Here is a 72089-nt window from a genome sequence, read left to right as displayed (position 1 = left end):
ATTAATTTCTGGCTTCTTGCCTGTTTACCGGGGGGTAATTCCTCATCCCCACTGGCCAACTGGCCAGTAGCAGAGAGGAAGGGCCCAAACTACAGGAATTCCTCCCCCATTGGGGGGTCTGGCAAACCTACTTTCAGAGTTGCTGTGAGGATTAAATGAGGGGAATGCTACCTATGCTATGCTGAGATCCAGAAAACAGAGATCGGTTCCCACGGAGGAAATGGCTGTTTTGGAGGGTAGACCATGTCCAATGGAATCAAATCTTTCTGATCGCCTTCTCCTCCCAAAACCCCACCCTCCATGAGCCCCATACCCAAATCTCCAGCTATTTCCCAACCCAGAGTTAACAACCTGTAGGGCCTTTCTCACACCATTGCCATTCTCCTCCCGTTGGCTCTCTTAGGGCTTTTTTTTTTAAGGTAATTGCTACTGTACAAAAGCACTGTAACATTATAATGATCGGTTGCCAAAAGCTAATTCCTCTAAATCCCCAACTATGTTTTTAAGAATAAAAGCTGGGAATGCAGAGGAACCGGTCAAGCACAGGTGCCCACTTTGGTGCCCCACTCACTCAAGCCCTTTGACTGGCCAATGGAGATAGTTTTGGCTACAGCTGCCACCACAGCACCAGGATCTTCCCTGTGTGACTAAAGGGAAACTGCAGCCACCATCTCCTGACCGGCTTTGTCCCCTTGCGGCAGCCATTTTGTGGCTGTGTCAATCATGCTACATTGGAATTCCAATGGGGCTCACAGGCTCCAATGAAACATGGCAACAGATTCTTATAATGTTGTACAAGGGTGGTGTTGGAAAGGGCCATCGAGTTGCAGCTAACTTATGGTAACTCCTCAATGCAGGAGACAGTTCCACTACAGGTCAGAGACTGCCCTGGTGGTCTCCCTTCCAAGGATTAACCAGGGCCGACCTTGCTTAGCTGCCAAAATCTGTTGAGAAAGGGCTAACCTGGGCCATCAATTACCTTGTTTTCCTTAAGCTCTAAGAAGGCTGTCCTGTAGTGGAACAGGGGATGAGTGCAAGGGAATTGACCAATGATAAGAGAACATGGGAATTTAAATGGACTCTGGGGAATGATAGAGGACAGGAAGGCCTGGAGGATCATTGGGCCTCAATGGGGGACATCCCTCCACTAGGGTGACAGCAGTCCCCAACTGCGGCCCAACCAGAGGATCTTTTCTGCCATGAGGTTCCTCTTCCTCCTCCTCCTCCATGCTGCTTCCTGGCACTTGGCCTCAGGAGGAAAACCCAGCAAATGGCAAGCCAGAGATCTGGGGACATCCATCCAGCTGTGCTCCACCATGCTTTGTCACAGTCTGCAGTGGCTGCGCTGGACTCCATGTTCTCGTCAGCACTGGAAGGGTGGGGAGGGATGGCCAGGTGCTCTCCACAGTCTTCTCCCTCCTCCTGGCTATGGGGAGAGCTCAGGGAGACTGTCTGGACCAGTTCGCCACCTGGCCTTCACTGCTCTGCAGGAGCAAGGGCAGAGGGCAAAGGGAGGCAGGGCTCCTGCAAAGCACGACACCCCAGACAGCTAGCTCAGTCACCCTGCTCTTCAGGGGCCACCCGCCCTCCCTTATTCCTACAGCTTATTTTAAAAATGGGCTTTGCTACTAGTGATGTTATAATATCCTTTGGAAGGGAAGGCAGTATGATATAGCCTGATCTCGTCATATCTAGGAAGTTAAGTTGGCCCAGTACCTGGAAGAGATAGCACCAAGGAAGACTCTGTAGTGGAAGACAATGAGCAACCACCACTGCATCATACTTGCCTCGAAAGCCCCTTACTGGGGTTGCCATAAGCCAGTTGAGACTTGACAGCACCTTATACATGCACAGATGCACTTTATACATGCACTTTATACATGCACTTTATACTTGCACTTTATACTTGCACTTTATACATGCACATGCACACTTTATACATGCATATCCTTCAAATGGATACTACCTATTCTTTGCCTGCTCCATACCCAGGACAAAAAAATGCCATATGATTGGAGGACATAAAAAGTAGCTTTTTACAATGTCCCTCTGTTGTCCCGCACAAGAGACTTCTCTCATTTGCAAACTTTAGGATTCGTTCTCTGTTTCATTTTCATGGCTGAGGTCAGATGTATATCGGAAGCCCCAGGGCTCTGCACTTGGATCCATCCTGTCATCTGACCTTGCGGCCTCTGAATATTATGCAGTGATTATTACGAAGACTTCTCAGCCCAAGTAGAGCTTAGCAAAACAGGAAGTAACTCTTGCATGACTTCCATTCAGACTTCTTCTCCAATGCAACACCACTGGCAATTATTACTTGCTTGACTTGGCACTTCAGTTTGAAGGCTACCAGTCCAATCCTATGCAGGCTTTCCCGAAGTACAATGAGTTTAGGCAGTCTTAATTCTGGATAGGATTCCAGGGCAGGTGGAAAGTAACCTAGTAGCATTTTGTGCTTAATTTCCCAGATGTCATAATGAATAATGGAATAAGTGGAAGTTTCCTCCTTTGTGAAGAACATCACAAACTGTCTTACAAGTTTTCTCAAAGTCTACCAAGTCCACCCTCCAAAACATCTATTTCCCCCCCCCCAGGGGAACTGATCTCTGTAGTCCTTAATTTCAGGTGATCCCCAGGTCCCACCTGGAGGCTGGCATCCCTACAGAGGCAGCACCTATGGAAATTTGATTTGCCATTGAGGAATGGAGGCTATAGGAAAGGGCAGAATCAGCAAAAAGAGGCAGAGCAAAGAGAAGGGAAACAAGAAGGAGGAATGGAAAGACAGAGCAGAATTACACCCTTCTAAGCCCACTGAAGGGAAGGGAAGTAGGGTTGCAAGACTCCAGGTAGGACTCCATGTAGTAAAGATCAGAGTACAAAATTTTTCCAGCTCTTCTTCTTCTTTTAAATCTAATTCTAATTCATCTAATTATTATTCTTCTGAAAGCTTTCCTCACCCTGCTTGTTAGCCATGTTGGTAGGGTTACCAGATGCCCTCTATTTAGAAGACTTGTCTTTCTTCTTCTTCTTCTTCTTCTTCTTCTTCTTCTTCTTCTTCTTCTTCTTCTTCTTCTTCTTCTTCTTCTTCTTCTTCTTCTTCTTCTTCTTCTTCCAAAGATGGAGAACCCAAAGGAGAACCCAAGGAGAACCCACCACTTCTTGAGGAACAGGCTTCCTTGGGAGGTGGTGGGTTCTCCATCTTTGGAAATGTTTAAACAGAGGCTAGATAGCCATCTGACAGAGAGGCTGATTCTATGAAGGCAAAGGGGTGGCAAGTTACAGTAGATGAGCGATTGGGATGTGAGTGTCCTGCATAGTGCAGGCGGCTGGACTAGATGATCCATGAGGTCCCTTCCAACTCTATGATTCTATGATTCTTCTTCTTCTTCGTCTTGTTTGTCCTCTTAGAGGTTTTTAAAAAAAGATGAAATTGTCCTCTTGGGGTTGGATCAGGAATATTCCTAATTAGTAACAATTATCACAGTTTTAATAGTAGGCCCTTTAGCATGAGATTCGTCACAGTGACCACTTGTTTGAAGGAGTCAGTTGGGAAAGATGTCGTCTATTTTGCTTTCCAAAATATGGTAACTCCACATGCTGGCGACCTATTACCATTCCTGACTGTGGTATACATTCTAATTGAGCCTCTAGTATTGAGGTTTTGAGTAACTCCCAAGCTTTTAAAAGAAATTTGACCTTCCTTTCAACTTCCTGTTTACCAGATTTCTCATTTTTGAAGAGTTTCCGCTTTTGAAATCAAATATGACACTGTTGGAGTTCCCTGGGACCTTCTCACACGCACAGCTATGGTTGTTGTTTCCATTTGATTCAGCCATCTTCACACCTCCAACTGAGATTTCTCCTCTGGTTGGTTCCATGATCCACGTTTCAAGGGCACAGTCATTTTAAGGGATCTCAACATTTTAACGCTGTCTGATTCAAGTTATTACTGTAGGGCTGTTTCAGATCTCTGTTGAACTCTCAATAAGCAGACTTGCCCCAAATCTAGGTGGGGCTTAGAGATCTCTCCAAATTATAACTGATCTTCAGACTGCAGGGACCAGTCCCCTTGGAGGAGGGGGTTCCTTGGAGGGTAGACTCCATGACAGTATACCCCTCTGGACTCCCTCCCCCCCCCAGACTCCATCCCTCTCTATCCCCAAAATCTCCACAAATTTCCCAAGCCAGAGTGGACAACCCTAGATGGAACATGGAATAAGAATGAGACATTGGCAGGAGAACCACACACCTATAGGAATACGAATTTGTAGGCCATGAAAGCTGACTTTCCTTTCTGTCAACTCTTAACACTCAAGTGCAAACAGATATCTGCCTTCTAACTGAATCTAACACTTCCACTATCAAAGTCAGTACTGTCTACTGACTGGTGGTGGTTCTCCAGGGTCTCAGGCAGAGGTCTTTCCTATCCCCTTTTGCCTTATCCTTTTACCTGGAGGTGCTGGGCATTGAACCTGGGACCGTCTGCAAGCCAAGCAGATGCTCTACCACTGAGCCACATCCCCTCTCCATGGCTTTCCAGGGTCTCAGGCAGAGGTGTTTCCCATCACCTCCTATCTGGTCCTTTTACCTGGAGAGGCTAGGGATTGAACCTGGAACCTTCTGCAAGCCAAGCAGATGCTCTGCCACTGAGCCACAGCCCTTCTCACCCACAGTTGCCGCATGACATATCAATCTAGACCCCAGTGGTAATTTCCCCCACTCCCTGCCTGCAGACCAATTTATTTAATTTGTAACTAGCTCTGTAGCATACTTGGTCTCTGGTTGCTGGGCCAGATTGCACAGGAAAGCAGGGAAGTGACAGCCAATCTCAGAAGTCTCTGTGTTATGTTCCCCATGTCTAAATTAGGTTTGCCAACTTCCAGGTGGGGACTGGAGATCAGTTTCCTTGGAGAAAATGGCTACTTTGGAAAGGGGTTCCTGCTGAGATCTCTCCCCATGCCAAACCACACTTTCTCTAGGTTCCACCCACAATAAGTTCCAACCCCCCAAATCTCCAGAAATTTCCAGGCCCATTCCGCACAAGGACCAATGTTGCCAATTGGTTCCTGAAAGTGGAAACGCTATTTTTAAAAGTGCAATCTCAGCGTTACGCATACCTGCCTTTGTAGTGGAATCCAGTAGCGTTTCAGTCGTTTCCCACAGGTTTCCGGTCTCGCAAAAATCTCTAGAAAGGAAGCAATTTTTTCTGTGTTTTGCCCCATCCCTCGCCGTCAATCAAACGAACAGCCAATGAGTGGCTGTTATCATGCTCCCGAAAAGCCCTTTTCCCTTTAAGAACAGGTTTAAAAAAAAAAAGAAAAACACACATTGCAACGAATATGCCTTGATTCCTCCTAACGTAGAGACCCATCTAGCTGGCATGTGAGCTGGCGAGTCATCATCCCCCGAGTGAAAAAAAAAACCCCAGAGTTGGGAATTCCACCCTAACCAAGCACTACCACCCATAGATATGTGCAACACGTACAACACAGGTTAAAGCACACATCCATACAGTGTAGAAAATGGTAAGGTAAAGTACATATTCAAATACAAAAAAACGTTTTATTGGGAGGACTGGATGGACAGAAGAATGGACTGCTATCAGAGACTCATAGAAAGTAGGACAAAGCACAAGTCATCCCTTATGAGAGAGCCAGAATTGTGTAGTACTTAAGAGCAGGAACTTCTAATCTGGAGAATCGAGTATGGCTCCCCACAATCTCCAAAATCTCTCAGCTCCCTTTGTCTCACAAGGGGCCTGTTGTGGGGAGAGGAAGGGAAGGCCATTGTCAGCCACTTTGCGAGACAGGAGGCCTGCTGGGGGACCTTGGGCCAGTCCCAGTTCCCTCAGGACTCTCTCAGCCCCACATCCCTCACAAGGGGCCTGTTGTGGGGAGAGGAAGGGATGGTGTTGGTAAATTGCTTTGAAACTCCTCAGATGAAATCCTATTATAAAAACAACTCTTCTTTTTCTTTTCCTATGTGGACCTAAATAAATAAATAACGAAAGTAGAGGAGAAGAGAATAACCCATGTGGGCCTAGAACATGTTTATGAAACCATGTGCTTATTGCACTCCCGAGAAGAGGCGGGCCCCTTTGCACTCCAGGATAGCATCTGGGGAAAACCTGGGGCCATTCCTGTATCTTTCCCGCTGCTACCGAGCAGCATCCCGAAAACAGTGAGGCAACTGCCTTCCTTGGCAGCCTTCCGGCCACTCTGTAAAACAAAACAAATCAAGAGAGTTTACGGGGCGGTTGGGATGGGCTCTGGTTTAACTGTTGGGATTATCTGACCTAATTATCCATTTTTAATTATGAATCTTAATTACCTCCGCACAGGGTAAATTATGCATTAGATCTATTGTTATGACTGGCCCTGGCTTCTAACTGTTGGGAGAACGGAGAGTACATGAATGCAAATACATTCAATTATGTTTCTATGATTCTATACAAATCAACACCCTCGCTGTACTGATTCACACAAAGAAAATCAGCAGCTTGGTAATGGGGCAAGCACATTTACAGTACAATCCTAGGCAGAGTTACACCCTTATATGTTCACTGATGTCAGGGGTCTTACACCAGTGTACCTCTGCTTAGGATTGCACTTCAGGGGTTGCAGAGTGACCTCCATGGTTTTTTTTAGTATTGTCCTCCATACCTTTCAACTGCCTCCAATTATCAGAATACGGTTCTTTGGGATAGAGTAAATAAAGCCAGTGATAATTTCCAAGTTTCCCCTTGTATCTATGTCTTTCCTAGGGATGGGCAAGAACCACAGTTTTGTCTTTCGGTTTGTGACAGAACCGCAAACCAAGTCATGAACCAGTATACCGAGTCACAAACCGAACCAGATGGTGAGCAGTTTAAGCCCCTGCTTTCTGCTCCCCACAGGGGTTTTCTTATTGTGGGGAGCGGAAAGCAGAGGTTTCCAAACAGCTGAATGGTGCTCATCACTACATGGCTGTTTTCTGCTCCCTGCAGCTTTTCTGCAGAGATGAAAGCAGGAGTTTAAATGACTGAACTATTTAAGAGAAGAACTAATTTTTATACCCTGCTTTTCACTACCTGAAATGGCTCGCAAAGACCTTTCCCTTTCTGTACCCTGTGAGGTAGGTGGGGCTGAGAGAACTCTAAAAGAATTGTACCTAGCCCAAGGTTACCCAACTGGCTGCATTTGGAAGAGTGACGAATCAAACCCAGTTTACGGGAATCGAGCCGTTTAACTACCACACCGCATTGGCTCTCATTAAACCAAACAGCTGAATAAGCCCCTACTTTCTGCTCTGAATAAACCCCTACTTTCTGTTCTCCACAAACTGCCATAAACTGCATCAAACTGTGTGGAAGTTCATGGTGGTTCTTCAGTTTGCGAACATTGTTTCATGAACCACGGACCAGTCGAAATTACTTTCGAACTTTCGTTCATCAGCCCATCTCTAGTCTTTCCTGTTAGGTGATACTGGCTGTGGTATTGATTTGACAGGCTACATTTCTGGCAGCCGTGGTTTAGGCAGCCTGTGGGCGCCTGTGGAATTCTGAGAAAGTCCTATGCACGTGAGATCCCCAGAATGTTAGCTATGCTTCTGTTGGCCAATAATACCAATTAAAGACCTGGGGACATGGTGAAAATATTAAGGAAGCACACTGAACAACTTCACTGGCACACTTGCAGCTTCAGTGAACATTTGTGATTGTCTCGTTTCCAGAAATAGGCATGATGTCATTCGTAGAAATGCCAGGGTACTGGATTTGGGGGACCTGCTAACTCTGGGTTGGGAAATACTTGGACTTTGTGAGGGTGGAACTTGAGGAGGGCGGGGTTTGTGGAGAGGAGTGTCTTCAATGGGGCAGAACATCATAGACTCTGCCTTCCAAAGCAGCTATCTTCTCCACATGAACTGATCTCTGTTGCCTGTTCCCAGGAGAACTCCAGCTACTGCCCTTGGGTTGGCAACCTTAGATTTATGAGCAGATTCCAAATGTATAGCCACTATAGGAAGCAGAGACTGGATGTCCCACAGATGGTAGATCGGACCCCCCTCCAGGGTTATCTGGCGGTGATTTATTCCTCCTCGAGATATCTGTTGGGTTGTAGTGCTACCGCCGCTTTGATTGGTTGGGTTGGTTGGGGTTGTTTGGCTTTTAGATGGGCTTTATTGTATTAGGGGTTTTAAGGAGGTTTTTACTGTTTGTGACCCGCCGCGAGCCTTACGAGAGTGGCGGGGTATAAATCAAACAAACAAACAAACAAACAAATAAATAAAATAAGACAGGGCAATATTGGATTATTCTCCCATTTGCCAGGTTTCATTTTTCTCAGTGTCGAAAGCCAAGAAATAGCTTTGTTTAATCATTGGCTAAACCAGGGCCAAATTAGACATTAGATTTGCCCCAAGTCGGGTCAGGATTGCCTGACTCCATTTGACAAACAGACATGACCTCACGTTCCCAAGCTGAATTGGGTCCCAGAGCACTTGAGAACCCTGACCCAACTTTTGGAAGACTTAACATTCAGTTTGCCCCAGCTGGTGTCAATCATCCCCAATCAAACCAATTAGGGGCAAGCTAGAGATTGGCCAGAATGACAACTATCTCCAGACTGCAGAAATCCGTTCCCCTGGAGAACATGAATGCTCAGGAGGGTGGACTCTATGGCATTAGACCCTGTTGATGTCTCCTCCCCATACCTCACCTGTCTTAGGCTTCACCCCAATATCTCCATAAATTTCCCAGCTTAGAGTCTTGCAGAAACCACTTCACACACAATATGGCACATATTATCTCCACACAAAGCCAGCTTGGTGTAGTGCTTAAGAGCTTCCACTCTACTCTGGAGAGCTCTCTCAGCCCCACCTTCCTCACAGGGTATCTGTTGTGTTTATACACAAACACAGAGGAATGGTTTGTGTCAGGCTTTCTCAACCAGGGTTTCAGGAAACCCTGAGGTTTCTTGATGGCCCTGGAAATTATTTTTGGTTTTACCTGCATGCTTGTATGCCTATTCATTGCTCCAGGCCGTTCGCTTAAAAAAAATCCCTGGGAGAATGGAGAGGGAGGCAGGTGCGAGGGTGAGACATTGGAGGTGTAGATGGTGCTTCTTTGCCTCCATATATTTCTTTAGCATGTAGTGTGCTGGCTGTCCACTGGGGAAAAACACTTTTGGTTTGGGGAATCCACTTTAAGCTATTCCCCCTAGTGCTTTAAAATGGCGGATGTAGCGAGCAGTTTGCTGGCCAGATGCGGGAGGCTGGTGACGTCATGCAGAGTGGGCAGAATATAGGGACTTCACAAGATAAGCATTTCACTATATCATGTGCAGAAAGCCCATTATGACGTATTTTGTCTGCTTTCTTTTTCATATGGCAATAAAGTTCTTTTGAATTTATTGTGCAGTATGATGTGAGCATTTGTGAATTTGATCCCAATTCCTAGAGGAAAGATTTTGTAAGTTTGAAAAAATTAATGAACCTTACACTGTTCTGGTGCATTATTTAAAAAAAATAAAATATAGTCTTTAAAGCAAAGACAAAATGACAGATCAGTAGGTTCTAGGTCAAATCAACCCTCAGTTCTCCCTAGAAGCTAAAATGACTAAATTAAGGTTGTTGTATTATAAGAAGACAAGTCACTGGTGAAAAAAAACTTCTATGGGTAGCTAGTTTGTCTAAAGCAATAGAACAAAGTCAGAGTCCAGGGGTACCTTTTAGACCCACAAAGTTTCGTTCTGGATATAAACTTCAGGGTATTTGAAGAAGTGTGCCTGCACACAAAGCTTACACCCACGCAGTAATGGGTTTAAACTACCTGAAGGACAGTACCAGCTAGAGTAGTTCAGCAGTGGAATCGACTGTCGAAGGAGGTGGTAATCTCTCCCTCATTGGCAGACTTCAAGCAGAGGCTGGACAGATACTTATCTTGGATGCTTGAGGCTGATCCTGCATTGAACAAGGGGTTGGACTAGATGGCCTGTCTGGCCTCTTCGCACTCTAGGATTCTAATTAAACTTGGTTGCTCTTAAAGGTGGCCCAGAGCGCAAACTTTGAAAAAGAGAAGAATGCTAGGAAAAGTTGAAGACAGCAGGGAAAAAGGAAGACCCAACATGAGCTAGACGGACTTAAAGAAACTACAGCCCCTGATTTAGCAAGACCTGAGAATGCCTGTTTAAGGATAGAACATTAATCCTATCGCCATAAGCCACACATCCAGAGACATCCGCAGAGTTCATCCGACATCCATATTAATAAGAGTCGTTTGCTATTTAATCGCCATTCTTACCGACATTTAACTTTAGGAAGGACAGCCCGTGTGATTCACAGAGTCAAAATGTAGGCATCGCATCAGTGCCAGAAATATTTTAAACCAGCGCATCCACAACAGAGTCAATTGCCGGTCCACCGCTTGGAATGCTGGCCTCTAGCAATGACCTACATACCAAACTCCGCAGAAGGTGCCCTACAGCACGCGAAGACACTGGAGCAGGATTGTAAAGTGGGGATATTATGCTGGCCCTAACATTCTTAAGGGTTACTTGCCAAGTTCATGCAAAGCGATATTCACTGGCTTGCGTACGCGACAGGGCATTTATTACCTGCCCTTTCTTTTTGGGCTCAGGGCAGGGTACGTCATAATAAAAACATATAGAATAATAAAATATATAAATAATTAAAAGTCAAAAGCATCTTAAGAACAATTTGATCCATAAGTGCCTATTCTAACTTTCAGTGGCAAGGAAAGAGAGGGAGCAGAGGAGCTGAAGATGGAGGTTTTATAGGGAAGCCAGCTTAACTACGTGATGTTATAGGCCTCACCATAAGACTGGTGGAACAGCTCTGCTTTATAAGCCGTGCGGAGCTATTCAAGGTCCTGCGGGGGCTCTGAGCTCCCTTGGGAGAGCATTCCGCCAGGCTGGAGCCAGGGCCAAGAAGGCCCTGCTTCTGGTTGAGGCCAGACCTTGGGGCTGGGGACCGAAACCAAATTTGGTTGACTTGAATTTAATTCCCTTTGGAGGGTGTACAGCAGTGGTTCTCAGCCTGGGGGTCAGGACACCTTTGGGGGGGGTCGAACGACCCTTTCACAGGGGTCGTGGCAGGGCAAGCAGCTTGGGCACCTGCCAATTTATATACAATTTATATACAATTTATATATAATTGTATACAATTGTATACAGTTTATATACAGTCATGAACAATGGATCTTTACATATTTGGTCAGTTTGGGTTTAATTTCTGTGAAAGAACCCTTGCATCATTTAATGGTTGGGGGGCACCACAACATGAGAAACTGTATTAAAGGGTCGCGGCATTAGGAAGGCTGAGAACCACTGTACTAGGTGAACTCCAAAATGGGATTTCTTATGAGGACTCCTTGAACAAACAGAGAACAAGCAAATGGCGTCCCCATCTTATTTTGTGTAAGCCTCAGATATGTTGGATGTGTGAGCTGCCACTGAGGAGATTCATTTGGTGAGAAACCCCAGTAGGAGATAATTGTTGGAACGAGCAATTCGGCATGCCTGGACACTGGGGGGAGATACATCACTCTAAGGGTGCATAGATGTTATTGCCTTGAATGGGATGCCTCTTTGTTTTCATCTGGGAACTTCCCTCTGGGCCCTCCACTCTCTCACTTTGTCTTCTCAGTCTCTTCACATGGTCTTCTGTGGAGACATGTGTCTCTGCAAGGCTCTCCCATGGATACATTGTCCTCATACTCCCACACACGTGGTACCAGACAAGCTGGCCATTGGTGATATGGAAGGTACTCTTTAAATTAGGCTTCTCTCTTCTTTTCGACTGGAGCCTAACTGTGAACTGGATCGATATACATCTTGGGTTCCCGAACACTGAATTAAGAACCAGAAGGTTAAAGAATTCCAAATCTAATGCTATGCCATGTCTCAATATATGACGAACATGATATCCAATACAAGAAAATATATGTATTTATTACAATTCAATTAAAAGCACTTATAGGCCCAATACAATATTTCCCCCTCTGTATTGATGAACCTCTTGTGGCGCAGGGTGGTAGGGCAGCCGACATGCTGGGAGTTCGATCCCAGCAGCCGGCTCACTGTTGACTCAGCCTTCCATCCTTCCGAGGTCGGTAAAATGAGTACCCAGCTTGCTGGGGGGTAAATGGTAATGACTGGGGAAGGCACTGGCAAACCACCCCGTATTGAGTCTGCCATGAAAACGCTGGAGGGCGTCACCCCAAGGGTCAGACATGACCCAGTGCCTGCACAGGGGATACCTTTACCTTTATAGTATTGACACTGTTACGCTAACATTAGCTCCATGCAGCATCTGCTCTAAATGTCCTTGGACCAGGATAGGCAGATACGCCATTTAACTACCATTTAAGATACATGTATTCAACCAAGGCAAACTTAAATGGACTCCGGGGAATGGTAGAGGACAGGAAGGCCATGGGTCGGACACGACTTCGCACATAACAACAACAAATCCAACCAAGGCAGAAGTTTATTTACGTATATGAAGCCTTTTGAAATTGTATTTCTGTCTCGAGTAACAGGTAATATTTATAACAATTTCAACTGGGCCCAAGTTGTAGAAACTATTGTATTAATATTGCAATGTCTGGAGCTCTTGTGTCATCCCTCTGCTTAACCACTAAAGAAGGCTATTTGGACAAAACTCATATGGCCAGGGTCACAGTATTTATTTATTTATTTTGGTTTTTTAATTCTTGACTGTCCCCCTCAGTATAGCTGGCTCGAGGCAATTCCCAACAGTTTCAGAATAAAAACCATACAAAAATTCCTAAAAGCAATACAAAATACAACCAGCTCTCATCTAACCTACAAATTAAACTATTAAAACTGTAGAGACCCTTTTGCTGTTGTGGCAACTGCTGCCAAAGCAACATTTAAAAAAAAAAATCTGCCACTCAAATCTCCAATGGCTAAGAGCTCCACCTGGCCTTGGCCACTACCTAAAAACATTTCACAACCCACTTCCGGTGATCATTTTTGTCCTGTTGACTGATCTTGAAATTAGTTTCTTCTCCTTTGGTCAGACCACTCCTGCTCTACTTGCTCTCAAATGCTGCAGGAAACATAAACCGCACCCATGGCCAGCCTGCCCAGTCTGTTGTACAAACTAAAAGCGATCAGCCTGGCCTTTACCTCATGACTTCTCGTTCTATGAGGAGTGAGAACCCTGCCAGAAAGGAAATGAAATCTCAGCACATGGTGGCATCCTGCCCCATCTGGAACAGACAGAAATTCTGTCAAAGAGGCTGGTGCGAAGGACGGGTTCTGAATCCCAAGTAGGTAGAACAGGTTGTTCTTCAGGATTCAAGAATCTCTGCAAATGTTCAGAAGAACAAATTTTCTTCAGTTTTGCTTCTCCTCTTTCAGTCCTGATATTAGATTCTAAAAGTGAGATCTGATCTTTAACTTTTGACTATTTCCTTCCTTCCTTCCTTCCTTCCTTCCTTCCTTCCTTCCTTCCTTCCTTCCTTCCTTCCTTCCTTCCTTCCTTCCTTCCTTCCTTCCTTCCTCTGTGTCTGTCTGCCTGTCTATCATCTTGCTTGTCTGTTGTCTAATTTATACCCTGCACCCTCTCCCATAAGAGACACGGGGTGTCTTTCAACATTTAAAAATGCAATAAATACAAGTTATCAAATGCACTGAATAGAGCAACGCCACCAATTAAAACATCGACTGAACTATGAATTACTTGGATATATTAGGACAGCTGGACAGCTCCCTGTTTTTTTGACTTGGCATCCCACCATTCTGCCCTGAGAAGGGCCACCAAGGCAGCTAAAAATGTAAGAGCCAGATCAAATTACATTTCAAAGCCATTAAAGTCAACCCACTTCCTCTCAACGGTATAATTGAAACCATTCAGCGAGTGAAACAGAACAGAAATTGTTTTTGCCTGCAGGCGAAAGTTGGCAACAGAAGGGGACAGACAAATCTCCCTGGAGGGAGAGTTCTACAACTCTGGGGCCATGACCCGGAAGGCCTTTTTGAGGTAGGGTTGTCAGGTCCCCGTTAGCCACCAGCAGGGGTTGGCAGGCAAGGATTGCCAGATCCTGGTTGGGAAATTCCTGTAGATCTGGAGGTGGGCCCTAGAGAGGACAGGACCTCCGTGTGGTATCAAGTCCATCACCCAAAGCTGCCATTTTCTCTGCAGGGATATATCTCTGTGATCTGGAAGTGAGTTGTAATTCCAGGGGATCCAGAGGTCCCACCCAGAGGCTGGCAGTCCTGTTCTGAAGTGTCCGTGGAGATGACATTAGAGCCTCGTTCTGCACTGTAAGAGTTCGGGCTCAGATACAGAAACAGTCCTGGAACAAATTGAATGAAGCCGGGGAGGAACACTACAGGGGCTCCTCGGATCTGCCTGGCAGCTATCATGGCACATATACGTGTGTGTGTGTGTGTGTATGATTCCTGGCAGAGTGCGAGATCTTCAGTTGTAACACCATCTATGGTAGGTAAATGCGCTTCCAAATCCTTCCTCCTGATCCACAGGACCTCTTGCCTTGGAGGGGTTGAGTTTCAGCCAGTTTTTCATGCTTTGGCGGCAGCTGCTGTTAAAACAACTTAAAAAAATCTGTGCAGCCTATCGGAAACCCCTTCTATCCCATCTAGCCCTGCCCTCTTTCCTAAAACACTTGGTGGGCACCCTGTCCGACAACACAGCCAGCACCAACGAAAACGCTAGTTTCAGATTAGTCCATTCCACACATGTTGGATAATGCACTTTCAATGCACTTTAGAAGTAGATTATCCTGTCCTGCACTGGAAAATCCAGGGTGTAAAATGCACCAAGCTTTTATTCCAATCCCAGGTCGATTCAGTCCTTGCCGTCTACACAGAATACGATTTCCGTTTGGATTTTGGGCAATTTAAATTTTCTTTCTGCAGCAAGAAGGATTGATCCGGAGTGACCCTACCTTTATTGTACGATATCTTAGAGTGCTTTTAACCCTCAATATTTTTCAAATCTGCATGGTAGAGAACCTCTGATAGGCCACACCTGGTCATGTGACAAGCTTGCCTTAAAGGAGAAGCCCCTAATTTCTCTCAACTTCTGTTGGTCTTGGATTTTTTTCTCCCTTCTCTGCCTTTTTCGATCCTCTCCCCCCGCCCCTCCAAGAAAAGAAAGAGGCTCCCTGCTTGGCTCCTTCCCCCCCCTTCAAGAAAAGAAAGAAAGAGGATTGGCTCCCCCCCCCCTTCTGAGCCAGTTTGGTGTAGTGGTTTGGAGCGCGGACTTCTAATCTGGCATGCCGGGTTCGATTCTGCGCTCCTCCACATGCAGCCAGCTGGGTGACCTTGGGCTCGCCACGGCACTGATAAAACTGTTCTGACCGGACTGTGATATCAGGGCTCTCTCAGCCTCATCCACCCCACAGGGTGTCTGTTGTGGGGAGAGGAATGGGAGGCGACTGTAAGCCGCTTTGAGCCTCCTTCGGGTAGGGAAAAGCGGCATATAAGAACCAACTCTTCTTCTTCTTCTTCTGAACTACCCTAACCATGTGCAGAACACTTTCGGTTTCAATGGTGGAGAGGAAGACCCGAGTTCAAAGCGATCTGGATTCAACAGGATTGACAATGGAATAAACAAAGTAAGTGCAGACTCTGCCCAGCTGCAAAAGCACATTGAAAGTGCATTATCCTATGTGTGCAGAATGGGCAGGAAGCCCTTAAGCACAGTGCCTCACTGTGGATTCTCCCAGAAAAAAAAAGAGCAGTCCTTAAGAAGGTCTCGGCCTCTGTGCCGTGTTGTTTGCCCTCCAGAAAAACCAGCTGGCCACTGTGTGAAACAGGATACTAGACTAGATGGACCTCTAGTCTGATCCATTAGGGGTCTTATGTTTGTTTGACATCAGATGAAATTCTGGGAGATGTCCACCCCCCCCCCACCCCCCAGAGATTGGCAGACCTAGCCAGTCTGCCCCATTCAAATCACACACACAAAAAAAGATGTCGAGGTTCCATAGGATGCCAATAGTCTTCTCTTTTGTTCTATTATTTATATAATACACCTGCAGAAGTGTGCGCACGCACAAAAGCTCACACCCAGAAAAAAACTGGACTCTATTCTTCCAATAAGTGTGCAAAACATGAAAACTGATTTGAAGAATAAAAATTGTTTTTTGCCTTCCAAAGTGCCACTGGACGCTAACATCTGAAGAAGTGTGTGTGCTCACAAAAGCTCATGCCCAGAGTAAAACTTCCAGGGTTGTGAAAGCCAGCTTGGTGTAGTAAAGACAGGCCACCTTGAATCTGGCGAGCCAGGTTTGATTCCCCACTCCTCTTCCACATGCAGCCAGCTGGGTGACCTTGGGCTACTCACAATCCTGTTAGAGCTGTTCTCCCAGAAAAGTTCTGTCAGAGCTCTCTCAGCCTCACCAACCTCACAGGGTGTCTTGTTGTGGGGAGAGGAAGGGAAGGCGAATGTAAGCCGCTTTGAAACTCCTTCAGGTAGAGAAAAGCGGGGCATAAAAGCCAATTCTCTTTCTTTGTAAAGGTGCCCTGTGTGCATACCCACAAAACCTCATACCCAGAACAAAACGTGGTTGGCCCAAAAGGTGCCCCTGGACTCAGACTGTGTCCTTCGGCTTCAGCCCCACCTGAATCTATCGACCACCCCATATTGCAAAGAACCTGAAGAAGATTTATTGTGTGAGTCGTTATAGAATGAGAGAGCATGATCTTAAGGGTGATTTTATTGAGCTACTCCCCCCGCGCCCCCCACAAGCGATTCCCCTCAGCGGGGGTCTTTTATCGACGCGGGGGCGGCCCTCTTCCTCGCCCGCCCGCCGCGCGCGCTCCTGGCCGGGCCCCGCATTGCCGGGCTCTGAGTCGCCGGGGCCCCGCGGGCGAGCGCCTCGCTCGCTTGCTTGTTTGCTTGCGCGGGGCGGAGACGGACGGCGGCCGGCGCTATAAAAGCCCCCCTTCGCCCAGCTCTGCGCACCAGCAGCGCCGGCCTCTCGCAAAGGCGCGCAGCCGCGAAGGGCAGGCGCGTGTGGGCAGCGGCCAAGGGCGCCGCTCCGGACCGACCGACCGACCGACGGGCGGGCGGGGCTATGCAGATCAGGCGGCCGCGGATAGGCGCCTCCTGGGCTGTCCCCCCGCCGCGCTCGGCCCCTCGTCGCAGGCGCGGGATAAAGGCCGGCCCCGGCGGCCCGAGGGTCAGCAGCGGCGCCTCAGCCTTCGCCCAGCGCAGCAGCAGGAAGGGCGGTGCGCGCCTGGCCGGGTCCCCCTTCGTCCGTCGCCGCCGCCGCCGCGCGGCTCCCTCGCCCATAAGGCCACCGCTTTCCCGCTTCAGCTACAGTGCTAGCTAAGTGGGGAAAGACCCCCGGGGAGAGAAGCCCCTCTGCGCCCCCAGCCCCGCCCCAGAGCTCCAGGGACCGCCGCCACCGCGCACAGCCCGACGACGCACAGCCATGGCCCGCTCCGGTGCCGCCGCCGCCGCGCAGCCTGACGGACGAGGATGCTGCGGTGAGACGGACGGGACGGGATGGGGGGCTCGGGCGCGCAACTTGCCCCAAGCGCAGGGTGTGTGTGTGTGCGCGTGTGTGTGCGTGCACTGGCCGCCGCGCAGACCAAGCAGGCAGCGCAGAAGAGAGTGCCTCTGCTCTTGTGCAGAGTCCCTTATCCCACCCACCTACCCACCCCTGTAAGGTCCTGACCCACCTGGCAGTGCAGAACAGAGTGCCTCTGTTCTTGTGCAGAGTCCCTTATCCCTGCCCCCCACCCCTGTAAGGCCCTCATCTGCTTACCTGCGACCGAAAGCAGCAGGTGCCTGGAAGGAAAAAGTCGCTGGTCTTAAAAGTTGTCTCCGGACTCGAACTTGCTGCTGCGGGGGTCGGACTTTCCGAGGATGCTTTCCGGGGAGGGAGATCGAGATGGGTCGGCTTCCTAGTCCGTCTGCGGCAGCAAGAAAGAGCCCGAGTCTAGGAGCACTTTGGAGCTTACTAGAATTCGTGGTGGTGCTGTGGACTTTCAGTCGGAAAGACCAGCAAAATTCGGGGCAGGGATGAGCTTTTATGAGTCAGGGCTCCCTGCTTGAGCTACCTGCTCTTTTCTCGGGAAGAAGCCCCCTTGAATAGTAGGATTCTTGGGTAGATTTGTTTCTGATTGCTCCTAGTCCCTGCAAGCAGCCTCCCCCCCCCCATTCACCTAGGGCAGGTAGATTGGAGTCCCTCTCCAAAACTGCACACAGAGGCGTGCAAAGGAAGCAAGCTGGGTAAAGAAAGGCGGCAGGTTGCCTCCTGGCATATGGACAGCAGGAGAGCGAGCAAGCTCCTTGTGTACACTGCTTAGGAATTAATTTATTCCATTTGCAAGTTCCATATAGGGAGAGAGGCGCTGGCTGGCTGGCTGGCAGAGCCTCTGCTTGGCATGCGGAAACTCCCAGCGTCTCCAGTTTAAAAGAACCGGGCAAGAGGTGATGGGAGAGAGCGGCTGCCAGCCTGAGCAGGCAATACTGACTTTGATGGACCCCAGTGGTCTGATTTAATATCAGCCCACTTTATGTGTTCTTACAGGTGTGCATGCCAGCAGAGGCACCTGTGTGGGTTTAGGTGCCTGGCGGTGGTGTGTTGAAGGACTGCATTTAGCTTTTGTATAAAAGGACAGGCAGGGTTCAGCCACGCTGTCCAAGGGTCAGCCCCACCCCAGTCACATGTGGCCGGACCACTGTGCACTCAGGTGCTGGACAGCGTATGAATAATCTCTGACCATCTGTCAGGTGGGGCTGAGGCAATGGGGAGCAAAATATGGCCCTGTGGATCAGATGTGGGTGCACGATATTTGGTAGAATGTCAACAGATTTTATGGCTTTAGAGACATTCACTGTATCACCTTATGCTGAGTCCAGCTGTCAGCCCGTAGACCTTGGTATTGTCTGATCCCAGGGGTGTGGACAGAGAGGGTCGTCCTTGACTTCAGTTCTTCAGTTCAGTTGAGGGTCTCCAACTGGAGGTGCCCAGAGAACCAAGCCAGGTCACTTCTGCATGAGAGCCAGTTTGGTGTAGTGGTTAGGAGTGTGGACTTCTAATCTGGCATGCCAGGTTCGATTCTGCGCTCCCCCGCATGCAGCCAGCTGGGTGACCTTGGGCTTGGCACAGCACTGATAAAACTGTTCTGACCAAGCAGGAATATCAGGGCTCTCTCAGCCTCACCCACCCCACAGGGTGTCTGTTGTGGGGAGAGGAATGGGAAGGCGACTGTAAGCCACTTTGAGCCTCCTTTGGGTAGGGAAAAGCGGCATATAAGAACCAACTCTTCTTCTTCTTCTTCTTCATGCCGTCCTTGCGCTCTGCCCTTCTCCAGTGAACCGAGTTCTCTGTATTAAACTGGAAAGGTGTATTTTTTGGGGGGGGGGTTAATTTTTGAAAGCCACCTTAAGTCTGCCTGGGAAAAGGGAAGGGGCAGCTGTGGGCATAATCAATAGTAATGTGTCACATTCACAGGTATTACTGCAAATTCCTTTTCTGTATAAAGTGTCTTTTAAAAAAAAGTTAACTTTGCAGTTGTATAGAAAAGAGGGGGAACAAAAGTCATGTACTTGAACAAACTTTGATTCCCAGGAGCACCTTTAAGAGCCACAAAATTCTGGGCATAGACCTCTGTGCGCATGCACACCAGATACATGGAAACAGACTTCCCACAACTGTAGGTGAGGGGGAGTCGGTTGCCAGGGAGGGTTACTTAGAGTCAAGAGGCATAAGTGACTGAGTGATAAATGTAGCTACGATGGGATTGAAGTGGTTGGTAAGCCCTTTGGATAGCAGCAAACTAGCATACAGATATATGTGATGATGTGAAAGTCTGTTTCAGGGTATCTGAAGAAGTGAGCAGGCATACGAAAGCTAATACCAAGAATTAAACTTCTTAGGTCTTCAAGGTGCTGCCAGACTCAAACTTCGTTCTGTTGCTTCAGACCGGCACAGCTACCCACCAAAATGTACTTGAATGACATATAGCATTTCTTTTCTTTAATTTCCACCTTAGGATCCTGTGGCAGTTACTTAACATCTGCCAAATTCCTCCTGTACTCTGGCCATGCCCTGTCCACTTGGGTAAGTAAAGTATGACCAATACTATGGACTTTTGGCTGATCTGTATAATGCAGCTTGCTCACAGTTTGTTTGTTTGTTTATTATATTTATATACCACCCTCCCCGAAGGCTGAGGGTGGTTTACATCAAACAGAAACCATACAAATAACTCAGTTTATGATAATACAGTAATAACGATAACATTATGAACAATAGAACATTGGGGAGAACAATATATCAGTGCTTACTGATGGCCCGGTGGCCGGGCAAATCTGCAGTGATGGTTGTAGGAGGGTGGCTGAGGGATTGGAAGCGGTGGTTCAGGTCGACCTCAACCAAATGCCTGGCGGAGGAGCTCCCTTTTGCAGGCCCTGCGGAACTGTTCGAGTTCCGTCAGGGCCCTGATCTCCTCTGGGACCTCGTTCCCCCAGGTGGGGGCCAGGACAGAGAAGGCTCTGGCCCTGTTTGAGGTCAAGTGGGCTTCCTTGGGGCCTGGGATCGCCAGTAAATTGGAACTGATGGAGCGTAAGGCTCTTTGGGGGTGTAAGCGGAGAGGCGATCCCTTATCTACACTGGGCCCAGACCGCGTATGGCCTTAAAGGTGATAACCAAAACCTGAAGCCTGATCCAGAATTCAACCAGAAGTTACACTTTTTGTCCTATGATCTGGTCAGCCGGGATTTAAAGGTGCAACAGGGCAGCAAGCATGTGACGGTATGCTAGTGAATTTGTGATTCGGAGCCCAGATTGTGATGATGGAACAAGCAAGCAAGTCCTATAGTGGAATTATCACTAGAATTTTGCTTTTGTGAATCAATGGGCTTAGAAAGATGCTCTAAATAAATAAAGGGAGTAGTCCAGACAGAGTACTTTTTATACTTTGGCTTAGAATTAACTGAACAGTCTGCCTGGTTTCCCAGTAAGATGCAAAGCTACAGACATCTTTTCATGTTTGAAAATCACTGCAGATGCAAAGTTCAAGAGTCAGCACTGTGAAAAATCCCGAAATTATTTCTAGAAACGAGTTATCCGAGCAGTTTCTTCCCTGGCATATGAGGGGTCAGAGACGAAATCTCCGAGCACGACTGTTCTTTTCCTCCCAAGAGCTCAGGGCTGGTGAGGGAAGGAGCAATCAGTTATGTTTGAGAGGGCAAAGCAGGTGGGTGGGTGCACTCAGCTTCAGGTGTGCCTCCTGTTCCTCCTTAGAAGGATCTCTGGATCAATATCCCTCCTCAGGTGAACTTTTGATCTCTTGGGCCGGGAGACTAAAGTCTTCCTCCCAACTGCATTCGCAGGGAGTCGACTTGCTGATTCCAGCTCAACTTGTTTCTAAAGCAAATGTGTTCAGGAACAGGGAGTGTTGTCAAATGGTTGTTGAATTTGTGCAGTTTCAAAACAAGGCAACTGAGTTTCCTGGTCCTGTTAACAGTCTGGTTAATATTTGTTAGAGCCGCTGGTGCGAAGCTTGGATGTCTGATTCCTCACTTTTTTCCCGGTATGGTGGGAAAGAAACAGTCCACAAAGCTCTGCTATGAATGTTTAAAGGTTTTATTTACGTCATCTGCTTTTCTCCCCAATGGGAACCCAAAGCGGCTTACATTGTTCTTCTCTTCCATTTTATCCTCACAACAACCCTGTGAGGTGGGTTAGGCTGAGCCTGGCTAGGCCAAGGTCATCAGACAAAGGTCATCATAATCCCCTCCACCCTACATCATCCCCCCAATCTGCCAAATTTTTGTGAAACTACTATTTTATTCTTTACATAGGTCCATCCATATATTCTCTTAAATGGCATTTATAGACTTTGTTGAATTAACATCGTGATCTTTAAAAAAAAATGGTACGTCTGCATATTTTCATGCATTGTGAAATGGCTGCGTTGTGTATTATCTGCTGCTAAACGTATAGCTATTGCTATTTACCTACTATTGTCACCCACCTCCTAATGCCATTCAGCATCTGAAATCCCCCCACTTTTCATGATGCAAGGACAGACAGACTCACATTCCAGCTGTACCCGAAGAAGTGAGCTGTGTGTCCTGAAAGCTCCTCCCCTACCACGAATTTTGCTAGTCTTAAAGGTGTTCCTGCACTCTGTCTCTTTTTTTGCATATTCTTCCCTGTGGAACAGCTCCATTGTCTGTGTTAAACCTGGGCCGATTCCGCACACATAGGATAATGCACTTTCAATGTGTTTAGGCAGCTGGATTTTCCTGTGCGGAACAGGAAAATCTACTTCAAAAGTGCATTGAAAGTGCATTATCTATTGTGTGCAGATTAGGCCCTGGTCTGGAGTAAATCAGCAGGAGTGATTTATTTAACAAACTGATATCCTGCTTTCTCCAGAGACCTGGGTTTCCGAATATGTTCTGTGACCATACACCAGCCAGCAAACGTGCAGGGGGAAACGAGAAAACTCTGTTTATGTATTCCCCTCTGCCTGATGGCAAACCTCTTGTTGCCGGATGGCTGCAGGCTCCACAACTGAATACTTATCTTTGAATAATGGTAAAATAATTATACTCGCATCTGATCTCTTACCATTTTCTTTCCTTCTCAGCGCTTACGTTCTATCTCAGTTGCTAGGATAATATCAGTTTTCCATTGCTCTAGCCAGTGCCTTTTGCGTGCACACCAGCCAAATGAGTTTATAAGTCCACTTAAGTCAGTGGCATTTATTTCAGGCACCTCCCCTGTTTTGTGGGGTTCATTGAATATACTATTTTCATTCTTTCTCCCACTTTTTTGGGCTCACGCAAGCTTTGCATAAGCATAAGTGGCATTTCCACTGAGATTAAAGCACTTTGGAGATATAGGATTGGCCTTACCTTTGAGTCCACCTCCCTGATACCTGTGGTGAGATGGCACATGGGAGACCAGCTGGAGGAACCAGTGAGGAAAGTGGAGAACCTCGGGAGGAGGACATCAAGGGGGGGTTGGTTGAGGAGATTTGGAGCATCCACTGCTTTGGGAAAGACAGAAGACGTGCAGGACCCAAATGTGTACAGAAGCTGGTGTGACATAGAGGTTTTGTGTCTTGCTGCGACTGGGTTCAGAGTTCAAATCTCCACTTGGCTATAAAGTTCACCGGCAGTCTTGTGCCTTCCTCCACACAAATAAGTCCAAATTTTTCAGTAGGACTGAAGTATTACTGCATGGCAAGATTGCATTGGATTGCAGTTTAAGTGATGGTAGACGAGATCAAGAGTCCAGGAGCCCCTGAAAGACTAATAGAATCTGTGGCAGGGAAGGAGCTTTTGTGAGTCACTGCTCACTTCTTCAGACACGGAGCTAGAATCCGAGTCAGTCTGTCCTTCTACCTTGGAGAGTGCTGTTGTCCATTGGCATCTGAAATCACTTTCCTACTGCTGCAGACAGACTAACACAGCCATCTATTGCAGCCTGAATGACCTTGGACTAGTTATCTTCTCTCTTCCAACCTACCTTACAGGGGTGTTGTGAGGATAAAATGGAGTTAGGATGAACTTTATAGAATGCTCTAAGCTTCCTGGGAAAAGAGTCAGATAGAGAAGGGACAGTATGAGGGCACAAGGTCTGCTTTCTTCTGGTGCAGGGGTAGTCAACCTGTGGTCCTCCAGATGTCCATGGACTACAATCCCCATGAGCCCCTGCCAGCAAACGCTAGCAGGGGCTCATGGGACTTGTAGTCCATGGACATCTGGAGGGCCGCAGGTTGACTACCCCTGTCCTACAGCACTGGCCTCAACCATAGACCTGGTGGAAGAGCTCTGTCTTGCAGGCCCTGCGGAAAGCCGTCAGTTGACCCCAACTTTCCCACAGGGATTGTGCGATAGCATTTATTTTTATTATATTATCATATAAGATTAAGCTGTACCACACTCAAGAGTGCAGTCCTGTGTACTAGCATGCATGATAGTAGGCTGTTGGTGTGTAATCAAGAGCTACCAATAGCATCTGCATCAGTCCCTTCAGATATGTCAGCAGGATGTAGGCTGCGTGCTCCCAGACAATATTGACTTTGCTTTTTTAAAAATATATATTTTTATTATTGCATAAGAAAAAAGAACTAAACATGGTTAGATTATTAAATGCAGATCTTCCCCTGTATCCCCCCGTTCCCCTCCCCCCAAAGATCAGACTTCTAATAATAGTGTGATTTTAATTTTTTTTTAAATTGGAGTTATTGTTATGGGACTTTTTGTAATGTAACCCAGCATGAGCCAGTACGCCAAGAAATATAATAATAAAAATAATCTTTATTTGGCGAGGTAGTCTGTATAGTAACGCCATTGTTCTTGATGGTCTCCTGGTGGTTTTCTGTCAGTTATACTGGTTAGTTTAGCCATTTTCGAGAATTCAGCCATTTTGTCAAACCAAGTCGATAAAGATGGTATTTACGATAGTTTCCAGTTCTTGGACAACATTGCTGTTGGAGAACATTGATTTTGGTGGCTCCTCTGCAGTGGCCGAAAACCTCAGGTTTCCAGCCCCAGGTTCAGAAATAACTGGAACTTTGAAGGTGTAGCCTGGGCAGGAAGGCCAGCCTCCAGGTGGGACCTGGGGATCCCCCAGAAAAACAGCACATCTCCAGACTACAGAGATTAGTTCCCCTGGAGAAAATGGATGCTTTGGAGGGCGGTCTCTATGCCATTGCTCTCCATTGTCCTCCCCAGGCTCCACCCCCAAGTCTCCAGATGTTTTCCATCCTGAATCTGGCTACCTTACCTCCCCATCCCCTGCTGGTGGCCAAAGGGCATCTGATGACCCCTAATCTGGGAGAGTGGGGTGTAGGGCATGGTGGGACCTCCGTAGGGTCATGCAGTCCACCTTTGTCATGTCATGCAGTCCAGGGGTAGTCAACCTGTGGTCCTCCAGATGTTCATGTTCCAGCATTTGCTGGCAGGGGCTCATGGGAATTGTAGTCCATGGACAGGGTCTCATGGGAATTGTAGTCCATGGACATCTGGAGGACCACAGGTTGACTAGCCCTGATGCAGTCCACCTTCGAAAGCAGCCATTTTCTCCAGGAGAAGTGGTATAATTTTTAAAATAAATAAGCCATTTATGTACTCTGGATATAATTTGTAAGAACAGGAGGTCTCCAGTTCCTACCTGGAGGTTGGGAACCCTAAGACTGTCCTCTTTCTGGCAGCTTCTCTTTGTGATAGGTGGGCGCAGAATAGCCCAGGATTTGCAGGACTGGCCCATCACTAGTTGGTGTGTGTTCCCTATAATTCATATGAAATCCCTTTTATTCCAGGGCGATCGCATGTGGCACTTCGCAGTGTCCGTCTTCCTGGTCGAACTGTACGGAAACAGCTTGCTTTTGACAGCAGTCTATGGTCTGGTGGTGGCCGGATCTGTCCTCCTCCTGGGAGCCATTATCGGGGACTGGGTAGACAAGAATCCGAGGCTTAAAGGTGAGTGATATTGATCGGAGTTTTCCCGAAGAGCCTCCTTGCCTCTTGAGGGGAGCCAGAGCCACTGCAAGATAGAACAGAGAGCTTGAGCTACCCCAAGACAAGGCCTGACTCCTCGCTGCATTATTAAAAGGGCGAGAGAGATCTTTGCAAGCTTTCAGCTCTTTCAAGAGACGCTGGCTGTGCCGCTGACGCTGGTATGTTGTCAAACTGAATGCCGTTCTGGCTAGAGGTGCAAGCCGCCCGGAGGGTTAATGTTGTGCTTTATCAGCTCTAAATGTAAAAGTAAATGTAACTCGGCCTCCTTCACCGCCTCCTCTCCATGTTTAGCCTGAAGCAAGTCAGTAGGCCTCAGTATTCAGTGGAGTTTGCCACTAAGAAAGCACGCACCGAATTGCACAACTTTCCCCCCCCCAAAAAAACAAGTAATATGATCTCTGTAATATGAAGTAGGCACTTGCAGCTCAGTAATAATTGGCTCACCCTGTGTGCCTTTTCTACTTTACGCATCAAGTAATTACCGACTTCAAGCCCTTTTGAAATAATGAGTGCCATTAGACGAAATCTGCAGCTACCCAAGCTGGGCGTTGCCTCCTCGAACGCAGTCTTGGCGTTTTATAAATGACACTTTTGTTTTGGAGACGGAGTGAAGGGGTGAGCCTCTCTTCTCTCCGGTGGCGGTTCACGAGCTCGGCGGAGTTCCTCAAGGAAAAGGAACCTGCGGCCAATAATTTAGCAGAGCCTGCCAGATGGCTGCTGCTGACAATTTAGCGTGTTTCCTCACTTGTAAACAAATGTGTCTTTAATTTGTGCCCGTAGTTTAAATACTTTAGATGAAATTCCCCCCCAGCCTTCGAATGGAATTCTTCTATGAGTCCCTTCTTCCCCTGATCTACAGGGAAGAAGCGACAGACTAATGGGGCTGGGCCATGTTTCTTTGAACGTGGACCTCTTGAGCTATCCAGTCAATCTGCAGAAAGAGTCCAGGTTTAGAGTTGGGGTGGCCAGAGAAGGACCATGAGCCAAACAATGTGGCTGACTTCAAATTATTTGTCCCTCCCTTCTCACAGAGAAGAGGAGAGCGGAGGGGTTCCGTGTAGTTGGTGGAATGTTTAACACACCATGGAAATCCAGTTATGCTAGGAAAGGTCAAGGGCAGCAGGAAAAGAACATGGCCCACTGGGAGAGGGATGGACTCAATCAAGGAAGCCACTGGAGATCTAATTCATTTACTTTAGACCAAGGGTGCTCAAACTGTGGGTCTCCAGACATCCATGGACTACAGTTGCCATGAGCCCTTGCCAACATGGTTCTGACAGGGGCTCATGATAATTGTAGTCCATGGACATCTGGAGAGTCAATTTGGCCACTGATGCTTTAGACTGGAGCTGTTTTCTAAAAGGTATGCCTGCATTATGACCCTCATACTAGTACAGAGGTGAGCTCCCACATAGGGGTCCCTGTGCCCCTAATGGCCTCTTGTCCTGGTCAGCTCAAGCAGACAAGTATTTCCCCGCTGTGTTTTCGCTGCAACAGCTTCTAGTGCCAAAGCTGCAAGTTGGTTGACAGTGCAATCCTTTGTGGATTTACTCCAATGTAAGCCCATTGGGATTCTGCATGGGATCGCGTGGTTTGAGTGTACAGCCCATTTTTTAAAGGTGGTGTAGTGAACATTTGAAGAGAACCAGTCTTATGTGCCGTCTGAACTTGAGACAGGAATTCCTGGGCAGGAGCGCATCAGGTCATAAACAGGCCTCTTGCTTCTACATGTGCTTCCGTGAAGATATTTAAAGCTGTCCTTTCCATATATGTATCTTATTTAATCTGTTTTTATTCAAGCAAATTATTAGCCAGCTTTTTATCATGCAGGGACTTAAGACAGCTTATCTGCTAGACTAGTGGATCTCAGCCCGGGGGGTTGGGACCCCTTTGGGGGTGTTGAACGACCCTTTCACAGGGGTCGCAGCAGGGCGGGCAGCTTGGCAGCGGGGGTGGTTGTGGCCCCTGTTGCTGCTCCTCCTGAAGATACCCGCCAATTTATAACCGATCATGAACAATGGATCTTCACGCCATCTGTCAGTTTCGGTTTAATTTCTGTGAAAGAACACTTGCCTAATTTTATGGTTGGGGGTCACCACAACTTGAGGAACTGTATCCAAGGGTCATGGCATTAGGAAGGTTGAGAACCGCTGTGCTAGACAGTCACTAAAATAAACAAAAGCTACCAGTTAAGATCAATAATTTAAGACTGTTGGGTTGGCAGAAGAACTAATCAAATGCCATTGTGATTAGAAGCCTCCTAAAACAGGGGTAGTCAACCTGTGGTCCTCCAGAAGTCTATGGAATACAGTTCCCATGAGCCCCTGCCAGCTCATGGGAATTGTAATCCATGAACATCTGGAGGACCACAGGTTGACTACCCCTGTCCTCAAGAGTGAAAGTGAGGGGGCCAGGTGCATCTCCCTGGGGAGATTGTTCCATAGCCATGCGGCAACCACCTAAAAGGTCCTCTCTCGTGTACCCACCAGACAAGCTTCTTGAGTTGACGGGCCAGTCCAGAAGGCCTCTCCCTGTGATCTTTGTTCCTGAGCAGGAACTGTGGTTGCCAGCCTTCCTGTGGGGCTGGAGTTCTGCTAGGGTTGCCAGATCCGTGTCAGAAAACACCTGGGGGTTTTAGGGGTGGAGCCTGAGGAAGGTGGGGCTTGATAGTGTTGCCAGGTCTGGGTTGGAAAAAACCTGGAGACTTTGGGGATGCAGCCTGGGGAGGGCAGGGTTTGGAGAGGGGAGGGACTTCAGTGGGGTGTAATGCCATACTGTCCACCTCCTAAGCAGTCATTTTCTCCAGCGGAACTGACCTCTGTTCACTTTATTCTTATAAAGATGATTCTTCAGAAATACTAGTCTCAAGCCCTGTAGAACTTTCCTGGGATGTTTGCTGAAATAGAACTGGGTTAAAGCCATATACATGGATTGACTTACATCTGATGTCAGGCGCAGCCTACAGTGTAACCGGGTGTCTTTCTCTGTATTGTTTTCCCCTTTCGTCCAAACAGTGGCCCAGACATCCTTAATCGTGCAAAATGCATGTGTCATTTTATGCGGGATCCTCCTGATGATGGTGTTCCTGTTCAAGACCGAGCTGGTGGCCTTGTATCAAGGCTGGCTCCTTGTAAGTATGCAAACCTGTAAAGATTGCAAGGGTTTTAACACCCCGGAAATATAACCCATTCCGTCAGTCTAATGCTTTGCTGTGGTCTGTAGATGCTAGAACTGGTGGATCAGGCTATTGTAGGGGGACCCTCAACCTTTTTGAGTCCATGGGCACCTTTGGAATTCCGACATAGCATGGTGGGTGCAGCCACAAAATGGCTGCAGCAGGAGGTGGAGCCAGCAACGAAATGGCGGCCGTAGCTTCTCTTCAGTCACACAGTGAGGATCCTTGTGCTGTGGTGGCAGCTGCTGCAAGAGCTACATTTTAAAAAAATCTGCACAGCCAATCAAAAGCCTTACTGGGCAAAATATTTCTTTGGCCACACCTGCTTTCTAAAAACATTTGGAGATCCCTAGTCAAGTGGCCTCCTGTAAGCGCCCGATTAGATCCCCCTGTTTCCCAGTTTCATGTTAGATTAGCTTTATCAACTGTAGTCTCCCCACATCCCACAGATCCTGGGGCTGCCAACTTCTCATGCAGCATGATATAAACTGTGCTACAGGGGGAAGCCAAGCCAGCCCCAGGATCGAGTTGGCTCCCCCCCCCCCCCCCGCTATTTTTGGTTTTGAGTCCATTGGACCTGGAAAAAAATCAGGATTTCCCAAAACAAATCCCCCCAAATACCATACTAGTATTGGGATTTGGGATTTTTTGGAAACACTGAAATGTTTTCAGGTCCAGCCTCTTGTGGTGCAGAGTGGTAAGGCAGCCGTCTGAAAGCTTTGCTCATGAGGCTGGGAGTTCGATCCCAGCAGCCGGCTCAAGGTTGACTCAGCCTTCCATCCTTCCGAGGTCGGTAAAATGAGTACCCAGCTTGCTGGGGGGTAAACGGTAATGACTGGGGAAGGCACTGGCAAACCACCCCGTATTGAGTCTGCCATGAAAACGCTGGAGGGCATCACCCCAAGGGTCAGACATGACTCGGTGCTTGCACAGGGGATACCTTTACCTTTACCTTTAGACCAGGGGTAGTCAACCTGCGGTCCTCCAGATGTCCATGGACTACAATTCCCATTAGCCCCTGCCAGCATTTGCTGGCAGGGGCTCCTGGGAATTGTAGTCCATGGACATCTGGAGGACCACAGGTTGACTACCCCTGCAATAGACCCAAACTGAAAAATACCAGATTGGCCCAGGGATCCTGGGGGGGCTCTGTCCATACGACAGGGGTCACTGGGGAATGTGTGTGTGTGTGTGGGGGGGGGAGCTGTGGGTTTCCTGCATTGCGCAGGAGGTTGGACCAGATGGCCATTGAGGTACCCTCCAGCTCTATGCTTCTGTTTCTCACACCCCCATCAAGAGACAAAAGTCATGAGCTCGACAAAGAGTTGAATTTTTCTTCTGAATGCTCAATGCCTGAACGGTGCCTTTGGCCAAGTTTGGACGCAACAATTAACAATACGCGACTCTAGTGTCCACTTGGCATGCGAGGCAGAGCGGTCCTTATTTCCCCCCCTTCCCTCTTTTCAGTTCTTGTTTCCCCGGTGCTTGAAAATGTCTTTCTCTCCCCGCAGACCCTGTGCTACATCCTGGTCATCACGATCGCCAACATCGCCAACCTGGCCAGCACCGCCACCGCTATCACCATCCAGAGAGACTGGGTGGTCGTCGTGGCAGGCGACAACAGAAGCAAGCTGGCAGGTGAGGCCCTGGCGGCTCCCGGCGCTCTCTCGACACCTTTTTGTCATGTGAATTTCAACATGCCATCAGCACATTCTTTTCCTGGGCTGCAGAAGTTGTTAGTCAGTCACGGTGATAAAGGGCAGCCTCCGTTCCCCGTTTAGCTGCTATTCAGAGACAGATAGCAGCAACCGACACACTGTTTAGATTAGCAGGTGACTAATCTAACCCGTTGCTCCTTTCAGCCCTTGTTGTAATTCAACTGTTGCACTGACAACGTTGAGCAAATAGATTGTTTTATTTATTCATTTTCTTAGATTTCTATGCCACCCTCCCATACGGCTCAGAGCAGTTTATATGAAACGTCGTGGGGTCCTTCCTTCCTTCCTTCCTTCCTTCCTTCCTTCCTTCCTTCCTTCCTTCCTTCCTTCCTTCCTTCCTTCCTTCCTTCCTTCCTTCCTTCCTTCCTCCCTTCCCTTCCCTTCCCTTCCCTTCCCTTCCCTTCCCTTCCAGATGGGTAGCCAGTTCATTTATTCATTTACCTTTGTTGGCATTCCAGAATATTACAACATATATATGGCAGAAGGTCAGGGCAAGAGGAAATATAGACACCAGCAAAACAGATAAAACAGTAATACATTAAAAGAACTTACTTCTGGCTATAAGTACTTCAACTAAAAATTTAGCGACTGTGTAACCCGCCTAGTGTCCCAGTGAGAAAAGAGAACTACAAAAAACTTAAATAAAATGGGCCAAGAGGATTATATTGCCATACAGCTGACCTTAAACCCCAGTGCAGGCATGTTTACTCAGAAGTAAGTTCTATTATTTGCAGAAGGGTTTGCTGTCAACTCAGTACGTTGCTCCCCTACAGACATTTTCTCATCTGAAACACTAGGTCAAAATGGCACACAAACACATGCTGCACAGTGACTTGTTTATCCACCATTTAATTGCGATGTTTAAAAGAGCATCCTGCATTTTTTTCATGATATTACAGCTCGCGTTTCCTGAAGGCTTTAATTAAGTATAGTTTAAAAAATTAACCGGGACTGTTGCTCAGTTAAAGAAACCTTGGTCTATCAAATCCTATGCATTTTAGTCAATTCCCTTCTGTAAATTTTGTGAGCAAGTAAACAACTGTTACAAAACAAAAAAACGCATTTTGTTTTAGGCTACACAAATTGTTTCTGGCATGCCTTATCTTAGGCATTCCCTCCAGCATGACAGAGACGATGCTTCCTTTTCTGAATTTTTAAAACTTCTGAAAATACCTTTCTCAATATTCAGGCCCAACAAAATTCCTCAATTTTTTCCTCACAACAACCCTGTGAGATGGGTCAGGCCAGCCTTTCACAACTTTTTAACCATTGAGAATCCCATTGAGAAACATTCTTCAGGCTTTGAGAAACCTCAGAAATGGCACAATTGTGCAGAATATGGTTGGGAAGCAGAGCTGTGCTTATGCCTACCCAGGGCCCCTTCCCTGACCCCTCCCCTCCAAGCCTATCACTGGCCATGGGGTGGGGTGGTGGTGGATAAACATAACCTTAAATGGTTATATTACGTGATAAATGTTCACCAAAAATTAATTACCTCCTACCCATTCAGGAAACCCTTCCAGGGCCATCAAGAAACCCCAGGGTTTTATGAGACCCTTGTTGAGAAAGCCTGGGTTCGGCTGAAAGTAAAACTTGTAGCTCAGAAGTTGCATTATCCCCCCCCCCCCTCCATGTGAGTATGTGAGATGCATTTATTGCCTGAGCAATAGTGCCTTTTTAAATACTAAAGTCTAATTCAGGGGTAGTCAAACTGTGGCCCTCCAGATGTCCATGGACTACAATTCCCAGGAGCCCCTGCCAGCATTCGCTGGCAGGGGCTCCTGGGAATTGTGGTCCATGGACATCTGGAGGGCCGCAGTTTGACTACTCCTGGTCTAATTAGAGTAGATAAAGCAGCATTTGAATTGGGCACTTTCAAGCACACTAAATCATGCCGTTTCAGTCCACTTCAGTGACCAATTAGAAGTGGAGTTTGCCATTTCACCCAGTAAAAATCCAGCTGCAGAGTGCGTTGGAAGTGGATAGAAAGTGTGTTACCTAGCGTGTGTGAAAGCGCCACAATGGAAGGCCCTCCCCGCCAAAAAAGTATATTGTAGAAGAGGAATAATTTACATCACCTATCGGGAATAGCCTCCCGATTTCTGCTGAATGTAAACCAATGTAAATTTGTTCGCATGTGATGAGTGAGTTTATGGCAGGAAAGGGAGGGGAAAAAAGAGTCTGTTCTGCTAAAAATAATGGAGGAAATATCAGTGAACAAGCACGAATGACAGTGTTTTCTCCTATGGTGTTGGGGGGTTCCCTCAGGTCTTAGCTGATTTATAAGGCCGTCCCATAGAGTTTTCAAGGGTTTTCACTGCTGGCCTCTGGAGTTGCTTGACAGTTTCCCATCCTAATAATAACTAGGTCCGACCCTGCTCAGCTTCTGAGATCTGATGAGATCAGCCTAACCTGGCCCAGTCCGGTCAGCGCTCTTCTTCCGTAAATCTCACAAATCCCGTCAAAGGACCGATGTGCAGTGTGGTCCCCAGTAATTAGGAGGTGGCATCCTGAAAGAGGGAAGGCCTCAGGAATACAGAGCGGCATTGTTCAGCAATTAAAGTGTGTCATCAGATATTTTCAGAGGGTGTGAGCCCATGACTCCTTTCCACGTGACGCTTGTATTAACTTCAAGGGATTCTCCCCTGGACAGTCGTATAGAGCCAAGTCAGGGAAATAGAATGGCATTCCCAGAATGGGTTTGATTTCTGCCTAAGAATGGAAAATTACCTGGATGGCAAGATAAGTCCTAGAGGCCCCCGCCCTTCTCCAAAGCAGGCAGGACGTTGTACTTGCTTGTCTCCTCTTTCTGCGTTATCTTCACAACAACCCTGCGAGGAAACCTGGGTCGAGAGGGAGGGGCTGCTCCTGAGTTTCCAGATTGCTCTGGATTTCACTTGTCTGCATGTTTTAACTCTTAGGAAAGCAGCCATACTGCTCAACTCCAATTTGGTAGTGTGTTTGGTATCGGTCTCCATGGATGTTGTTCGCTTTCCTCCCTAACACCACAATCCTAGAAATAAGAGAACTTTTGAGTTGTTGATGGATTTCTTCAGTACCTGAAGAAGTGTGCATGCACTCAAAAGCTTATACCTTGAATAAAACTTTGTTGTCCTACAAGGTGTCACTGGACCCGAACATTGTTCTGCTGCTTCAGACCAACACAGCTGCACACCTGAATCTCTCTTCAGTTAGGATGCTTTTAAGCCACCTCTTCAGAGTCCTGAACAAGGTGGCATACAATTGAAATAGCAGAACAATACCAAACAACCAGGCATTAGACATAAACAGCATAAAAACTATCCACAGAACAGTCTGCAGGCATTTAAGGAAAAAAAAACTTGGAAAGATAAACTCCTCTAACTAAAAACCTGAGTTAAAAAGGAAATTATTTAGCCCAGTGCTCAAAAGACAGTGAGGTAGATACTGGGCAAGGGGAAGGAGGTAGACCCGGCAAGGGAAAGGATGCAGCAAAAGCAAGAAGTGCCACCCCCAAAAAGGCCCTGTCTGAAGATGCCGCCTGTCTCAGCTCTGAGAGCAGGAGCACAGAGAGCAGTGCTTGAGTGGCAGGTTTTAACTAGTGGGTTGGATAGCATGGGAGGAGTTGAGTCTGTAATCGCTATCCCTGGCAGAACAATCAGGGCCCCCCAAAACAGAGTCAACTTGCTGCAGTGTCTAAGAAAATCAGACTCTAAGCTGGAGAACTGGGTTTGACTCCCCCCTCCTCCACATGAAGCCTGCTGGGAAACCTTGGATCAGTTATAGCAGGGGTAGTCAACCTGTGGTCCTCCAGATGTCCATGGACTACAATCCTCATGAGCCCCTGCCAGCAAATGCTGGCAGGGGCTCATGGGAACTGTAGTCCATGGACATCTGGAGGACCACAGGTTGACTACCCCTGAGTTTTAGTTCCCTCAGGGCTCTCAACCCTGCATTGAGCAGGGGGTTGGACTACATGGCCTGTATGGCCCCTTCCAATGCCATGATTCTGTGATTAATGTCACATTGAAAAGAAATATATTTTTGTGCCTCCCTCATTCACCTTGGATCCCTCCTTGTTTTAGACCCTTCTCATCCGATTAGCCTGGAAGAGGGTATCTGCTGGGTGGGGGAGAGCTATTGGTTTTGTCTGTAGTTATTATTTATTGCAAAGCATCCCACGCCTGCTTTCCAAGAGGTATAAAAATCAAATAAAGAAATAGATTTATATTCAGAAGTGGTTCTCACTCTACTTCCGCAATGCAATACACTTCTATGCGTTGCCATACATTTTAATGCAATTTTTTGAGCAGTATTTCTCCATGGCTTTAGAAGACCAGCAGCTAAACGAAGGGAGTGCTGGGTTGTTTGATAACCTTTGCTCATGTATTCTGCCTGAGTTTCCTTGTGAGCAATCCAACTGGGGTATAAGTGCCTACACAAATGACTCAAGTACTTTGGCCATTGAGAAGCTGCCTTAGTTTTAAAAGCCCTGATCTGCCTACGCATGAAACAGGATATTCAGGAATTTTAAAATTTAACTATTATAACCTTTCTTTCCTCATGGCCCAAGGTCCACAAGGAGAACTCCTGTGTCAATGAAATTCCTTCCATGTAAGACCTCAGGAGGGTACTACTCTTGTGAAATGAATGCCATTCAGATGTTTCAAAATCTGTATGTGCTGGAGGGCTTGGTCCCCTTGGGTGTCAGGGTGCCCACCAGTCCCTTTCCTAGTACCTGCCAAGTATTTCTTAAAAGTGGGCAAGGCTAGGTAGGAATTTTGTCCAGTAAGGCTTCTGATTGGCTGTGCATATTTTCAGAAATGTTCCTTCAGCAGCAGTTGCTACCACAGTCCTCACTCCGTGGCTGAAAGTAAGCTGCAAAAGCCATTTTGTGACTGGCTCCGCCTCCTCTTGCAGCCATTTTGTGGCTGCACCTACCTTGCAGAATTCCCAAGGTGCCTGCCAGCTCTCAAAAATATGTTTTTAAACAGAGTTACCAGTCGCTAAAATATCACCCATCAATCTTATGTCTTCCAATGTTGCCTCATAGATATGAATGCCACAATACGAAGAATTGATCAGCTGACCAACATCCTGGCCCCGATGGCTGTTGGCCAGATCATGACCTTTGGATCGCCGGTGATTGGCTGTGGGTTCATTTCTGGCTGGAATTTGATGTCCATGTGCGTGGAATATCTACTGCTCTGGAAAGTCTACCAGAAAACGCCTGCCTTGGCTCACAAAGCCAGCGGCAAGATGGACGAGTCCGAACTGAAGCAGCTGAATAACCCGAAAGGTAAAGGGATTGCTGAAAGCATCTTTGACCAAGTGAAAACAATCCCATTCATCCCCATCCTGACGTGTTTTCCAACATTTATTGCTCCATTTTTGTTTGAAAGAATAACAATTTCCAAGATCTGTGACCTTATGGAGGAAATAATGCTTAGTTGTTATTGTTTATTTTATATTGTTAAGAGTCATTCATGTTCCCAACCATCACTCCTGCCTCTGTTCCCTCAAAAATGTATTTATTGATTTACTTTCTTTCTAGCCCATCTTTCTTCCCAATGGGCAGCCAGAGCAGCTTCACATAATTCTCCCATTTTACCTCACAACAACCCTGTGGGGTAGGTTAGGCTGAGAGCGTGAGAGTAGCTGGAGGTCACCCAGTGAGCTTCCTAACTTAATCGTAGGGTTCTTGAGAGGTAAAATGGAGCTGAGGAGAACCATGTCAGCTGCTTTGGGTGCTCATGGGGGAGAAATAAAGTTTATGGTTCTCTTTATGGTTCTTTGTGAAAGCTGAAGTTTAGAGGCATGGACTGGAATTGTCAGTTGACTTTAACAGAAGGATATGAATACAGCACTCCTGTTTCTAATTGTGATTTCCCCCTAATTAAAAACAAACAAACATTTTGAGCATCTCCAGATACAGCTGCTGCCCTTAAGGAACACTCCAGTAAAATCAAGAACACTTATTTTCACATGTTCCAGGATCAGGTTTTAAGGCCCTCATAAGAACATCAGAAAAGTCATGTTGGATCAGGCCAATGGCCCCTCCAGTCCCAATGCTTTGTGTCACACAGAGGCCGATACCCAAGTGCCATCAGGATTGGGGCCAGAACCCCAGAAACGCCCCCACTCTTGCCCCCCCCCCGAGCACCAAGAATACAGAGCATCACTGCCCCAGACATCAGAACGTAAGAGAAGTCATGTTGGATCAGACCAATGGCCAACCCTTCCAATGCTCTGTGTCACAAAGTGGCCAAACCCCAGATGCATTCAAGCATGCTTTTCATTGTCAGGTTGAAGCCAGCTGTTTTGAATCAGGGTATAAACACATTTCCCACTGAGCCAAAGACAATTGTCTCTGCTGAGTACTAAGGTCACTTCCACATCGGTCTTTTAGTTAAACAATAAAAAAGAAAAATGGCTTAGAAACTAAGTATGCCATAAAATGCCCTTTGAGCTGAATGCCCTTTGAGTGGGATGTCTGAGAATCTTCAGCTCCTGTCTTTTGTCCACAGAGGGCGAATCGAAGGCCAACGAAGGAGTCAAGTTGATCGAAGGGAAAGACTTGAGCATCTTTGAGCCCCAACAGGAAGCCGAGGTCTCTTTCTGCTCTCGGGTCGCGGAGCCGTTCATTACCTTCCGGGACGGATGGGTCGCTTACTGCAACCAGTCAGTGTTTCTCGCAGGCCTGGGCCTGGCGTTCCTGTACATGACCGTTTTGGGCTTTGACTGCATAACCACAGGCTATGCCTATACTCAGGGATTGAGCGGCTCCACCCTCAGCCTCCTCATGGGGGCGTCGGCTGTGACTGGAATCATGGGAACAGTGGCCTTCACCTGGCTGCGCCGCAGGTGTGGGCTGGTGCGCACGGGCATCATCTCTGGCATAGCCCAGTTTGCCTCGCTGGTCTTTTGCGTGCTTTCCGTCTTCATGCCGGGAAGCCCTTTGGACCTTTCCGTTTCCCCCTTCACGGACATCAGCGCCAGGTTGTTTGAAAGCAGCCCACTCCCGACGATGGCACCCGAACCCGTGCTGCCCGAAGTGCCCTTTACCACCGTCATGCCTGTCTTGGCGAATGCATCGGCTTTTGTCAATGGCTCTGATCCCGGGGTGACTCCCAACTCGATGCCTCTCGTCTCCGTCAGCCTGCTGTTTACAGGAGTCATTGCTGCTAGAATCGGTAAGTTGCCGTCTAAAGAAAAACATGTGCCCCAATACAGGATACCGGGCTGGGCCCTCCCCCTAATGTAGCCTCCTAGCTCTGGTACTGAGAGGTCTGCTGCCTTAGATATTTTCATCCACTTTTATTAGGTGTAATAAGTATATTAATCATTCAACTTCTTGGCGATCAGAACGGGGTCCCGGGTACATTTCTCCCGTTTTCTGATTCTTCCTCAATGATTGCCACTCCAAAATCTATGTTTCATTTAGCACTTACAAATCAAATAAGGCGTATCTCTTGGCTGTACGCTCTCTTGTCTTGACATAGTTTATTCCTGCTAAATGGAACATAGATTTTGGAGTGGCAATCATTGAGGAAGAATCCGAAACAGGAGAAATGTACCCGGGACCCCGTTCTGATCGCCAAGAAGTTGAATGATTAATATACTTATTAAATCTAATAAGAGTGGATGAGGCATTCATTATTTTGGTCTTTTGATTTCGTTTTCGGCTTATCTATAACATTGGGAAATCAACGGTGCAGCTCCTTTGCACTGAATGCCTTAGATATTTTGGCTGGAAGCCATTGATTGACCTCTCTCCATGATTTTGTCGAATCTAAGGATGCCCAGCATGACGACTGCTGCTACTGTTCCTGGCCCTGCCAAGTGTTCTTAAAGAGTGGGCAGAGCGAGGTGGAACCTTTGTTCAAGGTTCTTGATTGGCTATTGGCTGTGCAGATTTTTTTTTAATGTTTTGGCAGTAGCTGCCACCACAGCCCAAGGATCTCACTGTGTGACTGACGATAAGCTGTGGCAGCCATTTTAGGGTGGCTCTGCCTCTCACGGCAGCCATTTTGTGGCAGCCCTTGTGTGGCTGCACCCACCACATTCTGTCAGGACTCCATAGGTGCCTGTAGGGTCTAATAATAAATATTTTTTAAAAGGTTGGGGATCCCGGTCTAGTCCCCTTTTAAAGCTGTCTGTGCCTGTGGCCATTGGTACATCCACTGCATAGGTGGTTTTAAGAGAGGATCAGATGGATTTTGCTTATACAGGTTAATAATAGCTTCGGGGTATGTTCTGTTGAGGTTTGTGACCACTACAACCTGGCTGTGGAACTGTTTACCCAAAACCGGCCGGATCATGTTCCTTGTGTACTGGGTCTTGCACAATACGTGGAGCAAAAAATAGAAACCTTGGGAGCCGTACGACTTCAGCGATATTATCTTGACATTTGCTCTGAAAGGCCTGTTTACAGGGAGGCAGAAATATTTATCTCTGTGGAATGCTTGCCAAGAAAGTGGTGGTTTAGCCAGTCTTTTGGAGCTGTTTTCTTTTTTTAATTGAAAAAAACTTTTGACAATTTACATCCCTTCATAACAATTACATAAGAGCATAAGAATAGCCCTGTTGGATCAGACCAGGGGTCCATCTAGTCCAGCATCCTGCCTCAGACACTGGCCAGTCAGTTCCTCTGGAGGACCAACAACAGGGCAGAAAGGCTGAGGCCTTCCTAAGAATATCAGATGAGCCCTGCTGGATAAGACCAGTGGTCCATATAGTCCAGGATCCTTCCTCACTCAGTGGCCAACCAGTTCCTCTGGAGGGCCGACAACAGGCATAGAGGCTGAGGCCTTCATCAGAAAACCAGAAGAGCCCTGCTGGATCAGACCAGGGGTCCATCTAATCCAGCATCCTGCTTCACACACTGGCCAGTAAGTTCCTCTGGAGGGCCAACAACAGGCCTTTATAGGAACATGGCAAGGGCCTGTCAGGTGGCTTGCCAAGACCTGCCTCTGCATAGCAACCCTTGACTTTGTTGGTGGTCTCCCATCCTAGTACTAACCAATGACCAACCCTGTTTAGCTTCCAAGATCCAGTGAGATTAGGCTAGCCTGCACTATCTGAAGAAGAGATGTTCAGAGGTTGTTTGCCATTGCCTCCCTCTGCATTGCAATCCTAGAATTCCTTGGTGGTCTCCCATCCAAGTACTAACCAACCCTGCTCAGATGTTGAGGTCTGAGGAAAGCAGGCTGCCCCTGTCAGAGCAAGAAGAAGAAGGAGAAGATTTGGTTCTTATATGCCGCTTTTCTCTACCTGAAGGAGGCTCAAATCAGCTTACAGTCGCCTTCCCTTCTCCCCTCAAAAGACACCCTGTGGGGTGGGTGAGGCTGAGAGAGCCCTGATATTACTGCCCAGTAAGAACAGCTTTATCAGTGCCATGGAGAGCCCAAGGTCACCCAGCTGGCTGCATGTGAGGGAGTGCAGAATCGAACCCGGCTCGCCAGATTAGAAGTCTGCACTCCTAACCACTACACCAAACTGGCCTGTTGCTTGTTGTTGTTGTTTTTCTTTTTACCAAGCAGGGGATAATTGCTTCTCCCCCCTTTTGTCTTCCCAGGCCTTTGGTCCTTCGATCTGACTGTCACGCAGTTGCTCCAGGAAAATGTGATAGAATCCGAGAGGGGGATCATCAACGGCGTCCAGAACTCCATGAACTACCTCATGGACTTGTTGCACTTTATCATGGTTATCCTGGCCCCCAACCCTGAAGCGTTCGGATTGCTGGTCCTCATTTCCGTGTCCTTCGTCGCCATGGGCCACGTCATGTACTTCCGCTTTGCTCAGAAAACTTTGGGGAGTAGCGTCTTCCAGTGTTGCTCCCGCGAGCTGAAGGCAGGCGCCAACGACCCTTCGCCTTCGGACACTTCTGACGTCTCAAGTGCCTAGAGAGATTCTGGTTTTCCTCACTTCTTGTTTTCGCGGTCTGTGTAAAAACGGATGTGCTGTCTTGTGGTCTGGGGCATCTGGCTCTCCTCAAGAGTAGGAGCTCTGAAAGCTCAGACCGGCCAAGCTCCCAACCAGTCCTGCTTCCACCCCCTGGAAGGTTCCTCTCCCCCCCCCCCAATACACTCGTTCAGTTGTCCCAAGTTTTGGCTATTTTCCAGGTAGTCGTGACACACAGCTTACTTGTTCGCAGGGAGACTTTATGAGAAGCTTAAAAACTAGCTGCGAATTAAAAGCAGATTAAATAGGAAGGACTCATTTGGAAAATTCTCAGGTCCTAAGATTAATTTGTTTTTTTTGGGGGGGGGAGGGAAGGAAATTAAAGACCAAGATATCGCATCATTTGTGATATGACCAGGGGCTCCCCCGTTCCCCGCTATGTAACACAGATGGACGATGTTTTGCCTCTGAAAGGAAATGACTGCATGACCAAAACATTACTCAGATGTCATGAGAAGGTTATATGCTTTATAAATTGCTAAAGCTCTAACGTGTGCCAGGGATGGAATGGGAGGCAGTAAGTCGTTCCTGCAATGTTTATCATGGCTTAGCTTTGGACAGACGTCTTGGTTGCTTTAATATACCAGTCGGTGAATAAGCAGCAGCGCAAAACTATCATAAGAATATACATGTAGCACTTCCTAGGAACTGAGAATATAGCAGAAGGTGTAGAGCGTTGCTAAGCATAGTGCTTTTATTCTTTAGGAATCACATAGTTTACTATACTCTGGGTTCATAATGTGAAGGACCAGATAATCCGAATTCAGGGCCCGCTGACAACAGGACACAGGGACAGAACTATAGTTCTAAGAAGTCTTCTCCCCCCCCCTCCTTCCAAAAAAAAAAAATGCACACAGGTACTGAAAGTCTCAAACCACTAAGTTAGGGTGGCCCCACTGACCTTGCAGAGTGTGTCCACAGCTGAAATAGTTGACCTATTCAGAACTGAAATAGCTGAGGTATAATCCATTGGTCAGTTCTCCACACAGGCCTTCCTGCAATGAATAGAATTTGTCCGAAGGACATCTGTTTGTTTTGGGCTGGGGGAATGGTACTGGCCACATTTCCGAACAGATTGTACCTGTCCTCTTTTGGTTGGTTTTCAAAGCGATAACATATTTAGAGTACCGAGAGAGGTGAACGTAGCATGTTAGCACACTCTGACACACATGTCATGAAATGTAATAATAACAGTAAAGACATCTCCCTCTCTCCCCCTTCCCCATCCTCGAAGAGAGGGTTGAGACAGTTGCCTTTGACAATGCAAAAGTGTAATTCGATGTTGCTCGATGCTTTTTCCCTGGTATGCTTGTGGATTAAGGAGCAGTGATTACACTTCTGTGGCTGCTGGACGCACTCCTCCCACCCCCACCCTGTGAACCCTTTAGCAAGCACAGGTTATAATTGTCAAAGTGTGATCCCCCCCCCCCCCAAAAAAAAACCTTTTTACCGTGCCCTTGCTGGGTTGGGGCACGCATGGACAATTTCACCCATTTTATAAAGCTGACATGTCTTAGATGTTCTCTTTTGTAAAAAAAAAAAAAATCACACCACTTTTGTGTCTTTAAACTAGAAACTTGTATTTTTTAAAACAAATATCTGTTCATTTTTTTTTTAAAGAACAAGCTTGTTACTACATGATCCTGTAAAAGCTACCGTGGTGATTGAGAACGCCGTGTGTGTGTTTTAAATGCTTTTGGGTTCTTTCTTTTTTCCCCCCCCTCACAGCGTACAGACATGGGTACAGCGCTTTTACATTAACCATGTATGCACTTTTGTGGAATTTGCAGTAACACTGCTATGAGCACTTTGCTTTCTAGTGTAGTCTGGACCCTCTTTACTGTGCTCTGGAGTTTTTTTCCAAAATGTAAAAGTACAGTTGCCAGCTCTGGGTTGGGAAATACATGGAGAGTTTGGGGGCGGAGCCTGAGGAGGATGTGGCTTGGAGAGGGGAGGGGCTTCAGTGGGATGTAGCGCCATAGAATCTGCCTTCAGAGCAGCTATTTTCTCCAAGGGGAAATGGTCTCAACCGCCTGGGGATCAGTCGCAAGGCCAGGAGATCTCCAGCCAACACCTGGAGGCTGGCAACCCTATATCCAAGTGATTTTTAAGCCTCTACTGATAAATATTTGTAAAATATTTGTTTGCATAAATATAAACTATTTTTCACATTTTGCTTTTCCCTGTGGTTTATTCTTCTTGTCCGCCCACAAGCCAGCGTCCAATCCTGATGCAACCAAATACCCCCATGGTGATATAGCAGGGCTTGCCTTTGACCTTTTTTGCTCGGAGCTATAAAATTTGACTCTGAACTTTATATGGAATTAAGAACATCCACCCTTGGCAGTAACAGAAATGGTCTTAGAAAGATTTGACCAAGTTATCAACTGTGCAGAATTATTCATGGCTAGCTTGTGGGGAGTCGTTTCAAAGGGTAGTTCTGTTGGTCTGCAGTATAAATTACTGCAAGAGAAATTCTGTCTGAACATCCGGAAGAAGCTCCTGACAGTCAGAGAAGTTTCTCAATGGAACAGGCTTCCTCAGGAAGTGGTGGGTTCTCCATCTTTGGAGATTTTTAAACAGAGGCTGGATAGCCATCTGACGGAGAGGCTGATTCTGTGAAGGCTCAAGAGGGTGGCAGGTTACAGTGGATGAGAGATAGGGTTGTGAGTGTCCTGCATAGTGCAGGGGGGTGGACTAGATGACCCAGGAGGTCCCTTCCAACTCTATGATTCTATAAGAACAAGTTGCAAGTCTGGTAGCGCCTTGAGAGACCCAAGAAGATTTGGGGGGTATATATTTATTTATTGATGTGATTTATATCCCGCCACTCCCATACAATGGCTGACAAAGTCCTCATTAAAAATCCCATTAAAACATCCTTTAAAAGGACATACCAATACAATATTTTAAAAAATACAAATCGAACAGGCGAAATAACACAAGCCCCGTGCCCAAGCCTAATACCCACTATCAGGGAGGAGAGCGGGCCTAGCTGGCAATGCCCAGGTGTTAACACCAGCCCTGGGAGGTGGGGGGGGGGTGTGATCTTCCTCATTGCCCTGGCCTCAACCGAAGACCTGGTGGAAGAGTCAAGTTCGGACAAAGGGAGCTTTGACTTCCAAAGGATACCCTGAAAATCGTAACCGTCTTTAAGCTCCTGCTGGACAGGAATCTAGTTAAGAAAATGTATGTAGTTTGCCATTGACTCCCTCAGTGTAAAGACCCCAGTTTTACTTGGTAGTCTCCTGTCCGAGTACTTACCTAGGCTGGAACAGCTGCAGAAATCTCTCAGCCTCACCCACCTCACAGGGTGTCTGTTGTGAAGGAAAGGCGACTGTAAGCCGCTTTGAGACTCCTGCGGGTAGAGAAAAGCAGCATATAAGACCAACTCTTCTTCAGTAATATCAGGGCTCTCTCAGCCTCACCTCCCTCATGGTGTCTGTTGTGGGGAGAGGAAAGGGAAGGCGACTGTAAGCCGTTTTGAGACTTCTGCGGGTAGAGAAAAGCAGCATATATGAACCAACTCCTCCTTCCTCTTTGGTAATATCTGGGCTCCCTCAGCCTCACCTCCCTCACAGGATGTCTGTTGTGGGGAGAGGAAAGGGAAGACGACTATAAGCCGCTTTGAGACTCCTTCGGGTAGAGAAAAGCTGCATATAAGACCAACTCTTCTTCAGTAATATCAGGGCTCTCTCAGCCTCACCTCCCTCACGGTGTCTGTTGTGGGAAGAGGAAAGGGAAGGCGACTGTAAGCCGCTTTGAGACTTCTGCGGGTAGAGAAAAGCGGCATATAAGAACCAATTCTTCTTCTTCAGTAATATCAGGGCTCCCTCAGCCTCACCTCCCTCACAGGGTGTCTGTTGTGGGGAGAGGAAAGGGAAGACGACTATAAGCCACTTTGAGACTCCTTTGGGTAGAGAAAAGCGGCGTATAAGAACCGACTCTTCTTCAGATTTTAAAATGTTACTTGTGTTTGCGTGTCCAGGCCTTGGGAGAATTGCTTAACTCTTGCACATGTCAAAAGTTCTGCTTTTCCCCTTCAGGCAGACCTTGGGTTGCACGTGCATAAGTGGGGGGGGGGACACGGAAATACAGCTGTGTTTACCCAATTGATCGTAAAGGGCGAGGACAAAGAGCATGCTGTGCAGTAACAGATTTATAAAAAAAATACTTCAACCTGTCCAAGTCAATATTTCTTCCTAGTTAAACTTTTCCTTTATGGCCTTTTGCAAGGCAAAGAGTACACAACAAGGGACACGCATGAAATCCAGCTATAAATGCATATAATAAAATGCATTATGAACATAAGAGAAGTCCTGTTGGATCAGGCCAATGGCCCATCCAGGCCAACACTTTGAGTCACAAAGTGGCCAAAACTCAGGTGCCATCAGGAGGCCCACCAGTGGGGCCAGAACTCCAGAGGTCCCCCCACTCTTGCTCCCCAAACCCTGAGAGCATGGAGTATCACTCCCCCAGGAACAAGAACATAAGAGAAGTCCTGTAGGATCAGGTCAATGAACCATTCGGTCCAACATTCTGTGCCAAGGGGCCAATCTTGAGACTTAAATTGTAAAAGACACTAGGGGCAAAACTCCAGAATAAAATGGGTACTAGGAACTCCAGGTAGGGGAAGGAAGGAGGGAGGGAGGAAGGGAGGGAAGGAAGGAAGGAAAGGGAGAAGGGGGGAAGAAAGGAGGGTAAAGAAGGCAGACAAAGAAAAAAGGGAAGGGAAAGAAGGCAGACAAAGAATAGAAAAGGGAAGGAAGGGGGAGAGAGAGAAAGGAGAAGGAAGTAAAGGAGAAAGGAAGGGACATTCTCCCCATATGGTGGGGTCTCCCTGCCGACCTGGGCCGACTTTGCCAAGGCCAGGCGAGGTGTGGGGCTGCCTGGGGTGGGGGTGAGTGCTGGCGCCCTGGCTCCCTGACCCAGGCAGGCCCCATAGAGACCTGCAAGGCCGCATCAGGGCACCGTGGGGCGGGGAGCACTGGCGGGGAGACCATGAGGAGATTGGTTCCTTCCTTCCTCCCTCCCAGCTCCAGCTGGCTGGCTGGCTCACCTTCTGGAGTCTGGGGGGCTGGCGTTGAGTCGGTCAGAACTTCTCCCACAACCTCACTAACGTGTTATGTTACAGATAAAGGTAGTGATTGGGTGGAAGTCTAAGAGAAGCACATGGATCAGGACCATCCCATTACATTTAAGGGGAGCTTTGCTGCTATGCTACACAACTCACAATATAAGTAAGGTGAATGCCAAAGAACAAGTGGGCAGAGTTTAGATATGCAAAGAGAATCGCAGGACCACGCTGCTTAAAATAGTGGTTCTCACCCTTCCTAATGCCACAACCCTTTAGCATAGTTCTTCATGTTGTGGTGACCCCCAATAAAATTATGCAAGTGTTCTTTCACAGAAATTAAACCAAAACTGACCAATAGCATGAAGATCGATTGTTCATGATTGGATATAAATTGTTTTTTTTCTGGCGTTTCTCAGTTCAGTTCTGCCTCTTGTCCCACCATGCCGATCTTGCTCTTTTCCGCTGCTCCAGACAGATAAGCGCTCTAACTTGATCTACCCTGCAAGGCTGTTGTGTGGATGGCGTCCCCCCCCCCCAGCCAAGCTGCCTGTCTTGCTGCAACCCCTGTGAAAGGCTCATTCAACACCCCCAGGTTAAGAACCACTGGCTTAAAAGAATCAAATAGGATTTTTTGGGAAGAGAAATAACTGTATAGAAAAGGACACAGAATTCTAGCAGTCTGTCTAACTGCTAAGAGCCTCTTGTGGCGCAGAGTGGTAAGGCAGCCGTCTGAAAGCTTTGCCCATGAGGCTGGGAGTTCAATCCCAGCAGCTGGCTCAAGGTTGACTCAGCCTTCCATCCTTCCGAGGTCGGTAAAATGAGTACTCAGCTTGCTGGGGGGTAAACGGTCATGACTGGGGAAGGCACTGGCAAACCACCCCGTATTGAGTCTGCCATGAAAACGCTGGAGGGCGTCACCCCAAGGGTCAGACATGACTCGGTGCTTGCACAGGGGATACCTTTACCTTTAACTGTCTAACTGTTCTGCTGTTCTGGAGGCAAGCAGGGAGGAATTATACTCAAAAGGAGCAGGAAGATTCCAATTGAGCCAATCAGGACACAGTACAGATTATTTGAAAAATATCAGGAAGCACCTGACCTAAATGTGCTAACTACGCATCTCTGATGCCCCCTGCAGGAGATTCCCCATATTCTGTTCAATCATGCACACTCCAGAATTTGCATACTCCAACAGAACAAGCAAACAGAGATCTTGGGGTTGCACCGATGAATGCTTATGATGCAGCTGGAAGGCCCCAACAGACCATCAAATTAAAGCAGAATCATTTTCAAAAGGTAGATATTAGCAAATGGATCTTTCTCCAGTCCAAAAAACTTGCTTGGATAGGCATAAGGAAACATGCTGAAAATCTGATTCAGTCCATTTTGGAAGTGAATCATATTCTGTTGCAGGAACAGAAATCTGCAAGCAAATTTTCTTCCAGAAGTTAATTCAGGTTAGTGGGGAAGGGGTGGGGGTGGGGGTGGGAGAGGAAGAAGAGAGTTAAGCAAGCAAAAATGACATTTATAGACCGCCATAAATCTCTGCAGGGTGTACGCAAAGCAAGCTGTTCTTCTGTGATTACGGGCCATTGGTCTGAAAACCTCAATAGATCACCTGCACTGTTAGCTAACCCAAGCCAAGGAACCTGGGGAAATGATGAACAAATGCGTAGAAGAAGGCAATGGGTTCAAACACTGTGATCTAACACAGCTATGCTGAAGGCGCATAATGAGCTTAACTGTGCCTAAACCAAGGCTGGAGTGGGATGAAAGTCTGTTGCAGTAACAGCAAAATATTTCTAACACTCCACACTTAAGCACATTCCTTGGATATTAGTCCCATATAACGAGAGTTCATCTAGCAAGGATTATATACTTTTTTTTGCATATTATTTCTGGCCCTTCCAGTTAAATGGTTTTTAATTTCTTCATTGAACAGCAGACATGCACACATGCATACCTGCTGAGCATCTACTAAAATGCTGCTCCATATCACAAGCTGTTTGCCAGGTAGCACAGGTGGGTTTCTGTTACAGAAAAATGCAAGTACAAAGACCTTCTAGGTATCTGGGAGCATTACTTATAGTAGCACCCCCCCCCCCAAGTTGGCACCCATGGGCACCAGAATACGCACCAAGCCTTGCTGGCACCCACTGAGTGCTTTTAGAAAACGGGTGGGGTTGGGTGGGGCTTTTGCCCTGCAAGGCTTCTGACTGGCTGTGCAGATTTTTAAAATCATCGTTTTGACAACATGGCTCAAGGACCTTCACTGTGTGACTAAAGGTAAACAGAGGCTGCCATTTTGTGACTGGTTCCGCCTTCTGCTGCAGCCATATTGTGTCAGAATTCCCAGGGTGGCTGAACTGCAGGCGTGAAAAGATTGGGGACCCTTGACTTCTGGGGTTGTTTGGATAGACACACAGACATGGACAAATGGACAGACTTGATGTTTTAATTGTGACGGGGCCATTCCTCCGACTTTAGCATGGTGGCAAAATGGGGTACAGATCTGTACAAATGACAACAAATAATAACAACTGGACGTACATTAAGTAGATGGCACCACTGTTCCTTTTATGTGCCCATATCCAGGATGTGAGGGCAGGGGACACAGTATTGACTGTGACCGCTTTACTTTTCAAAGTTCCCATTTTAGTGGCAGTTCGTGACAAGGAACCAAGCATATCGACTGCAAGCCATGTAAAGGAACTGAAGAGAGACACAGGCTGGCCTTTCCAATTGACAATCAAGTCACAGGCCGGTTACAGTCATTGTATTCTTTTGCATACAGTACAATTAGTTCCACATCAAATCCAATTATTTCTTGATCAGGAAGCATACAGGGTTGCCAGGTAGAATTGGGCTGGCGGTGGGAAGGATTTGAGGGAGTGGTTCAGGAGCTCTCCAAAGTGATGACATCACATGAAAACATCAGCATGTCAGGGACATTGGGAGTAATGCTCTGACCCCATGCCCACTCCCCCCCTCACATACCTGAAATTTGTGGAGATTCTGTTGGCTGCTTTGCCACCTACAGACCCTACCTACCACCTTACCCCCCACCTGAAAATTGCAGTGCCACTGTTGGCATGCCATGCCACAAGTTTCGGGTGTGTGTGAAGGAAGTTGGTATAATGATGGGAGGCAGTGGAGCAGCAAATGGAGGTTCCACAAATTTCAGGGGGGATTGGGGAGATTTCCCCTGCTTTCTTGAACCAAGTGGAGGGATAGGTGCCAAAGTGGGAGATCCCCAGGTTCCAGCTGGAGACTGGTGATCCATGGATACAGAATCACCTCCTTACTACAACTGTATCAAAAGCCAGGGCCTGCTGTGACAGCTATAGAGGCTTCTTCAATCCCAACCTAGTCCTGTGTCACAGTGTATATTACTTCGATTTCTACTGTGCCCTTTTCATTATTTGAGACTATGTAATATATGTCTAAGAGCCTCTTGTGGCACAAAGTGGTAAGGCAGCAGTCTGAAAGCTTTGCCCATGAGGCTGGGAGTTCAATCCCAGCAGCCGGCTCAAGGTCAACTCAGCCTTCCATCCTTCCGAGGTCGGTAAAATGAGTACCCAGCTTGCTGCTGGGGGGTAAACGGTCATGACTGGGGAAGGCACTGGCAAACGTATTGAGTCTGCCATGAAAACGCTAGAGGGCGTCACCCCAAGAGTCAGACATGACCCGGTGCTTGCACAGGGGATACCTAATATATGTCTAGAGCCTCTAGTGGTAAGCAGCAGAAACGCAGCCTGAAGCTGTCTGTCCATAAAGTTGGGAGTTCAATCCCAGCAGCCGGCTCAAGGTTGACTCAGCCTTCCATCCTTCCGAGGTCGGTAAAATGAGTACCCAGCTTGCTGGGGGTAAACGGTAATGACTGGGGAAGGTACTGGCAAACCACCCCGTATGGAGTCTGCCATGAAAACGCTGGAGGGCGTCATCCCAAGGGTCAGACATGACTTGGTGCTTACACAGGGGATACCTTTACCTTTACCTTTAATATATGTCTGCATGTATGTATGTATTTTAGAAATTCACTAAAGAAGTCAGTTGTACCAAAACGTGTTTGGTCTAGGCCTTTTGTTCCACATTTGCGATTTTTATAATAATTTTAAAGCAGTGGTTCTCAACTAGGGTTGTGCGATTCAGCTGCCGAAGCGGCCGTTCCGTCCGGGCGCAGCCAGCGCCGCGCCGCAGGGGGGGAGGGCGGTGCCGGCAGCAGCGTGACAGCGGGCGCAACCACGCAGGCGCGGAATTCCGCGCCTGCGTGGTTGCGCCCGCTGTCACGCCGCTGCCGGCACCGCCCTCCCCACCCGCGGCGCGGCGCTTGGCTGCGCCCGGACGGAACGGCCGCTTCGGCAGCCGAATCGCACAACCCTATTCTCAACCTTCCTAATGCCGTGACCCTTTAATACAGTTCCTCAAGTTATGGTGACCCCCAACCATAAAATTACGCAAGGGTTCTTTCACAGAAATTAAACCGAAACGGACCAATGGCGTGAAGAGACCCATTGTTCATGAGTGTATATAAATTGGTTATAAATTGTATATAAATTGGCGGGTGCCTTCAGAAGGAGCGGCAACAGTGGCAGCCCCTGCCAAGCTGCTCACCCTGACCCATTATGCACGGGGGTTTTAGCGCACATTCGGGGTGGAATGGCGGCGACTAAAATCACGGATAACGCACGGAGCAGGCTGCAACTGGCTGCAGCTTCGGTGCATGCCGCCGAAAAAGCCGCGTCAGTGAAACGCGGAAGAAAGCGCAGCTTCCGGGTGAGCGGGGCGCAACCAGAAGCGGCGCCCGGATCGGCGCGTGCATAATCGGTTACTCTGGGTTTTGCCGCCGTCGCGCCCCGCCCCGTGTATAACCGGTATGCATCGCGTCTTCCCCCTCCGCGTTTTCCATGTGACCCGAAATCGCCGTTTCGGCGGCCGTGCATAATGGGCCCCTGCGTCAACCCCTGTGAAAGGGTCGTTCAACCCCCAAAGGGGTCCCGACCCCCAGGTTGAGAAGCACTGCTTTAAAGTGAGGCTACTAGTGAGGACTTGGTGTTTTTAACTTTCATTGAAAATAAATACATGTATTTTCATAGATTTGATCTTTTCCCTTTTTCTACCTAAAGTATTTCTAATATCGGGCAGCACCTTGATACTTCTTTAACCTTTTTTGGTTTCTTGATTCCAGATTTTGGGGGTTAAGTATTTTCTCCTCTTTTTCCCTTGGCTGGTTACGGTCAGACAGTGCCGAGATGTTTGCTCAGCTGGTGCCTGTCAGAATCCAGTCCAAGTGACTGTTTGTACAAAAAACACACCATTACTCGCCTGGTCACATTACTCGCCATAGTCTACAGTGACAATAAGAGATGAGCGTCATTGATTTGGTGCAATTTTTGACGAAAGATTGCACATTGTTGAAATCAGATGGGTTTTCTTTATTTCTATTTACCCAGATTTATTTATTTATTTATAATTATTACCCAACTTATCCATGAGGCACAGTGGCTGAGGCCCATGATACTTTTAGGCCACCCCCCAAAAAAAGTTTTAATTTCTATTCAGATCAGAAGAAAAAAAATGTTTGAACTGTTTTCTCACATCAGAAAAACATGAAATGTTTAGGGCCCGTGAAAATCTATCCACTTTTGTCAAAAAAGTGGGGTGGGGGGATAAAATTTTGCTTTAAAGTGTTATCAAAATAATTTTTAATATTGATATTATTAAGGAGGGAGGGGCCTATGAACGCAAAATTGCCTAGGTACTACAAAAGTCATAACGCGTAATAACACAATCACACTTTCGTGAACATTTTTTTAAATGCCCCAGTTGATTCCATGCCACCATGAAGCGTCAGAGAGGCAACTGGGGCATTTTTTGTCCCTTCCAGGATGACGTAGGCCTGCTCTATGGAATCACATCCCTATTGATGCTGTTCCTAAGTACCATCCCCAAATCCCCAGGAATTAACCAAGATGGAATTGGCAACCCTGTGATGTATAGAGTGCACCTTCAGTTGTATGAAGACCCCACCCCTGTCCCATAAGAAGAAGAAGAAGAGTTGGCTCTTATATGCCGCTTTTCCCTACCCGAAGGAGGCTCAAAGCGGCTTACGTTCGCCTTCCCTTTCCTCTCCCCACAACAGACACTCTGTGGGGTGTGTGAGGCTGAGAGAGCGCTGATATCAATGCCCGGTCAGAACAGTTTTATCAGTGCTGTGGGGAGCCCAAGGTCACCCAGCTGGTTGCATGTGGGGGAGCGCAGAATCGAACCTGGCATGCCAGATTAGAAGTCCACACTCCTAACCACTACACCAAACTGGCTCTCTGGCCAACCGTCCACATTGACTAGCTTAGTAATCCTCAACCTTTTTGAGCCTGGAATTCTGATGACATGGTTGGGGCAAGTGCAAGATGGCTTCCACAGGAGGTGGAGCAATCTATAAAATGGCTGCTGCAGTTAACCTTTAGATTAAAAATGAAGATCCTTGGCCAAGAGGCTGCTTTGAGGGCAAATTGGAATGGGCAGAACCATATACATGGCACAGAACAACTTTGACAGAAGATGAGACTAAAAATAATTAATAATTTTTCTTTCCACTGGGAGGGAAGGAGACAAGGTATAGCCTGATATTGTGAAATCTCAGAAGCGAAGCACAGTCAGTACTTGGATGGGACACCACCAAGGAAGTCTTTGCAAAGGAAGGCAAAGGCAAAACTCATGAGCTTCTTAGATCTTGGAAGCTAATCAGGATTGGTGTTCCGATGGAAGATCACCAAGGAAGTCTCTACAGGGGAAGGTGATGGCGGATCACCTCTGTCCCTCACTTCCCTTAAAAGTCTTTTGCTGGGATTATTGAAAACCAGTTGCAACTTGCATATATAAAATCTCCAACATTCTCATTTATGGATCAGTGCTTCCAGACTCAATTGGAAGGACTCAATGTATTCTCAACTGCATCTTGGGTAATTCCTAGAGATTTGAGGGTGGAGCCTGGGAATGGCGGGGTTTGGGGAGGGAAGGGAACTCAGACATGGAGTCCTCTTCCCAAAGCAGCCATTTTCTCCAGAGGAATTAATCTGTGTTGCCTTGGGATCAGTTAAAATTCTGAGAGATCTCCAAGGCTGGCAAGATCTCCCAAGATCTCCAAGGCTGGCAACTGTACGTCTCAGGGAAGTGGTTCCAGAGATCATTTGTTTTCATAATCCTACTCTCAGTTTCATTATTTAAGGGCTTCTACTCAGTTCTGAGAACTGTGGTGTCCACAGGTCCACACTGTAAGATGCCATTGCCAGGACCGTCGGACCAACCACTAGGGGATGGTAGTGAATTTCCTGGGAGCATCACCCAGAAATGACATAGGCACATTGGAAATGCTGACCTGGTTTGGGGCAAAACCTCTATGGTAGAATTAGCTTCTTGCCTTAGAGTTTTGCCCCAAGCCAGAGCATCCCCCCTAATGTTACCCACATCATTGCTGGGTGACACTGGCATGTAGCATTCATTTCCACTTCTTGCCTGTTTTATTTTTGAGGGGGGATATTCTCCCCCTGCAAGACAACTCACAGGCAGCAGAGAGGAACGCCCAAAATCAGGGCATTCCCACCTGCACCAGGGTGTGTGAGCCTGGCAACCTTCCTGTAACGAGAGTGACAGAAATGATCACTTAGAGTAGCGATCCCCAACCTGTGGGCTGCAGACCACATGTGGTCCGTCGACTAACTGGAGGTGGGCCGCGAACGACGCCTTCTCCCCCCCCTCCGGCCCTTTACTTCATCCACGATCCGGAAGGCGCACATGGGACTATCTCGTTGCAGAGAAACAAGCTCAGGGTTCCCATTGATTTGTCATTGTCATGAGTTAAAATTTCCATGAAAATAAAATGTTCCTTATGTTCATTGTTGTGGCGTGTCTGTATCTTATTTTGAAGGGATGTTTAAACATTACCATAGCGATCAGAGTCAGAGAGTGTTAGGGCAGTGGGCCTCAGTAAAATTGTAAAGCGTTGAGTGGTCCCCGGTGATAAAAAGGTTGGGGACCACTGACTTAGAGGAATTTCCTTAAACATAATTGTGCAAGAGAATGGATGCTTTGAGGACTCGCCCTAAGATCAGATGACATTTGTTCTAAGACTGGGAGCTTGCTCTAGTTAGCATTCCTTTTAAACTTGTATTAGGCTAGTAAAGGCAAACAGATACAAAGCTGAAAATACAATTTGTTACAGACAAAAGAGAAATAAAAAAAATAGCCAAATATTGAAGTTCCTGGTTAGCAACTTCAAAATCGATGTAAACACTTCTCTTTCCTGCTATTAATAATTAAAATAAAACACGCTAGGGTTTTGTTGGGGGGAGGGGGGGTCATGTGACTCACCAAACTGGTTTGAACTCAGATATGACTCAGCAAATCATGACTTGGCAGTTTCCTAGTCAGCAAAAGATTGAAGGCACGTTTCCCATTACTGTGATTGATGGCTGTATAATTGGCACAAGTGGCTCCCTTTATCATATTACCTTACATAACTCCCATACTTTTGGCAGAGCTTCAATATGCAAGAAGGGGTGAAGCACTAGTAAGGTTTAAAGAATAAAAGAGTGTTATTGTGAAGAGAGGAACGATATTGTGTAGAAAGGAGAGAGAGAGAGAGAGAGAGAGAGAGCTAACTGTTTAACTGTTGTCTGCAGTCATTCTTCTGTTCGGTCTGCTGAGGAGACAAGCAAGGAGGAAGCATGCTCAAAGGAGCAGGAAGTCTCCACTTGAGCCAATTAGGACATAGGAGGAGACTCTTTGAAAAACATCAGGAAGTTTCTACTCTAACTATGTCAACTCCATTGTGTCAGCATTCCAACGGCTGCAACAGATTTAAAAAGGTTGAGAGCCCCTGGTTTAGGGATTCGAGGGTCTGCATAAGAACTGACACCTGGGTTCAAATTTGTGATGTTCACTAGTTGAACTCTGAGCCAGCCACTCTCCGTCAGCCTATACTACCTTGAAGGGTTGTTTGGAAGATAATCTAGGTAAGGGAGAACAATGGACTCTACCCTGAGTTCCTTGAAGAAAGGCTAGAATGGTACTGTTTCTGTGGAAGATAACATAGGGGAGTTTTGCACACAATAAATATAATGGAATGTTTACCGAATGTAGGTATTATATTCCGGCCATTCCTCATGATGTCACACACATCCAACGTCTGGCCAGCTGACAGCTCGCTACATCCGCCATTTTAAAGCATGATTTCGGGAATCACATAAAGTGGATTCACCAACCTAAAAAGCGCGATCCATTGGTGGACAACCAGCAGGCAACCAGCAGAAGGAAGGTGAAGCACATCTGCCTCTCTCTCCCTAGTTCTCAAGGATGGGAATTTCTTTTTAAGAATGGTGACATGCCTGGAGCAACAAATAGGCAGACATGCGTATAGGAGATGCCAAAAATAACATAATTTTTTTTCCAGTATTGTAACACAAAGCGTGCCCCTCGAAAATTTTCTCCCCTCCCCCAAAATCAGGAATAATATTATGTTTTTAATTTATCAAAGGACTCATGATCCCATAAGGAGTGGCATTCAAAAAGCGCTATGCATCTATGATTCCATGCATAGGCATTGCAACGGAGAAGTATGAATTTTTTTTAAAAAGGTGGTATCCCAGGACCTTTAAGCTGCGTCAAAATATGGAGGAAGGGGATTCATTGCCTGAATTGCAGCAGACAAAGGGGAGACAGCAAAAAGGTCTGGGAAGCACGATAAAATTTAGTGCTTTCCATTTTGCTGGCGTAACGCTATTTTTACTAATGTGCGGAAATGGCCACATAATTCCTTGGGGTGTGTGGAAATATAGCCATGGGCATTGCTGGCCAATACTGTATCATGAACATCTTAGCATTTGGTATATGGGGAACTGACTGATGGTGCATATTGTTAACACTTTTTTTGAAGTATGTTTTATTGTTTTAGAATTGTATGTGTAAGACACCGCGAGGCTATGGCGAGCGGCGGTATAGAAATCTAATAAGTAAGTAAGTAAGTAAGTAAGTAAGTAAGTAAGTAAGTAAGTAAGTATTTCCCACTAATGTTCCAGAGCTGTACCTGTGCCCCTTGTGCTTGCTGGAAACAAACAAAGAAACAAATATCACAATTTTATTTTACTTTCTTTCTACAAGTTTCAGCAGAGGCAATCCCAGGATCATACTTCGGCATGGAGTATCAATGAAGAAAGTACCTGGCCTGAATTAATGGGATATTTTAGAATGATGGGAACATTCCAGTCTGAGCCGCCGAGACTAGGAAAAAATGCTACTTGAGTTGTCATTCAGTGATTCGCTGATGAAGGACTCACTGGAAACATATTTCTTTCCCTCCATTTTATACCCTGCCTCCTCGGTTCTCCCCAATAGCTGACTTTTTTCTCGACCCTTTTGAGGCAGAATTTGTGACCGGTCCAGAGTCACTCGGTTGGCTCTGAGGAATTCAACAGTGGGGATTCAAGTCTGAGTCGCCTCAAGCCTCATCTGACAATCCAACCATGACTCAAAGTTGCCAGGCTGGGAACGTCATGGAGCTTGGGGAGATGACAACCTCAGTGGGGTACAATGCCACAGAGTCCACCTTCCAAAGCATATATTTTCTCAGGGAGAACGGATTTTTGTACTCTGGAGATGAGCTGTAACTCCTGGGTATCCCCAGGTCTGGCCTGGAGGCTGGCCTATCTACACTACACCGCATGGAGTCTGTTGCATGCTCCATAGATGAAGCATAGGCAAGCAGAAAAAGACTATTGGGTTGTACACGTTTTTGCCATTACAAGTGAAATTGGAATTAAAAGTAAGGTGGTCAGGCGACAGTGATTTCAGCACTTTTCCAAAGCTTCCTCTTTCATAGCATGTAACACAGCAGATTCCGCATCCTTTCCTTCCGCTGATGGGCCAGTTGCTCATTTCATTGTCTTAGAGAACCTAGGCCAGAACACAAAGGGTCTTCTTTGGGCTAGAAGAGAAGAGCTGGAGTCCCAAAGCGGCTTACAAACACCTTTCCCTTCCTCTCCCCACAACAGACACTCTGTGAGAGGGAAGAGAGAATTCTGAGAGAACTGTGGATAGCCCAAGTGCACCTAGATGGCTGTAGGTGGAGGAGGAGGAGGAGGGAATCAAACCCAGTTCTCCAGATTACGAACTGCCGCTGTTTAAACACCACACCGCACTGGCTTTGTATGTACAGAGATGCATATGATGTTTGTCTCTGTGGGGGAGGCTTCAGAGATTTTCCTTTGGAGTGGAGGTCAGAGAAATTTGGATTTGGGGTGGGGCAGGATCTCCACAGGTTATAATGCCACCTTCCAAAGTAGCCATTTTCACCAGGGGGACAGACCCACAAGGAGGAGAAGAAGAAGAAGAAGAAGAAGAAGAAGAAGAAGAAGAAGAAGAAGAAGAAGAAGAAGAAGAAGAAGAAGAAGAAGAAGAAGAAGAGTTGGTTCTTATATGCCACTTTTCCCTGAAGGAGGCTCAAAGCGGCTTACAGTCACCTTCCCATTCCTCTCCCCACAACAGACACCCTGTGGGGTGGGTGAGGCTGAGAGAGCCCTGATATTCCTGCTCGGTCAGAACAGTTTTATCAGTGCCGTGGCGAGCCCAAGGTCACCCAGCTGGTTGCATGTGGGGGAGTGCAGAATCGAACCCGGCATGCCAGATTAGAAGTCCACACTCCTAACCACTACACCAAACTGGCTCTCTAGCCGCCAGCTGGAAGTGGTACTTGGAAGTGACATGATTATCCTTTGGTGATCATATTATAGTTGGAAGAATCTTTCCATATTAGACTGAAGACTTTTGACTAACATACACAGACTGAATAATAAATTGCTTTATTGAAAAGCCATTGTCTGTTCTCTCGGCTTGCACCACCTAGAAGTTGGCAACCTTTCTTCTCCCCACAACAGGTAGGTGAGGTGGGTGAGGCTGAGAGAGCCCTGATATTCCTGCTCAGTCAGGACAGCTTTATCAGTGCCGTGGCGAGCCCAAGGTCACCCAGCTGGCTGCATGTGGGAGAGTGCAGAATCGAACCCGGCATGCCAGATTAGAAGTCCGCACTCCTAACCACTACACCAAGCTGACTAAAATCTGTCATCCAGATTTTGAGGCAAAACAAGATTTGGGGCAAGAAATAATGACCTCTTTGGAAGAATATATTTCTGACTACAATATTCAGATTGATAGGCTATATAGAGTCTTCTTCAGAGCTGCAGTTCGAAAGGAACTTCCAAGTGACATATTGGTAAACTGATAGAATACTGGTTGGGACACAATTCTGCAGAAAAACTGAACAGATCCACTAAAAATTGCAGGCCAGGAGATGAAGATATTTCAAGATTTACCTAATGACACTCTACATAAAAGAGCTCAGTTCCACTTCTTATGCCAAATACTCATGCAAAAAGAGATCAGGTACTTTTGGAAGATTCTCTTTGCTTTGGAAGTAATTTTGCCTACTGGAAGAAGGATTGTCAAAACCAGCAAGCACAATATCTAGCTGATCAACTCTCCCAGGAGCGTGGTCGACTGGCTCCTCAAGACCAGCAACAACCTTTACCCCAACTTGGTCAGGGTGGTTCCAGCTCAGGGTAAGACCATGGAAAAACTAAAGGTACTTTCAGTAAATGTTAATGGGTTGAATGCCTCTGCAAAGAGAACAGTTTTTTTTAACCAGCTTAAAAAATCATGGTCTGACATCATTTGTATACAAGAGACTCGTGTTAAACAAAAACATGTAAAGGTGTTAGATACCAAAAGGTTGGTGAAAGATTTTTTTTAGCTTTGGCCACAGTTAAAAAGAGGGGCGTGGCAACTTATTTGACTAATCCAAATATCAAAGCTGATATCTTGTTGCAAGATCCTGAAGGCTGCTATCTGACACTTAAGATTCAACTACCAGATGGCAAAAATCTGATTTTAATAAATATTTATGCCTCTAACAACTCTAAGGACAAATATTTTAACAATTTTTCCCCAAAACACTCAGGTGTTTTAGATATGGAAGTTCTTTTAATAGGTGACTTTAATGCTGTTCAAATTTTTGTCTTTGGACAAGTCACACAAAAAGCATGGCACTAAATTACCTAAATCTGCGCTAAATAATTTTCAGCACTTATCATTGGTTGAATCATGGAGAGAATTAAATCCAAACATGCACAAGTACACTCCCTATTCTCATTGACATGCTTCATATTCCAGGATCGATCAATGTTGGCTCTCTAATTCATTGCTGCCAAGACTGATATATTGCCCAATACATATACTGATCATAATCTGCTGGAATTAGAGCTAAATTATCTAAGAATTGGATTAAGAAGATGGAGAATGAATGATTCTATTTTTGAGGACAAAGACTACAGAAACAAATCTGCAAGAATGTTTCCAGATTAATGAAACCCCTGATATGCAACTTTCTTCGATATGGCCCATTATGCACGGCCGCCGAAACGGCAATTTCGGGTCACATGGAAAACGTGGAGGGGGAAGACGCGACGCATACCGGTTATGTACGGGGCGGGGCGCGACGGCGGCAAAACCCAGAGTAACTGATTATGCACGCGGCGATCTGAGCGCCGCTTCTGGTTGCGCCCCGGTCACCCAGAAGCTGCGCTTTCTTCCGCGTTTCACTGACGCGGCTTTTTCAGCGGCATGCACCGAAGCTGCGACCGGTTGCAGCTGGCTCTGTGCGTTATCAGTGATTTTAGTCGCCGCTATTCCACCCTGAATGTGCGCTAAAACCCCCGTGCATAATGGGTCAGTGTGATGCAAGCAAGGCATACATGAGAGGGATTTTAATTCAACAAAACACCTTGCTCAAAAGGGGGAAAAAAGCTCAAGAACTGAAAATAATTCAGGGATTGTTGTGTCAAATGGAGGAAAAACATCAGACCAGACAATCAAAGTAAACCTGGAAACAAATTAAGATTTTAAAACTTGAGATTATATTAAAATTGAAAAGGCTTTGAACATGTGGACAAACCAGGCAGATGGTTGGCGTACAAAATACAAAATAATATACAGAAAAAATCCATTGTCCGATTAAAATATAAAGGAATGCAATATTATTCAGAAAAGGGTCGTCAAGAGTGTTTTACAAAAAAATTTCAAAGCTTATACTAAGTAGATGATAATCAAGATAATTTGGAGAAATAATTCAGCTTTTTGAAGAATATACGTATTAAGAAATTTTTTCAAGAACACTGTAGAATTCTAGACCAAAAGGTAATAAGAAATTAATGATGAAATATTTGCTATGAAATCAAAAAAAGTTTACTGGTCCAGATGGCTTATCATCTTTATATTATTAAAAAATGATACATGTTGTCACACCAGTGTTGCATCAGTTATTTAATAATATAATGAGTCTGTTGGTTCAAACACTTCCAGAATCATGGGAACAGGCTTCTATAGCTCTTATACACAAGGATGATACAGACACATCTATATAATCTTTTAGGCCAGTGGTCCCCAACCTTTTTATCACCGGGGACCGGTCAACACTTGACAGTTTTACTGAGGCCCAGGGGTGGGGTAGTCTTTTGCCGAGGGACGTTGCCGCTGCCTGAGCCCCTGCTCCACTTGCTTTTCCACCGGCGCCCCTGACTTTGTGCTGCCTGCTTGGGGGCGCTGCCAGCAGCAGCTGCGCAGTGCCACACTGAGGGGGAGCCCCAGCCATGGTGGCTGCCGGAGAGCACCAAAGGTGAGCCGGCAGCAGAGTGGTAGGGCAGCCCCCAAGGCAGCAGCTGGGGAGGAGGACGAGGAGGCGCTGCGGCCCAGTACCGACTGATCCACGGACTGGTACCGGTCCCTGGACCGGTGGTTGGGGACCACTGTTTTAGGCCTATTTCACTATTGAACGTGAATTATAAGATCTTTGCTAAAGGTTTTAGCAGAAAGGCTTTTAAAATGTACAGGAGATGTTCATGTTGATCAATCAGGTTTTATGCCAAAAAGGTACATGAAAACTAATATACATTTTGTGTTGAACGCCATCCGACATGTACATAGAATACAACAATGGCTTTTGTGTTTTTAGATGCTGAAAAAGCTTTAGATAAAAGTTTATGGAATTTTTTACAAGCAACATTACAAAATGTGGGGTGCAGTGAAACATTTTTTGAATTCAATTCAGCAAATTTATTCTAGACAAGAGGCCAGCATCTTGGTCAATGGCATGCTTACCAGTGACAAAATGCAAATTATGTAGGGGACAAGGCACAGTTGTCCTTTATTGCCTCTGTTGTTTAATTTAGTTCTGGAAACTTTACCTATAAATATTAGGTCTACAATAGATCTTCCTGGGCTGGTCATAGAAGGAGAGGAGTTTAAAATGAGAAGTTATGTTGATGATATGGTGGTAGTCTTAACTAATCCTGAACTAATGTTCCCAGTGTTGTTGGACATTCTGAAAGATTTTGTTCACTATTCAGGCGATAAAATAAACAGGCAAAAAAACTAAAATAATGATACTTGGGGCTTTTAAGGCAAGTTTTAAGGACTGACTTCAGATATGAAGTTAACCCAGAACGAATCAAATATCTTGGTGTGATCTTGGATAAGGATCTGACAAAGTTATATGAAAATAACTATATCTCATTATTGACTAAAATCCAGCAGGATTTCCAAAGCAGGACTAAAATCCAGCAGGACTAAAATGAAACTTTCCTAGTCAGCCAGAATGGCTATTCTCAAAATGAATTTCTCTCAAAATAAATTAATTTTTTTTATTTCAAGTGATTCCTTTGGAAATCAAAGGCAAGATAGTACAGTAATGGTAAACTGAAATGAACAATTTTATTTGAAATTATAGAAGGGCAAGAATTGCATTCAAAATCTTACAAGATGATAAAAAGAGAAATGGTCAAGGTGTGCCAAATTTTAAACTTTATCTGACTCACTGGGTTTCTGACCCGACCTCTAGAGATCTGATATTTGAGACATAGCAAAGTAGTCTTCCCTGATTGGCCAGGGTGTCAGTTCAAAGACTTACTGGTTCCCAGTTGCAAAACTTCCCTCCGAAGACTTATTTTTGCCCTTTTTTAAAGTGACTGCACTCCAGAAGCCCACATTTCTCTCAGCAGAGATTTGCCTCTTTGATTTATTTTCCCCTCCTCATTCTCTGTGAGGTTGCTGTCTCCAGTCCTTTCCCCACTCCTCCTTCAGGAAAAGGAAGAGCCTCCTGCTGCGCTTGGCTCCCCTCCCTGCTTTGAGCGTCCCCAATCAAGTGCAGAACACTTTCTGTTTCAATTCGGGGAGGGGGGAAGGAAAGAGGAAGACCCGGGTTCAAATCAATCTGAATTCAGCAGGATCAACAATAGAAAAAACAAAGTAAGCACAGAGTCAGCCCAAGAGCACCTTAGAAACAAACAAAATTAGTGGCAAAGTATACATGACTGTTAAAGTTTTTTTTTAAGACTTTTAAAAAGAAACAATTGCTTTATTCAATGATTAAAAGGCTACCTTAATTACACCAATATCTAAACTCTCTCAGCTAAGTGGTTTCATTACCCATCAAACAGAGTTGCCAACTTCCAGGTGATGGCTGGAGATTTCCTCAGATCACAAATGATCTCCAGGTGACAGAGATCAGTTCCCCTGGGGAAAATGGCCACTTTCGAGGGCAGCCTATGGCCTCACATCCCTGCTGAGTTCACTCCCCTGCCTACATCAGGCTCCACCCTTAAATCTCCAGGAGCATCCCAACCCAGAGTTGACAACCCTTGAATTAGGGTGCCTATATATTTGACGACTGGACATGGCAGAATAAGCCTGAATAAACATCTTTTCACACAAGGCAAGAAAACCTTCTGAAGTTCTGGCATTTTCAGGCAAATGTAGAGCAAAGTTCATAACTCTTGTTCTTGGCAGGTCTTTATAGGCCTTGACTGAACCACAAATGGCATTCTACCAAGTCTTGTTCTTTCAGCGGCTTTCCTCCCAGCCTTCAAAAAGCTGACGGGGAATTTTAACTATTAAGTATGGAAATGCTTTGTAAGCATTTCTCCTTAAAGGAGGGGGGAGGGAACCCAACACTTAAACTCTTTAGTATTTTTGAAGGATCATTATTTATTTTTGGAGTAAAAGTATGTGGTTTGGGTGGATTATTATGGGGAGAAATCACAGAGTGGTTCTATGCAGCTGTTTTCCTTTAGAAAAGGTACAGCCTTGGAAAGGAAAATATATCTGCCATTTGCAAATCAGTGCCAATTGCCCAGCCCAACGGTGGAAAAAAATCCATCAGGGGGTGGATTATTCTGGCAATGGTGGTTATATATCAGGGTCCCCAATTTTTTTCCAGTTTACAAGCACATTTGGAATTTTGAGAGTGGGTGGTGAATGCATTCCCAAAATCTGCTTCCACAGGAACTGGATCTAGCCCCAAAACGACTCTTGCAGGAGGCAGAGCCAAGTGCAATACCTCCCCCTGAAACCTCCTCAGAAGAAGGTGATCCTGAAAGGGGAATGCAGCCACACACTGACTATGAAAATCCCAGGTGCTCACCTGTCCACCTGATCTTCCACTGGGAAAACTTTTCATTTGAATGACAGCAGCCAGTAACAAGCCCTGCCTTACAATGGCTCCGCCCACTTCCTGAAAAGTTTGACAGGCATCAAAGGAAGTACTTGCAAGCACCTTGGTGCCCACAGATGCCATGCTGGGGAACCTTGATGAACACAGAGGCTAGGAGACCATGTGCAAGTCCTCAGCTTGCTGGCTAAATGGAAGAATTACAACGTGAGTTGGCTGTAAACGTGGTATACTCTTTAAGATTTCACAGATGAAAATAAATGTTCTTATATATTTGTAAAGAGCCTCTTGTGGCGCAGAGTGGTAAGGCAGCCGTCTGAAAGCTTTGCCCATGAGGCTGGGAGTTCAATCCCAGCAGCCGGCTCAAGATTGACTCAGCCTTCCATCCTTCCGAGGTCGGTAAAATGAGTACCCAGCTTGCTGCTGGGGGGTAAACGGTAACGACTGGGGAAGGCACTGGCAAACCACCCCGTATTGAGTCTGCCATGAAAACGCTGGAGGGCGTCACCCCAAGGGTCAGACATGACCCGGTGCTTGCACAGGGGATACCTTTACCTTTACCTTTATATATTTGTAATATTTACCCTGCTATCCCACCCCTCATTACAAATTGATGAAGTCATTATCTAAGGATGTACATTCCAAGGTTAAATTATGCAAACCTAATGCCCTCTGATATTTAATACATTCAATATACTTAATCCAACTAATACAAAAGAATAACAGTCAATAATCTCCAGATTATATGGACATTATTTTGGTAAGAACATAAGAAGATCCTGACTGAATCAGACCAGTGGTCCACCTAATCCATTGAGGTCCCTCTAGTCATACAGAGTAGCCAACCAGTTACTCTCCTAAGTACTACACCAAATAGGCATTTAAGTGGGCCAAATTTCTATTTTCTGCTTTCTCAGTGGCTTGAAGTGGGTTCAGTCTGCATACTGTTCCATTCTCTGGTTTGTTAGGAATATGCAGAGGCAAACATCTAACTCGCACCCTCTTGAAATCTGGCAGGACTGCAGCAAGAGAAGAGAAGCAGCAAGTATATTTCACTCCTAATTGGCAGTATGGCATACCTACAGTGGCCAGAAGCAACTGACTAGCAGGATGACATATGGACCACACAAGATGCGACTCAGATGGGTATTAACAAGGCCACAGTTTTTACTTTATTCCATACATACACCTCCAGCCAGAGGGTTGGCCTGGCACGAGAAAAGACCCCCCCCTCCACAGCCATCCGGCTGCTCTATAGCTGGGTTCTGAGGCACCCTGGGACTCGCCACCCCCAAGGAGGTGGCATGTGTGGTCAATGGGCGCCCACCTCATTTGGCCACCCATTCTTCCTGGCTCTGAGCCTGTGGCCTTCCCAGCAGGTTTGGCCATGCTCATTAGCAAGCCAGTCTCTTATTGAGACCCTCCAAACTCAGGGCCCCAGTGCACAAACTGGGACCCTGAATCAAGGATCTTTCTCATGCCTTCAATAACCGCAGCTGTGATGAATAATAACAACCATAAGGTAAAGGTAAAGGTATCCCCTGTGCAAGCACTGGGTCATGTCTGACCCTTGGGGTGACGCCCTCCAGCGTTTTCATGGCAGACTCAATGCGGGGTGGTTTGCCAGTGCCTTCCCCAGTCATGACCGTTTACCCCCCAGCAAGCTGGGTACTCATTTTACCGACCTCGGAAGGATGGAAGGCTGAGTCAACCTTGAGCTGGCTGCTGGGATTGAACTCCCAGCCTCATGGGCAAAGCTTTCAGATGGCTGCCTTACCACTCTGCGCCACAAGAGGCTCTAATAACAACCATATGTAACCTAAAAAAAAATAAAAATAAATAACAACCATATGTAACCTAAAAACTTAAGGCGGGCAGGCGGGAAGCTATCCTGGTGGCGGTCCATGGTCTAGAGGCAGGGCCCCTATATGTGGCACCTTATATAGGTGCCTGTGTGCCCGCCCCCAATGTTGTGCCACTGCGCACAACCTGCAGGCATGCACGCCGCATTCGGACCTTGTCTGCCACGCTTCCTGTGTGCCACGTTTACGCAGCATCAACTGGCATCCCTGGTGAGTCGAGGCCGTGCCTATGGTTGATAGAGCTAAATGCTTTCACTCAGAGCCAAACCTGACAACATGTGAGAAACGAGGCCTGAGGATCATTAGGAGATCTTTTGTCACTGGTAATATCACTGAAAGCAGGGTTGCCAAGTTCCGGGTGACACCTGACGATCTCCCCCTATTATAGCAGATCTACAGATGACTAAGATCAGTTCCCCTGGAGGAAATGGTTGCTTTGCAGAGTGGGCTGTATGGCATTGTACCCTACTGGGGTCTCTCCCCTCCCCAAAACCTGGCCTCCCTAGGCACCCCCCAACCACAACAACAAACCTCCAGGTATTTCCCAACCCAGAGCTGGCAACCCTAATTCAAAGCAGCTATATGTGATCAGACTTTGGATTGGAGCAGGGAGTTATTAGCCACCAAGTATACATGGAACCTCTTGTGGCACAGAGTGGTAAGGCAGCAGACATGCAGTCCGAAAGTTCTGCCCATGAGGCTGGGAGTTCGATCCCAGCAGCCGGCTCAAGGTTGACTCAGCCTTCCATCCTTCCGAGGTCGGTAAAATGAGGACCCAGCTTGCTGGGGGGTAAACGGTAACGGCTGGGGAAGGCACTGGCAAACCACCCCATATTGAGTCTGCCATGAAAACGCTAGAGGGCGTCACCCCAGACATGACCTGGTGCTTGCACAGGGGATACCTTTACCTTTACCTTTATACATGGAACAGCAACCTCTGTGCAATATTCTGTCTATTCCCCTGTAAAGAATGCAAGCAGTATGGCACTCTTTGCACATGTGGGTCAGGGAAATGAAATCCATACCTGCCCATGGCATCCTTATCTGCATCTCCAAGATAGACCTTTACACCTCCTTCAAGCTGAGCATCACAGGAAAGCAAATGAAATGATTTTCAAGCGGGCGATGGCGAATAACAGTTTATTCCACTATAAACAATCCCTCAAACTTCCAAAATATCAAAACAAACTCCTAGGTATTTTTTTTCATTTTCGGTATCTTCGTCAGTGATGTTACTCTTTAACCTTTAATAATAAGTCCTCTTTAAATGAATTCTTATCATATGTCAGAAGGATATGACATCCCTATGGTCATATGTGTGTGATTCAATCTTCAAATGTTTCTATGGCATCCATTATACAGAGGTCTACAAATGTTAGCATCACCAAGTGTAAATGCTCTTTAGTATTAATTTTATTTTATTTATTCAATTTATATTCCGCCTCTCCCCGGAGGCTCGTGGCGGTCACAAATAGAATATACAATACACAGTACAATACATAAAATTCCCCAATAAAATCACCTTAAAACGAAGAACTAAAACCCTATCAACCACAATCCAAGACATATTGCGATGAAAAAAATCATAAAAAATCCCTATTTTCCCTCTCTAGGAGGGTGAACATGTGGGACAATTGTAAGCCGCCAACAGAGTGGTCCAGTCCCCACTAAAGGTTAATTACGTCCAGGTTTCAGAGATCTCCTCAGATCTTTCTAAAGCCATTTGGAGAAGGAATTTCTTGTACCTTTTTAGGGGAAGCTGCTCATGAGGTATCAAATGCCTCTTCTTTCTATAAATAATGTTTTTTTGGGGGGGAGGGAGGCACCATGGGAGGCCTACAGGTGGAACAAGACACATAAGAAGTTCTGAAGGAGTAAACCTCTATGACTGTCCAGTACTAAAAGACAAGCTGCCTGAAGAAGTATGTATGCACAGAAAATATTATATCATAAATAAATCTTGGTTGATCTTAAATTTAATCTACAGTTGTGTTTGTGGAGATGAGGTGAAACTCAACCTTCCCTCATAAATAAGATGTCAGCCGTCATAAGGGTTTGTACATTAACATCCTGACAAACTGGTCGAAGCCAGTGATTTTGAAAATTTGAACACTCAACACAACCATTATGAAGCCACTCAACAAAAACATTGGAAACTATTTTTTCAGGTGTACACTGGACATTCTATTTCTGGATCATGCAGGCCACACCTTTAAACATCTCTTTTATCAGGCTTCACTGACTGACCAACGCATACTGTCAAGTAGCAATTATAGGAAAAAGCTTCCGCATGCGTGAGCCGGGTGGAAACAAAACAAAACAATTCAGTTTTACAGGTTTTAACTGAAGCCGGATGCAGTGATTTGGTTTATGTCATCAGCATGGGAAGCTGTGGAGGTCTGAAATAATAGAACAAGGGCTGAGTCCAGCGAAACGAAGAGGAAGAGGAAGATGATGATGAAGAAGAGGAAGATGATGAAGAAGAAGAGGAAGAGATATTATGATGAATTTGGTGGACCTCCCAATTGCACCTGGGTTTTGGCCACTCTGTGACACAAAGTATTGGACTGGGTGGGTCATTGGCCTGATCCAACATGGCTTCTCTTATGCTCTTATGTAATTTATTTCTGTAGACTGGAGAACTTGTAATTCTAGGAGTTCTCCAGGTGCCTCTTGGAGTTCAGCAACCCTATTTCTAGTCTAGAAATGAATGATAATTCTGGGAGATCTGCAGGCCTGTCGGTTGGCAGCCCTATGAAACAACCGCAATTGCTCTTTAGAGTGGCTATGTCGTACGCACGGCTGAGGAAAAGAATAAAAAAACAATTGCGATTTCCTCAAGACTATCTGCTCCTGAGGCCTGGCCCATTCCCAGGCAGCACGAGGCGATCACCTCAGGTGACTAGAAGCTGGGAGCCATTCAAGGGCAACAGACATTCTGCTGTTTCATTATTGTGATATTGTTATTTCCCACCCTGTGCTCTTGTGTCAGCTTGGACTTTTCACCTCAGTCAACCATGTTTCTTCAGCTCAGCCCAGCCATCGCTGCCAAATTCCACAGCTGGGTTAATTTCTCTTTAAAAAATCTATAATCATCATCAGCCTCGGCATGGAGAGAGAATTTCAAGCAACTGCCAGCATATGTACAATGCAATAAAATCTTTTTTTCTTTTTTTTCTTTTTTTTGGTCTTCTCTCTTCCTGTCAACACTGTTTTTGTTTTGTCACGGCATGTGAAAAGAGGAACTCTGAGGGGGAAGCTGGATTCGCTGATTGAGAGAAATGGGTGTGCAATATGTTATTTGAGTGCACTGTAGAAAGCAAAAGCAGAAGGGTCCTGATCACAGCATAATCACGCGCCACAACATGTACGCAGCCTGGGGTTGTCAACCTCCATGTGATCGCAAAATATAGGGGGGGGGGAGAAACCACATTGGAGGCTAGTAGAAAATAACAATATCATTTAATATGGTCACGAATGTGAATCTGAATCAAAAGAAACTCCCTTAATTTCGGAAAGTACAAACATTGGTTAACAGTCCAGTGATGCAACAAATCATGTAACACAGAAGTCCAAAAATATAACTGTCAAGCGATTCCCAGTAATTATCAGTTTGGACTCCAGGTGGGGTCTGACCAATGCAGCATGCAGTGGGACTATGACATCTGGTGATTTTGATATGATGCCTCTGCATTTGCTGTCTTTACTGCTGTAACCCACTGTCTGCTCATATTTAGCTTCTCAGCCTAACTTCTCTTGCAGAGCTGTTGTCGGAACAAAATGGAAGAGGGGAGAAACAAGTGTTGGTGGGGGAAAATGTACTAAGGAGATTGATAATTGCTTTTCTCTCTCACTGGGCCAGATCTATAGACTTCGGTATGGGAAAAGCTTTAAATACCATTGTATGACAGGGGGTCTTAATATGGCATCCCGAGAGGCCTTTATTTGCCCTTCAAATGGTCAAATTTTGGCTCAGTGATTTCTGTATTTGAAATAAAACTCAATGTTATGTGCATCAATGATTCAGAGCTGAAATGTACCTGAGAGAAAAAATTCACCTGTTCTGTGTTGTTGATCTATACTTTTTATCCTGGTTATTCCCATTTTATGGACTTGAGGCCTAATTCTCATAGGATTAGTAAATGGCTTAATAGGTTTGCCACTCTCCAGGTGAGGTCTGGAGATTTCCCAGAATTACTACTGACCTCTGGACAATCAGTCCCCCTAGAGAAATTGACTGCTTTGGAGAGTGGACTCTATGGCCTTATGCTCCACTGAGGTATTTTACTCCCCAAATCCTGCCCTCCTCATGCTCCATCCTCAAATCTCCAGAAATTTCCCACCCCAGAGCTGGCAACCTTAGGGGTAGAGAAAGCCACAGGTGGAACTTGCAGTAGGACTCAAAGTGCCTTAAATCCAGTGTATGTCCTGGATGAGTTACAACATCCCTGTAATCCAGGCCATTCTGCCCTGGCCCTGAGCTAAGAGCAATTGAGCATTTTGGCTCTTGGGTGCTTTAATGTTTGCTGCTGTTTCAGTAGTGAATTCTGCCACCTGCCATCTCTTTTCCCAAAATGGGCAGCTGCATATACATAGCCAACATAAAACATATGTCAGCTATTACTCACTGAGGGGTGTGCATTCAGCTATTGGTATTTTTCGATTATTCTTTCATAGAATCATAGAATCATAGAGTTGGAAGGGGCCATACAGGCCATCTAGTCCAACCCCCTGCTCAATGCAGGATTCTTTCAGCCAAATATACATTTGAGTATCATTTTGGCTTTCTGGCCACTGAACAGCTGAAGTTAAGGAGTATTTAAAGGGACTGAAGGCCCTTTAAATACCTTCCAGGTGAACTTTCATCTTGGAGAAGGTGTTTAAAGGGACTGTGAGCCTTTTAAACACCTTCAGAGTGAATGTTCGTTTTGCAGAAGGTGTTTAAAGGGACTTAGATATCCTGAGTCTTCTGACTGGATTTTGGTGAAAATTTCAGACAGACATTTTTTGGACCATGATGCTGAATTGTACTGGGTCCTAATATCCATAATCTGGTAAACACAAATAAAAGGCCTGCAGAAATTGACTTTGCACTTAAAAGTATGGAAGAGGGCATACAGAATGTAAACAGGCTTTGGCAGTTGTGCAGACCTGTTGTTTAAATGGGGCAAAATGCCAAGTCCCGAATATGATTATAGTGCAACCCACCAACCTATTTTCCACCTGTCACAGGAATGTGAGTGTTGTGCTTTCATGGGAGATGTGACAGAGTTTTTTGCACTCTCTCCAATTAAAAACTTAGATATTAGTATTTAGGGGGATAGCCAAATACGTCTGCATAACCATTGTACCTATTTGGCTACATATTTTATATTATATGCTTCCTGTGTGTAACTCTGTCAGATGATCAAAAATAATACTCATTTCTGAGCTCCTGGAGCAGGTCAGGGGGGCCTGAGTCTTTACCAAGCTGGAACTATGAGGGGCCTACAACATTATCCGGATATGCTGGTGAGACAAATGGAAAACTTCCTTTAGGACAAGATATGGCCAATATGAATATATTGTGATGCTGTTTGGACTCTGCAATACACCTGCTATCTTTCAGAAGTTCATAAATGATGTATTCTGAGACCTGTTTAACCAGTTTGTCATTATTTAACTTGATGACATCTTGGTTTACTCCCACTCCAGCCAGGAGCACACAGCCCATGTACAACAAGTTCTCCAGCAGCTCTGGGAATATGGACTAGATGCCAAACTCTCCAAGTGCTCCTTCTCCCAGACTTTCCAGGGGGTACAGATAGATCCAGCCAAGGTACAGGCAATACACCAATGGGAGGAGCCCCAAACCAGAAACAACAACAATGGTTCGTGGGGTTTGCAAACTGTTACCGGACCTTCCTCCTGTACTATGCAGACACGGTCCCTCCCTTAATGTGACTGCTTAGCACAAAGAGGCGCTTCCTTTGGGATCACCAGTACTCTCAGGCCTTCCAGAGGCTCAAGCAATTATTCATCTTGAGCCCTGTTTAGGGCACTCTGACCTGGACCAACCTTTCTTGGTAGAGGCAGATGCCTTGAACTCCGCTCTCAGTGCGGTAGTCCTCCCAGCCCATCCAAAGGGCGGCCAGCCGGGACCCTGTGCCTGCTACTCCTGGCAGTTCACTCCCGCCGAGCTCAACTACACCATCAGGGAGTGGGAGTTGCTGGCCATCAAGGCAGCTTTTGAAACCTGGTGCCACCATTTAGAAGGAGCAAAATATCTCATCCAGGTCCAGACCGACCATTGGAATCTAGAGTACCTCCAGTCTGTCCGCTGCCAGAAACAGACAGGAGGTCCTAGACAGGAGGTCACTATGGACTTTGTAATGGACCTGCCTACCTCGAGGGGGTTCACCATAATCCTCGTGGTGGACTGCTTCTCAAAAATGACTCACCTGATTCCATGCTGCAGCTTACCCAAGGCCTGTGAAACTGCATGTCTGTTTCTGGCCCACGTCTTCAAGCTCCACGGTCTCCCAGATTGCATTGTCATGGATTGCAGCTTTCAATACACCTCGTGGTCCTGGTAGGGACTCCCTTCCAGGTTGTGTATGGATACCATCCCCAGTTCATGCCAGATGTCATCGTCTCACCCACAATCCCCAGAGCAGCCACAAACTTGGAGGAACTCTAGGGGCCATTCCGCACCGGGATCCATGTTGCAAATTGTTTGCGGAACAAAAAATCGCCATTTTAAATAGTGGAATTCGTCATTATGCATACCTGCCTTTGTAGTGGAATCCAGTTGCGTTTCTATCGTTTCCCACAGGGTTCCGGTCTCGGCAAAAATCACTAGCCAGGAAGCGCTATTGCTGAGCTGTGTCCCTCCCCTGGCCATCAAGCAGCCAATGGGTGGCCATTATCATGCTCCCAAAGAGCCCCTTTCCCTTTAAGGAAGGTTAAAAAAAAAAACCCGTTGCAACGAATCAACCCATCCAGCTAGCAGGTGGTGTTTGAGCTGCCGTTTCATCGTTGCCACGCTCCCCCCGAGTGAAAAAAAAAATCCCCCCCTCATGGGCGTGATTTTCGGCCAAAAACAGTGTGAAAAATAAAGGGAAAATAAACCAGCAAACGGGCCTCTGTGTTGCTTGTGCTTGGTGACTTTAAACAGAGTGACTGCAGCCGGGGAAGCCTCACTGGGTAAACGAAGGCTTGCCGATGCGTTGATCTCCACTCGCTCGGAGAAAAAAATGGTGATCGCTTCGCCAGAAGATCAGAGGAGAGA

General features: G+C 46.4%; 1 protein-coding gene across 1 annotated transcript; it reads left to right on the top strand.

Moving 5' to 3' along the window:
- The first annotated feature begins 17134 nt into the window (after positions 1–17134).
- Positions 17135–42500, top strand: SLC40A1 (solute carrier family 40 member 1). The gene is made up of 8 exons (XM_077319448.1): positions 17135–17489; positions 20007–20074; positions 25296–25455; positions 28509–28624; positions 30181–30307; positions 35420–35665; positions 36894–37559; positions 39944–42500. The coding sequence occupies exons 1-8, from the start codon at positions 17435–17437 to the stop codon at positions 40270–40272; spliced, it is 1767 nt and encodes a 588-aa protein (XP_077175563.1). The 5' UTR covers positions 17135–17434; the 3' UTR covers positions 40273–42500.
- The last annotated feature ends 29589 nt before the right edge of the window (positions 42501–72089 follow it).

This window comes from Paroedura picta, chromosome 2 (assembly GCF_049243985.1).
Source record: "Paroedura picta isolate Pp20150507F chromosome 2, Ppicta_v3.0, whole genome shotgun sequence".
In the NCBI taxonomy this organism is placed as follows: Eukaryota; Metazoa; Chordata; class Lepidosauria; order Squamata; family Gekkonidae; genus Paroedura; species Paroedura picta.
Note: the sequence above shows the minus strand (reverse complement) of the source record. Positions and strands in the feature narration are given on the sequence as shown.

Coding starts and splice junctions, on each gene's coding strand:
- SLC40A1 (XM_077319448.1), top strand. CDS start 17,435: ATGGCCCGCTCCGGTGCCGCCGCCGCCGCGCAGCCTGACGGACGAGGA. Junction 20,075..25,295: donor GCCATGCCCTGTCCACTTGG/GTAAGTAAAGTA, acceptor CTTTTATTCCAG/GGCGATCGCATGTGGCACTT. Junction 28,625..30,180: donor TGTATCAAGGCTGGCTCCTT/GTAAGTATGCAA, acceptor CTCTCCCCGCAG/ACCCTGTGCTACATCCTGGT.